General features: G+C 39.4%; 1 pseudogene; it reads right to left on the minus strand.

Annotated features, from left to right (window-relative positions):
• Nucleotides 1-32,996: 32,996 nt before the first annotated feature.
• On the minus strand, nucleotides 32,997-58,937 carry LOC117708687 (heterogeneous nuclear ribonucleoprotein A3 pseudogene; annotated as a pseudogene).
• Between the last annotated feature and the right edge of the window lie 2,011 nt (nucleotides 58,938-60,948).

Here is a 60,948-nt window from a genome sequence, read left to right on the forward strand (position 1 = left end):
AATCAAGGGTGGATGAGGCAACCCAGTAGGAAGAAAAGGAACCTAAGAGCAGACAAGAGTCAGGGTCTTTTAAAAAGAGTTTTATAGCAGCTTTTAAAGAAACTACTTTCTTTATACCCCTATACTTGTCACCATTTTTAATTGACTTCTTATTATGCTTAAAGTAGTATCTCCCAAAAGTTTTAGTTTCCATTTGCTGAAGACAGGTTCCATTTTTTTTTATGTCTATTGACAATTTCATAATCTACTTTGGAAAAAGTATCTGCTTGGATCATAAGCCCATGTTTTATTGAACTCATAGTCTACGTGTTTTTTTTTTTTTAATATATGCACTTTGAAAACATTTCTCCTTTTTTGAAGATTGTCTTTTCACTTTATGATTTCCTTTGAAGCATGAGTTCTTAATTCTTCTATACAGATATGCAGTTGTTCCTCATCACACTCTTATGTGATGGTACACACAGTAGGCAGCTGCTGGAGGGAAGCAAGGCATGCTGTTCCATGCTCGCAGTCCAGTCTTCTTCATCTATTTTCAGACACAGATGCCATTTATTGTGTTCTTATTCATTTCCCGCTCTTAATGCAGCCCCTATTCCAACTACCCACCTCTTGCTGGTTCCCTACCTGCAAAAACAATCTCCTCTTCCATTTTCATATCATTTATATTTTATTACTCTCCTTTTTTATCCACCTCCTTTAAGATCTCTTCCTCTTCTCTTTTCTGCTTTATGACTATGATTTGAATGATAATGGCCCTCTATACTCATAAATTTAAATGTTTGCTCAATAGTTGGGGGAACTGTTTGGGGAAGGATTAGGAAGTGTGGCCTTGTAGGAGGAGATCTATCACTGGGAATTGTTGGGAGCCGACTCCTAGCAGAAAGTGGCTATCATCTTTGCAGCCATCTCAAGCCATATAACCTGACAAAAGACTTGTTTTTCAACAGCTGACAACAACTGAGCACACTCTGATAAACATCTTGTTTTTCTCACATATCTTGTTTTGCTGTTTAGTGCCCCTAGCTGCAAGGTACATAGTATCCACACCTCCAAGGCACATGTGGTATTCACGCCTGCAAGGCATTTTGCAAAGTGCCTTCAGCTGTGTTCCCCTGCTTGTCCATGGCTGCAAGGCACGTGGTAAAGCATATAAATACCCAGGATTTGCTTTCAAGACTTGATCAGACCCCCTGTCTTGTCTCCATTCTTCCTGTCTCTTGCCCCTCCATCCCCACTCTCTCTTGCTAGATCCTGTTGACTGACTCTCTCAGACTGGAGCAGCAGCACAGGCCAGAGCACTTGGCCCCCAAACATGGGGCAGTGTGGGCCAAGTCAAGGAAATGAGCTTTGATGAGCTTTCAAAAACCCATGCTGTTCCAAAGCTCCAGAACCATGCCTGCCTGCTTACTGGCTTGCTTCCCACCATGATGGTACTCACTCTTAAATTGAGTGCCTTGGTCATGGTGTCTCTTTACAGTCAAAAAAAAAAAAAAAAAAAAAAAAAAAAGTATGACATTTAAGTGTAGTCTGTATGCATTTCAAAGAAAACCTGGCTCTCTGCTTTATTTTGCTGAAAATAGTCTTCCAAGATTCCTGATTTTTTTTTTTTTTTTTTTTTTTTTTTTACAGCTGAATAAAATTCCATTGTGTATATCACTACATTTTCTTTATCAACTCATCTTGGGTAGTAATTTTGGATATTCAATATTATAGTCATTTTAAATTATTTGTCAACAGCCAAAGATATGTGATTATCTTATGCTATGTTGACTCTGAGACCTTGTGTATATACTCAGGAATGGTATAGCTGGATCACATGATTATTATATCTTCAGCTTTTTTGAGGAACCTCAGTAGAAATTTACCTTGTGCTGTACCAGTTAAAATCCCCCACTAGTGGAGAATAAATTCTACATCCTCCAATACCCCCACCTCCTCTCCACAGCTGTGGTCATTCCTGTGGTTAGTGATAGCCAATTAGACTAAAGTGAGATGGAATCTTCAGGAAGCTTTACCTTTCGTTTTCCGCTGTCCAAGCATGGTGAATACCTTTTCTAATATTTGGCTGCTCGTTTTCTTTTGAGAATTTTCCATTTAGTTCATTAGTTTACTTATTGATTGGGTGGTTGGAGGCATTAGTGTTTAACTTTTGCAGTTCTTTATATAGTCTGTTATACTAACCCTCTGTCTGATGTGTACTGGGCAGGTTCCCCATCTCATTCTTAAACTGTTTCTGATCTCACATTTTCTTTGCTGTTTAGAAGCTTCTCATGCAATCTCATCTGTCAATTTTCTGAGCTGTTTCCTATGTTAGAATCTTTTGTAGATAGTCCACTCTTATTTTGAAGTATTTTTTTTTCTAGCAGTTTTAAAGCGTAAGTTCTTATATTCAGTTTGTAGATGCATTGTGTGAATGGGTGTGTGTGTGTGTGTGTGTGTGTGTGTAGGCCAGAAGACAACCTCAGGTCCTCAGGTGTCATTCCTCAGGCACTATCCATATTTTTATTTCTGAAAAGATCTCTTACTGGCCTGGAGCTCACCACCAAGATGATGATTAGCCAGCAAGTCCTAGTGTTTGTTGCCTCTACCTCCCCAGTGCTGAGATCGAGATCAAGGTCACACACCACCATGCTTTGTTTATGTGGGTTCTAGGGATTTAACTTAGGTCCTCCAGCAACTTACTCACTAGGCTGGTTTCTAAGCCTGCCTCGACTTATTGGTTTTTTTGGGTTTGTTTGTTTGTTTGTTTTTTAATTGGATATTTTCTTTATTTACATTTCAAATGTTATCCCCTTTCCAGGTCTCCCCTCCGGAACCCCTATTCCATCTCCCATCCCCCTGCCTCTATGAGGGTATACCCCTACTCACCCACCCACTCCCACCTTCCTGCCCGGGGAATTAACCTACATTGGGGCATCGAATCTCCTCAGGACCGCTCCTCCCACTGATGTCCAAAAAGGCCATCCTCTGTCATGTATGTGGCCGGAGCCATGGGTCCCTCCAAGTGTACTCTGGTTGGTGGTCCAGGCCCCCCCGGAGCTTCTCAGATCCTTCAGTTCCTTCTCCAACTCCTCCGTACAGAACTTCGCACTGAATCCCGACCAATGGTTGTCTGCAATCGACCTATTGTTTTAAGCTGATTTTTCTACAAGGTGAGAGTTATGGATCTAAATTTCACTCTTCTGCAGGTAGAGAATCCAGTTTTCCCAGCAGCTCCTGCTAATCTCGGGTCCTTTTAGTTTGGTTTTTTTATTTTATTCCAAAGTTCTTGGATGTTGGATCAGACGTATTTTTTTTGCATATAGGTGCTTAGTTTTTTATTCCTTTGATAATATTCTCCATCTCTGATACTCTCTCTTTCTTTCTCTCTCTCTCTCTCTCTCTCTCTCTCTCTCTCTCTCTCTCTCTCTCCTTCCTTTCTTTCTTCTTTCTTTCTTTCTTTCTTTCTTTCTTTTTTTTTTTTTTTTTTAGACAGGGTTTCTCTGTGTAGCCCTGGCTGTCCTGGAACTCACCCTATAGACCAGGCTGGCCTCGAACTCAGAAATCCGCCTGCCTCTGTCTCCCAAGTGCTGGGATTAAAGGCATGCGCCACCACAGCCCAGCTCTGATACTTTTTCTTATGTTTACTTAAGTTTGTTGGTACTGTTTTCCACTGGTTATTTTTTTTCTGTTTTTTTGTTTGTTTGATTTTTAAATTTGGCTCACTTTTTTTTCCCGCTTCCAACATTCCTATTTTTTTTATAAAATAATTTTTAAATTTTTTTGAAATTATAATATAATTACATTATTTCCCTTTCATTTTCCTCCCTTCAATCTTTTCCATGTCAAATCTATGTCTGTCAAATCTATTCACTCTTTTTTGTAGATATTGCTACATATATACATTTACACATACATGTTCCAAGTTCATAAATAAAATATTTCTTTCATGTTGATATTTTTTTCATTTTTATTGCTTTTTCAACTTTTCTCTTTAGAGCCTCTCTGTTTTAAACTTACTTACTTGTATCCTCCTTGAGGTAACTGATCATTTCACAGGTTAACTTTTGACATCATCTATTATTTTCATTTTTTTTCCATGTCTTTGAATTCAGTAGCTGGAGAGAAACAGTCTTTTAGACGAGTTGCACCAACTCTCTCTTTTTGTATTTTATGTGTTTCTGTGAATTGATTGGCACATTAGAGTGTTTGGCTATTTCTTCAAGTTTTATTTAATTATCTTCTCATTAAGTAGCCGTATCAGAAAGGCTCAATCTCTAGTACCACTGATTAAGGAGAAAGCCAAGTGTTACAGCAGCAACATCTTCAAACCATAGATGATCTCAAAATGCATTTAAGATAGATTCCTGCCCACCACCAATGACTTTAAGCCAAAAAAAAAAAAAAAGGAAAAGAAAAAGTTCATAGAATGAGCTAATTTATTTAATAGTAAACACTAAGAGAAAATGTGAAAATAATAAAGGAGATAAGAGAAAAAGGCTTCAAAGGGAGAAAATGGAGGAGAAGAATTGCCAAATACATGAAGAGAATAGAAGAGCACTGTAGAAAGGAAATGTAGAGTAACAGGAATATGTGTGTGTGTGTGTGTGTGTGTGTGTATAACAAGAACCAACATTATTCCAAAACAAAATTAGATCAATGTAAGAATGGGAATGAAAAATGAGTTTTTAGAGAAACAAAACAACCTATTTTCCAAACACCCCAATTCAATAAAATAAAACCAATATAGTACTAAAAGTATAATAAAGAAGAAAACAGGGGAGTGTGGTGGAAAGGGAGAAAGAGGTGGGAGTGGGGGTAGGTGGGGGCACACCCTTATAGAAGCAGGAGGAGGGGAGATGGGATAAGGGGTTCCTGGGTGGTGGGGGGAATGGGGTAAAGAGATAAAATTTGAAATGTAAATATAATATCCAATAAAAAAATTCTAGTTCCACCTCCACAACAATTAAAATACATCTGAGGAATAAAAAATAAAAAAGAAGAAAACAAGTTTGGGGAAAACAAAGAAGGAAGAAGATAAAAAGGTAAAAATGAAATTGTCCAGCAATTGTTAAAAATGTATAACAATTAAATGAATGTATGAAAGAAAACAGAAATTTAAATAATAAAAGTATTACTAATGAAGTGGGGAGTTATAGCACAAATGCCAGAACAATCAGAAGGGAAATAGCTTCTTTCTGGGTCTGCAAGAACAAGAGACTCCTGGTTATGCCCATGAAGACAGACAAGGGCAGCTGAATTTGTAGGCTCTTGTCTTTTTTATGGCTTATGCTGATTTTTAACCTATGTGCAGGACAAGCGTCCAATGTCTTCTAGAGCAATCTTCACTTTAGTAATGTCCTTCTTGGTATACCAGGAATGTCGGTTGGCCATATTTATCCTGACAATTTATAGGCTTGGAAGATTGTCTTACACTCCCAAGATGATGTAGCTTGTACCTCCTGGGAACGCAGCAATTCTAGCAGACTACCAAATTCCAGGGCCATTCTGACTAAAGATTTGTTTCCAGAGACTAAGAGTTCCCTACTCCTATGTAATTCACCACCTGAGCTGAGCCCCCTGAGGTCTACCCATTGGAGACTGTCAACATCTGAGCCTCCCCAACACAACTGGTTCCAAGGACAGCATTCAGCTTTGTGCTTCTGGCAGGTTAAATTCAGGCTCCAGGTTCTGTGGTTGTTGCCTTTTTCAGGCCCTTCAAAATATTTCAAATTCAAATAACAGGTTCTCCATCAAAATGATGCTCAGACTTGTCATAGGTCAGAGGATGCCTTTCCTCTGCTGACCTACCTGCTGGAGAAAGAGTCCATCCAAACCCACAACTGGAGGAGTCTGTGAGAGCTATGGCTTTCCTGAAGGTGCGATTGCCAGTCTCTATTCACCTGTGACTGACTTGGATTTTTCTGCCTCTACTCACCCTTTCCAGAACTGCACAGACAAAGCTGCACTGAGCTAGTCTTACACTTCTCTGGGTCACCCTAATTCTGCGAACATCTCAGCAGTCCTGTTATTCAGTTCTTTTGTGAATTTCTTAAGATCCACTTCTTCTCTCTTAGGAACAGAGCCTATTTTCTTTCTCATTCCGAATTTTCTCCTCCACTAATTCACACTGAAGCAACTTCTAGGACCCATGTGACCCAGAGGTACAGAAGATAGGTGACTGGTGACAATCTAATTTAGTTTTTTCATTTATCTTTGTGTTATCTCACACCTGATCTAAGAAACTATCCATTACGATACATTACAAAGTTACTCCCCAACTTTGTGAGGGGCGTTTTATTCAAATCATCACACATGGGTACAGCAATAAGACATTACAAATAATTTTATTGCTATGTTCATTTGACCACATAATAGTATTATGTCTTTCCCTAAGGCACATGATATATCTATGTAGAGAAAATCTCTTATAAGCTATATGAATGCAACACCTGTCAACTAAAGCTGATTGGCCTGTAACTGAGGCAGGAAATAGAAGGTAGGACATCCAATAAGCAAATAAGAACTCAGAGATAGAGCCAAGCTTGGGAGGATTGGTCCCCAGACATAGAGGAAGATGGTTGCATGTAACTATAAGACCAGGTTAACAGCCACTTAGAATAGCATAACTTAGGAAAGAATAACAGGATTATTAAATTATAAACCAGCATAGGGAAAACATGCCTAGCTATATGGCCTAGGTATTTGTAAATACATTTGAATCTCAGAGTCATGGATTTTTCAAAGAAGGTGCTACCCACAAATGTGGTGAACTGTCCTGTATCATTCCCTCCTCACTCACTCCTCCTTTATGGTGTGGCAAGTTGACATTAAAACAACCACAATATTCACAGGTTTGAAGTCTTCTCTTTTGTAATGAAGACATTCAGAGTTATCAGTTTCCCTTGAAGTTCTGCCCTAGCTAGACCTCAAAAGAGTTTGGGCGCATTCAACTTCCGTGTCTCGCTTGACTTTCTGGTTGAGTGTTGTGGTTTATTCTGGAGGCAGCCAACTAAAGGTTATGTTAATTTCTTCATATTATAAATATAGTTATGGGCAGCAAACATGCCTGTGTGATGTAAATTCCCTTAGATTACTAAGGAGTGTTTTGTGCCCTAACCATCTATAGTTGGATACTAGTTCAAATGTACTTGTGAAAACCATGTCTCCTGTAGTAGCATGTTCTACAGGCATGTGTTAGGGCCAGTTGGATTTTAATCTATGCTGGCTAGTATTGTGTTAATCCTCTGTCTGACTCCAAAAAGCAACTGAACATTAGCACAAGTACCCAAACTGCCTAATGGTTTTAAAAATTGTGCTTAATGTGGCTCACTATAAAACATGATTGGTGTTATAAAAATGTTTGTTGGAATTATAATGTAATTGAAATGAACACAAATTGTGTTCTTCATAATCTTAAACAGTACGTGGGAGGAATGTCAGTTTATTTGGCCAGGAAATCAATTTAACAAGTTTAACTACTCATCTCATGAGAAAATACACATGGATATTTTTGTGTTCTTCACATTCCATAATGAACAATTTAAAGGAAGGACAAAAATCTATTATCAATGTTTAAAATAAAAAAAAGTATTAAACTAGTCTATTCATCCAAATAAACACGCCTGTGTGTATGTTTCAAATATTAGCTAATACAAGAACTCTTTTTCTTAAAAATATAACATGCTTAAAACAGCTTACCTTGTGTGCTTATTTTGTAAATTTACCAAGCTTATGCTTATATAGCCATTTACTTATCACATTGAGTCAACCAGAACTAAGTTCTCTTAACACAAGGATCAAAGGAATCTAACTTGTTCACACTGTCCAGAGTTAGGTAAGGTTTCGCAGAATTAGTGTAACAGGTAAAGGCTTTTGTAATCAGAGTTACAAGCATACTCCACCACAGATCGATAACACATGGGTCCGTTTGGCATGGCCATGGCCAGCTCCAGGCATGGGTGATCTACTGATAAGACACTTTAGGTGCGAATGCTTTCCTTGATCTGACTGTAGCTGAAAGGCTGTGACGAGTAGTGAGTGCAAACCTATACTTAAATTAAAAACTACAAGTGTGAAATCATCGGTGTCCAATAAGTACAGCAATAATACAGCCAGAAGGGAGCTATCCCATGTGTGAGGGCTGTGGCAGACCTCAGAGGAGACAAGGTTTTTTAGCTCTTTATGATTTCAAAACTTAACAATAAGAGGGCACCATGTGGAGACAAAAGAGGCATGCTTTGTGTACCCTTTTGATATTTCCTGAACCAATATTCTGAACTTTACCCTAGTCCACACTCAACTCTCTGCTGTTCCTTTGGAAAACACCTAAGTTGTCTCTAAAGAATTTATGCTTATTATTTTCATAAGGAGACAGAGTTAAATCTTAAGTATACTGCTTGTGCCCCGTTCTTCAGAGTTTTAGAGATAACGCTGAACACCCTTGAAAGTGGATGATAAGCATCCCATCTTTTACTTATTCTACAGAATAGTGGTCTCTTGGAGGAATGCTGTGCTGCTTAACTTTTGCCATCTCGACACAACTTAGAGCCAACCTCTAAGGAAACTTCAATGAGCACTTCTATCCATGTGATTGGCCTGTGGGCAACTTTGTGGGGCATTTTCTTGATTGAATTTGGATGTGGAATGATGCCATCTCTGGCTTTCCTCAATGACTGATTACAACCTGTAAACTCTTTCTCCCGTTAGAGAGAAAACTGAAGGAGCTGGAAAAGTTAGTGACCCGATGAGGAGATCAACAATACCAACCAGCCAGAGCTCCCCAGGGTCTAAACCACCAGCCTAGGAGCACATAGGAAGGAACACATGACTCCAGCTGTATATGTAGGGGAGGATGACCTTGTTGGGCATAGGTGGGAGAGGAGATCTTTGGTCCCATGAAGGCTGAACACTGAGTGGGGGGAATCTAAGGGTGGGGAAATGGGAGTGGGGGGAATCTAAGGGTGGGGAAATGGGAGTGGGGGGTAGGGAGTACACCCTCATAGAAGCAGGAGGAGGGAGGATGGGATAAGTAGCTCCTGGGTGGTGGTGGGAATGGGGTAAAGGGATAAAATTTGAAATGCAAATATAATATCTAATAAAAAAAAGAAGGAAAAAAAGAAAAGTTGTTAGAACCAACATCTTTAATAAAATGTCAGCCCTCTTTAAAAATTTATCTTGAAACTAAAGTTTGTTTTGAGAATTGTATATTGCAGAATACACAGCCTTGGTGTATCTACTCACCAGGCAAGCTGAGCAGACCTGCTCAAACCTCTGATGTCCTGGAATTCCATCTGGATGCAGTGAAGACACAGCATCAGAGGCTTATCAATTTAGTCTTCCTCCTGCCCCTCTTCTAATATCTTAACGCCCGTAATCAGCTTGAAGAAGTTAATGAAGAGTCAGCGCCCCTATTCCCTGGGCTTGGAGACTAAGGTGGTTAATATTGGGCTGTCTTTACAGGGAAAAGTAGTGGTTCTGTTGGAACAGGGAGGATTAGCTAGGATTTATTGTTGAGGCCCACACTCTGCCTCAACACTTTGCCTCAACGCTTTTGGGGCTAAGTGCTCTGGTCAAGAGAGAGTGTGGCTCTTGGGGCAAGAGACTCGAAGAATGGAGACAAGACAGGGTGTCTGATCAAGTCTCTTTTATTGAAGGGAATTCTGAGGTATTTATAGGCTTTTGCCACGTGCCTTGTAGGCGCGTGGATACCACGTGCCTTGCAGGTGTTGATATGACGTAAGCCTTACAGGCGTCTATAGCATGGACAGCACGTGTACCGCAATGCCTTGCAGGCTTGGATAGCACGTGCGCCTTACAGGCATGTATGGCGTAGATAGCACGTGGACAGCACGTGAACCGCATGTCTTGCAGGCGTGACTACCACATGCACCTTGCAGCTGGGGCCAGTAAACAGCAACACAAAATATGTGGGATATCAGAGTGTGTTTCAGCTGTTGTAGGCTATTGAAAACCAAATCTTTCATCAGGGTATATGGTTCCAGATGGCTGCAAAGTTGATCTAGCCGCTTTCTACTAAAGTTGGCTCCCAACAATTTATTTCATAGCCATAACCTAGTGGTAGAAATCTGTATAATTGTTATCGAGATGAAGTTATAATTTCTTAAATGGTACAAAATTTACTTTGATTTTAAATTTAAGGTTTTTATTGGTATGAGCTTCTTATTGATATAAAAGTGAGATGAATGTTGTTGCTCTCATAGGCATTGTGCCTGTATAATACATTTAGGAATACAAGGCTTAGACCCAGTCCTTCTTTAACATTCTTAACTAATTTGAAATGGCTAGCCTGTGAGTTAAGGGCCTATAGCAATTCATGGCTTGGAGTTTATTGCTAGGGTGTTTTCTATATTTTATTTAGAAATAGCTGAGAGGAGTTAACAGACAACAGTCCAGATTACCTTACATGGATAGTTGGTTTTCAAAATGTCAGAAGTCCACAGAATTGACATGACAAACATTTCTGTATTAATGTTCATTTTGATTAGAGACCTGTCTGCTCCTGACAGCTTCCTGTCGTGGATTCTAAGAAGAAATTGAACATACTTGGAGTTACTCCAGTTGTGCGGTGACAGCCACTAGGCAAGAATTGCCTCTCTCCATCTACAGACAAATTACTGTCCAGAAAAGGACACACATGCAGAATAGTCGACTGATTATATCTGCCTAGACAGAGTAATCAGCCCTTAATAATCCTGCATCACTAAGGTCTGTCAAATGATTCTGGGCCAGAAGACTGAAGATTTGCTGCTCCAATGTTTTGTAGTATAGGGACTGTCCAGGTGTTCGGCTGTATCTATAAATTGGCAAAGTTTTAGAAGCTATGCTTTGTACTTCCCATAATTTCAGTTAACTCAAGTCATTCTGGATTTCTGACAGGGTTGAAAACATATAGTCTCATAGCCAATCCTGGCTATTTACTTTGAGAGAAAAGATTTGAGTAGATGGTTTTCAGCTGACATTCATTCTAAAGCTAAGAAAAAAGCCAGGTTCAGAACTAAATATTTTAGTTAGGAGAGATGACAGAGGTTCTGGTTAGTCAACAAAATGATGGACTGGGTATTAGGACTATCTTGTACCTCTCTGGTATAAATTGGTATAATTATGCTCTAATTGTATTTTTGAGAGAAAAGTTTTATTTTAACAGGAAGGGTGATATGTAGGAATAGCTAAGGTGAGAGGAAGAGAAGGAGTAGGAGAGGAGGAGAAGAAGGAGAGGAGAAGCTAAGTGATGAGAGCGAGAAAGAGAGGGGGACATGGAGGCAGATGTTCACGCGTCTTCACCAGTCAAAGATAGTTGATATATCTAGGTTGGGTATTGGGTTATACTTCTATTGAGCAATACCAAACTTATAAAGCCTTTGATTAACATTTTAAAAAATTGTATAAAAGGAAAAGGAGGCATGGGATAGGGGTTTTCTAGGGAGGAGAATTGGGGAAAGGAGATGGCATCTGAAATATAAATAAAATATCCAATAAAAAAAAAAGAAACTCTTTCTCCCTAAGTTTCTTTTAGTCATGGTGTTTATGACAGCAACAGAAAGCAAACCAGGACAAATGAATTGGAATCATTCTGTCAGGTTAAAACTTTCTAGTATCAAGCCATTGGGATTTGAATGTCCAGACATATGCACATAAACCACTGTAACAGTTTAGAAAGAATATTAACATCCTTGACATGGAAAGAATATTGAAAATGTTATTTGCTTTCTTAGTTTTATTTCCCTAGTTTTTTTTTTTTTTTTTATGTATTTGTAGTAAGCCTGAGTGATTTGTGACTCTTAATATTTGTAGCACTCATTGCTGTCTACAGTTTATGGGAGAAGGAATTGTTTATGAATTTACTCCAAGGTCATCTATAAAGAACAATATTAGAAATAGTCTTCAGAAGTGGGACCCTACCAGACAGTGGCTATAAAACAGGTTAATGACTTACAGGACTTTTTTTTTTTTTACCATGGCTATAGAACAGGTAAATGACTTACAGGATTCATGGAACTTAGGGACTGTATCAATAACAGTTAAAGGCAAGTTTGCAAAGAAATGTAGATTTAAGCATCTATACAAACCTGTTGGGAGCCAAGTCCTAGCAGAAAGCAACTATCATCTTTGCAGCCATCTTGGGCCATATCCCTGACAAGAGACTTATTTTTCAACAGCCCACAACAGCTGAGCACACTCTAATAAACATCTTGTTTTTCTCACATATTTTGTTTTGTTGTTTAGTGCCCCAGCTGCAAGGCACACGTGGCAAAGTGTCTTCAGCTGTGTTCACCTGCTTGTGCTTATATATACCCATGATTTCCTTTTAATAAACAGGACTTGAACAGACTCTCTGTCTTGTCTTTATCCTCACTTTCTCTCTTGCTAGACTCTGTTGACTGACCCCCTCAGACTAGAGCACCTGGCCCCCAAACCTGGGGCAGTGTGGGCTGGGTCACAAACCCTGCATAGGCAATAGGCTAATAAGAAAAGTTTAATGATGAACCATAGATTTAGAAATTGAGGGTTACAGTCTTGCCTATACTTTCAGGAGAAGGCATGGATAAATTTCTTTGGAATTTTTTATTAAGAATTATTTGGTTTCTCAGTGGATAAAGAGTGGGGAATTAGCTTTAAAAATTCTTGTTCACAACCAAGTATGCATGCATAGAGAGAGAGAGAGAGAGAGAGAGAGAGAGAGAGAGAAGTAGAAGACGAAGAAGAAGACGAAGCAGAAGAAGAAGAAGATGAAGACGAAGAGGAGGAGGAGGAGGAGGAGGAGGAGGAGGAGGAGGAGGAGGAGGAGGAGGAAGAAGAAGAAGAAGAAGAAGAAGAAGAAGAAGAAGAAGAAGAAGAAGAAGAAGAAGAAGAAGAAGAAGAAGAGTAGTTCAGTATTGATTACTTGCATGATAGTCTTATAAAAAAGCAAACAGTCCACTGGTGCTATTATTACAGACTAAGACACACATCAAGATTCTACTCTTTTGGTAATTTGCCTCTGCTAAGATACCTTTTAATTTTTCATCAACTGTTTATTGAGTGTTCCTGGTATTTGAAAGCAATTATAACCTCATGAATGCCTGGATGATTTATCTGCATATTTCCCAACCTTTTGTAGAATCTCATAATGGTAATGTATTAATGTCTCCATATCTATTTTCAAAAGTGGTGAGTTTTCACAGCAGGACTGGGAAATAGTTCTCAGTGTGCCTTCCTGACTATCAGTGTGTGGGACAAGAGAGAGAAAAGTAACTGTGTGAAATTAACAAGGCAGAAGACCAAAGAATGCAACTCACCCTGATCATGGTTTCTAAACATAAATAATAAAGGAAATTAAAGGTGAAGTACTACTTTGATCTAACACTTAGTTTGAATTTTTCCAGGTGGTGATATGTTTCCTTCCCTCTACAAGAGTAAATTGTTTCTTATGAGAGGTCTTGTTACTAGCAATCAGAGTTAGTTCCTGTACAAGAAACACAGAGGCTGGAGATATGGCTCAGTGGTTAAGAGCACTGACTGCTTTTCCAGAGGTCCTGAGTTCAATTATCAGCAACCACATGGTGGCTCACAATCATCTGTAATGAGATTGGATACCATCTTCAGGTGTCTCTGAAAACAGCTACAGTGTACTCATATAGATAAAAATAAACCATTCTTTAAAAGAAAGAAACACATACATGTATGTACACATACTCATACGTACACACACACACACACACACACACACACACACACACACACACACACTGATTCCCAGGCTCAAGAGGCAGAGCAGGAAAGGACAGAGATCTCATGAGTAGAAATATAAAGCCATGACTCATACTGGATCTGTTTAGGTCAATCACATAACTCTGTTTTTTAGTTTATTTTTTTCTGCAGAGTATTATGTTTTCTATCTACTTCATTTTTCTTCTGTGATAATTCCAAGCACCATGGTCATTCTCTTTACTGTTTTTAATGAACTGCAAAGAGTACCACCCCCAGAGGTTCACAGACAAAAAAAAAAAAAAAATCTCTCAAAGAGCCCAGCCATAACTTGTCAGTGTTATCTCTGCTGAATGCTTCCAGGATATTTGAAAAGCAACTATTAGCTTCCCTGATTATCATCAATTCTTTCCATGTGTTAGTTAGTGAGTTTGTAACTTGCTATTTGGAAACTATACTAAAGATTTGCGCTGGATCCCTTGTTTAAGATGGTTGGATCAGTTAAGGGTCACATGTATCTCTATCAAAGCCACATGGAGAGACAACACAGCTCAGCTAAAGAGCTGCTTGTCCTTAGTTGGTCAATGAAACATGATGGGTGCAGGGTTGTAGTTCTAGCGTGGGCATGGGTCATGTTGGGCGGAGTTGTGGATCCCGTGTGGGGCAGCTCAGGGAGGCAGAAGCTTGGGATTTTGACTGAGTTCCCTCTATGCGGCTCTGGGTGGATGCTGGGCTGTGAAGCCACGGGGCTCTGCCCAGGCATGGGGAGATTTCAGCAGAGCTTTGGAATGGGAGTCTCCAGGCCAAAATGGCTGACCAGGAGCCTGGTGGTCTCTGTCTTTGGGCTCCCAGATGCTGCTGGGCGCCACAGAAGAACTGAGACATGAGGGCATATGAGCTGGACTGGCCTACAGCCGAGAGGGATGAGAAGGAGAGCTCTGGCAGCACCCGGTGAGGTGAGAGACTCTTGGTTACTGGGACTCGCTTAGCTGGGTTGGCTAGCTTGCTTGAGTTGGCAGCCTTTGTGGTGGGAACATAGAGAAGTCTTCTGGTGGAAGATTAAGCAGTGGCTGGGAAGTCAAAGGTCTTCTCTGTAGTTCTCCATGGTGGGCCCCAAAGACGCGAGGAAGTCCATGGTTTTAAAAGGTTTATTGTCTTGGCAGAAAGTGGATAAGCTGTACCACCCCCCTTTTCTCAGGGCAGAGCTGAGTTAAATAGGGAGGGAGGAGGGTCTAGGAAGGAATGCTTAATTGGCTAGGCCCTCTGACCTTTAGGTATCTCATTAATATGGAAATCTCTTGAGGCTGAGGCCTGTAGTCATACCCTCTATCTGTGAAGGGACTGGTAGGGGCATTGCCCTACATAACTGAAAGGCGCTGATCAATGGAGGTCTTTGGCCGTGTGTCAGGAGCCTGGAGTTTGAGAGTGTGGTGAAATGTATGCCATCCTTTGCAGGGTCGCTGGCCATCTCTAGCAAGTTTTCCACCAGAAACCAAGGTATTCTTTCAGGGTCCCACAAATGGGCATTTCCTACTTAAAATTTGCTTGTGTTCTTTAAATGCACAGAGTGGGCTCACCAAGGTAATTTCTAATACTTGGGCTTTATAGTCTGACTTATACTCAGGCCCCAGTTTTATGAACTATCTGAAAAACTAGGATGCTCTTCTGTTCTACCTTAAAAATGTAACTGGAGTCTGATTTCTCTGAAGAAGTAAAGTAGGTAGAATCAGTAAACATGCTTTTAGGTCAAATCTAGGAGAAAAACACCCCACTTCTACCACTGTTGCTACTGCAATTCCCTTGCCCAAGACACTATAGAAGTTCACTGCTATGTCTTTAAACTATGGAGCAATAAACTAGCCTGTTCATAATAGACATTCATGAAATATTTATACAATAATTAGTGGAAGAAATAATTCCTGGAAGCCCTAATGTAGACTTGATATGAAGAGCGCATTCCACAAATGTTAACACATTTGAGATGTAGAACATGCTCTGCAAATGTCAATGTATAGCCAGGTATAGTAGTGCATATCTCTAGTCCCAGTACTTGGGAGGCAGGGGCAAGTGAATCTCTGAGTTCAAGGCCATCCTTGTCTACAAGGGGAGTTCCAGAATAACCAGGACTACACAGAGAAACACTGTCTTGAAAACAAAAACAAAAACAAAAACAAATAAAAAAAAGTCAATGCATGTTTGACATATAGAACATGCTCCACAAAAACTCACTGAACACTAGTCCAGCTATGGTTTCAGTGATCTTCATGGTATAGTATGATTTTCATTCATGTAAGCTGTGGAACATACATCACCCTCATTATCATTTATATCTCCTCTCTACCATCTGACTTCCTCAGGTGAATGACAGCACTGTGGCCTTATATTTTCCAAGGTTTATTTTAATAAGGATTCTTAAATGCTTTAACTTACCTTCTAGCCCACCACCCACTAGAGATGGTGGAAAGGAAAGGTTAATAGGGCAAAGGAAGATATGGACCTGTTTACAAATAGTTCTTTGAGGTGATTCCAATCTTTGTTGTCAGGATATCAGCAATTCAGATCATCCAAATCAGCAGTGGTAGCTTGATCCACTCACAAACACCATTCACAATCAGCAATGGCAGTTCAATTCAGAGGAAACCTTTAGGTTCTGCCAATACCAGAGGAAGCAGCAAGAAGCCACTGGAATATTGTGAGAAGTGTGTTTGTCTCTACAAAGTCACAGTAGTCCTGGTTATTCTGGAACTCCCCTTGTAGACAAGAATGGCTTGAACTCAGATTCACTTGCCCCTGCCTCCAAGTACTGGGACTAGAGATATGCACTACTATACATGGCTATGATGATAAATGGCTATAACAAATGATGAACAGCTAAGAAGGCAAGGCAAACCAATGCCAGAGCACCATCAGAAAATAGTAGCAAAGATTGTCAAGGGGGAACCAATGTCCACTGTCTGTTGGCTTATACTTATATCCTTTCCAAACATCACTTGTTCGCTCAAATGTCCACTCTAGCAAAACATCACATGCCCCTTTTTCAGGCAGCTGCCTCAACAATACCATGTGTCTATTCTCAGCAAAATGTCCTCCCATGTGTTGGGTTCAGCAAAAATATCCTCTCACAGAACACTTTCCAGAAAAAATATCCCATGACACAACTGAATCTCCAAAGAAATAGAAATTTTCAATTCACAGCGTGGGTCAACAGAGCTCATGATCTTAAAAATGAGGTATGAAACAAAACTACAGTAAATAAAACAACTAGTTATCTGTCCCTTTGCTGGAACAAAGTATCTGACAAAAATAAGAAAAGGGAAAGGGAAGGTTTATTCTAGCTTGCAGTTCTTGGGTGTACAATCCATCATGGCAGAGTGTACAGTGACTGGAGAACAGGGGACAGCAGTTAAGTCCCATAGCAAATGCCAAATATAATTCAGCAGCTGTAGACCAGTCTTCTAGGCAGGCAGATCGTAGGCATAAACCACGAGCTACAGTTTGTCCCGGCCCGAGCTGCCCAGCTTGGGGACCACTGTGGCCCACCTGAGCTGCTGCTCTGGTCCTCGGGTCAGGGTCTAGCAGGAGAAAAAGTAGGGATGAAGGGGAAGAGACTCGAAGAATGGAGACAAGACAGAGATTCTGATCAAGTCTCAAGTCTCGTTTATTGTCTCTCTCATTGAAGGGAAGATGTGTATTTATAGACTTTTGCCAGGTGCCTTGTAGACACGTGGATACCTTGTGCCTTGCAGGTGTGGATATCACGTGTGCCTTACAGGTATGTATAGCATGGATAGCACATGCATTGTATGCCTTGCAGGCATGGATACCATGTGCACCTCACAGCTGGGGCCACTAAACAGCAAAACAAGATATGTGGGATAAACAAGATATTTATCAGAGTGTACTTCAGCGTTGTAGGCTGTTGAAAACAAGTCTCTTGTCAGGGTATATGGCTCGAGATGGCTGCAAAGCTGATAGCCGCTTTCTGCTAAAAGTCGACTCCCAACAACAGTCCAGTCCTTTCAGCAAGCAAACACAAGGAAGCTGTAATTCAATCCTGAAGAAACTGCCAGTCTTGACAACGAGCCTGAGGCAAAGCTGTGGAAGTGGCAACTGGCACAGGAATCTCTTGGGTGAGTTTCTCTCAATGTTGGAGTTATCACAAGTTGAGCTCCACAATGCTATGTAAGGTAAACCAATACCTGCATGACTTTAGTGAAGAATAGCAAGGTAGAGCAAACCAAGGCAGGGCTCATTTCCCACTGTGGGGTCATATTGATACTCCTTCATCAAGAATCCTTTCACGTGTCTGCTATATCCAAACACCCTTTCACTTGTGTCTGCTGCAGGAAGACACTGTTTCATGTGTTTCCTTTAAGAAGATATTCTTTCACCTGTGTGCTCCAGCAAAACATCATTTGGCATAACTAACTTTCCAAAGAACTAGAAGTTTCTACTTCATATGAGTATATAGGGGACATTGCACATTCAAACCAAACACCAGACATCTAACAAGACATCTTACAAGAAACAGATGTTTAAACTTTCTTGCTCTCTTGCTGTCTGTGCTAGAAAATCAGAATCAAGCCAGCAAACACTCTCTCACTAATCTCTTGAACATGAACATGGTTTTAGTTTGTCAACTTTCTTGTTCAGCATCTTTGACCAGAAATCAAATATGATTATTGATCGAGAGGCCATTGTAACCTCACCTTGGACACAGAAAGGAACTTTCCACAAATGAGAACTATACTTTTTTTTATGTCTGAGTCTTTTACATACACATAATAGTGCTGCAGTTTCTTAAAGAAATACAATCATAATTTGTATGCCATGAGATATCAGCCTTATGTACATTTTTCATCTGCAGATTTTTTCTCTGATCATGTGTTTTATCCTCTTTTAATTGAAAGTTTACTTGCATTGAAATGACAATATATATTTACATAAAACATACATTTTAAAAACTAATAAATATTCATTCTGGAACAGCTTGTAGCAACACAGGAATGGGATACTCTGTTGCTATGGTGTTATTCTCTCCACAACACTGTTCTTTTCCATGTTCTGAAGCAGAACCTAGTGGGGTAGCAAAGGACCATACAGTAGCCAATATAACCAACCTCCAAACCAACATCCGGCACATCTAAGGCCAAACAGGATCATTCTGATTAGCTGGAGCTCCTTGGCTCTCCCAAAGTGTCTCTGTAGGAATAGAAGCCAGGAGTTTCTTGTGGCTGGAGTTATGTACTTGAAGAAACTATAGCCTGAAAAAATGTCAATATGCAGAGGGGAAAGAAAGGAGATACCAAGAAAAAGAACAAGAATGAGAACTGAGAGAGGAAAAAAAGAAGAAAAAGAATATAGTAGCCCAGCCCTGTAGGAGATGACCCCTGAGGTCAGGCCAGCCTGGCTTTCTGTTGCCTGCAAAGCCATCATTAATCAGTCTCAGAAATATCTGGGTATCCAGGTTCCAATTGGCTGAGCCACTGGTGGAATGCATTAACATTTTCAAACTTAATTTAGCACACATGGTAAGAACATAACAAATATTTGTTAAACAATATAGGTTTTGAACAGTATACAGGAAACATGGGGCTTGGGTGTTTGCAGCAGTGGAAATACCCAACTGACACTATCCAGAAAGCTAAGCAGGAACTGGTTTGGAAATAGCAAGCACATCACAGCTGCATGTTGTAACTTAATTTTCCAGGATGAGATATGTTTGAACTCAGGTTTATCTAATAAGCGCCCTATCATAATATGTCTTCTGAAAGCCATCTTCCTGTTCCTGTGTTTTGCTCCCTCTTCCTGAACTGATGTGTTAGTAAACTCCATTTGCCCTTCTTCCTGTCCGGTGATTCAGCTACTGTGGAACATCATTCAGAAGTGTGTGTGTGGGGGGGAAGGGCTGTCATCTCCTCCCAGGCTTGTGAATGCATTCTCACTGTTTTATGTGTTTAAATATTATTATTTTTTAAAGCCAAACAGCCTATGCAAGCACAAGAGGGAGACAGTACTAGGTTGCCCCTTCATAATTAAAAGCAGGTGGAAAGGAAAAGTGATCTGAAGGGTTAGTGATCTAAAAGCTGCAAGTGGGCTGAGAAACTCCAGACAGGAAAGGTGCTAACAGCTTCGACAGGATATTAGATCCAGGAAGCTTCTGATGAGATCATAACATAACATAACAACCTCTTTAGCATCTATCACTCATGGCTGCAGGGGAACAGGCATGCAGATGGACTCCTCCAGCCCTAAGTTCCCTGTCTGCCCTACAAGCACCCCCCACAACAGCCCCCCCCCCCAACCTCCCTATCCCACTGTGCACAGTCTTCACTCCTGCTGAGAGATTGCTGCCCTCTTTTGTTCTGATTAAAGGACAGTTCTGTTTCTATGTGGTTAGTCTTCTTTTATTTCCACATCACCCTGATGAATCCAAATCTAACAAGGCCAATGACAATGACTCTAACAGAAGGAAAAAAAAATTCATTATTTTCTATTTTGAAACAAGGAAGAAGTGTCATCTTTGTACTGTTTTCTACTAACATTCTACCCAAAGAATTCTCCATTAGAAAACAAAACAATATGAAATGAAAGAAGAATATTCCCTTCTTAGTTGCATCTTTTAGCATTCCCTTTAAAAAAAATTGAACTACAGAGAAATGTATGAAATTACTTCGAAATTCCATTGTGTTGCCTGCTTCAAGCAGGTACTAGAGACTAATCTATAGACTTATATTTTAATAAGTATACTTAAATGCTTTAAGCTCCTTTCTAGCCAACTGCCCACCAGAGGTAGCAAAAAGGAAAGCTGAATAGGGCAAAGGAAGATGTGGAACTGTTTAGAAATAGTTCTTTGGGGTGATTCCAATCTTTGTCATCAGGATATCAGCAGTTAAGTTTAGTAATGATAGCTTGATCCACTAAAATATATCATTCATGAATCAGCAATGGCAGTTCGATCCAGTAGACACCTTGAGGCTCTGCCAATCACGTGAGTCTGTGGAAGCAGCAAGAAGCCACCAGAAACACCACCAGTTCATTGGTGCACATCTCTCTATGATGTCATGACAATGACCAGCAAAGAGTGGCAAGGTTAACCAATTCTACACAGCATGATCCACTGTCTGTTGGTTTATATCTATACCCTTTCCAAAAATCACATGTTCTCGAAAGCCTCTGCTCTAGCAAAACATCACAAACTTGTTTCCCAAAAAACACTGCATGTCTGTTCTCAGCAAACAACACATGACACAACTGAGTCTCAAAAAAACCCAGAATATTCTGTTTAACTTCCCTGTCATTGTCTGACTTACCCAATCTCCTGTGACAGCTCAAATAAGCCAGTCTAAGGGGGGAAAAGGGAAAAGTCTTTTCCCTAAACATAAAAACCAAACCAAACAAACAAAAACCCTCCATCCTCTAAGCAGTCTGTGACAGCATCCTACCTAAAGGACATGTTTCTTAATGACTCTCTGTCTCTGTCTCTGTCTCTGTCTCTGTCTCTGTCTCTGTCTCTCTTTCCCTCTCTCTCTCCCATTTAAATAAAATCTGGCTGAGTTCTGAGACCTTCATTTTCTTGTCTTTTTTTATTCTTTAAATAGGGAAGAAAAAGAAGTGCAATCCTCCAGAACATCATCCTTGATCCCCTCCCCTCTCCATCTAGTCCTGCTGAGATTGTAAAACCTTAGAAACCAGGGTTGAAGGGAGGTTGTTAGGATCATTGAACTCCACACTCATGAGTAGATTAATGCCCATTTCAGGGGCTTTACTGATTTCAGGTAAGTGAATTCACTTTCACAAGATTGGACTTTTCTAAAGAGTGAATCTAGCTCCTCTTGGGCCTCTTCTTCATGTCTTATCTAGTAGTACTGTCCATACATGCAGAGTTGTAAGCAGAATAAACTTCTCTATAATAGATACACAGCATCCAGTATTTTGTTATAGCAATAGAAAATTAGTACATTCTTTTTTGTTTGTTTGTTTTGTTTGTTTGTTTGTTTGTTTGTTTTTTCCAGACAGGGTTTCTCTGTGTATCCCTGGCTGTCCTGGAACTCACTCTGTAGACCAGGCTGGCCTCAAACTCAGAAATCTGCCTGCCTCTGCCTCCTAAGTGCACCACCACCGCCCGGCAGTACATTCTTCTATAAAATGAGGTTAGCAATAACAACATATTTGATTGGTTATATAAAGTAATAATAACCTATTTAAGAAAGTATCATTTTCTATTTTTAACTAGATAAATGATTTGTGCAAAGTAAGCAGAGGCAAAAACTGAAAAAGAAGTGTTTTTTGTGTGTGTGTGTTTCACCTGGGATACCTTGAAGGGTACTGTAAACAGTACCTATTACATTATATATAAAGATATAAGTAATTTAGTAAAAAATTGTTTTATAATCTGTGGAAAATTTTAGAATAATGACTAATTTTTTAGCATATGATATAACCCTATTCCAAGCAGCAACAATGGCCCACAGTTCTCTACTCACTGAGACTGGTGTGATGGTCAGTATCTCTCTGTTGTGTATAGGAATAGATTAAAAGCTTTTTTAATCTGTCAACTTTTGGCCAAAGCCAGAGGCTAAGCATAATATTCTGAGTTGCCAGGGATCACAGGAACCTTGCCAGATACATTCTCCATGGGTTTTAAGCGCCACCCTCAGACTCATCTTGTTATTGTTGTGTTGTTAATGTTTGAGAGGTTCAGAAATTGACTTTCCTCATGTTTCAATCTTCAGATGGCTACTTTCATGTAAGGATGGGTTTTCTATTTATCCTTGGAGACCTTTTCTGCTTTCTTCTTGGAACATCTACTTCAAAAACACAAACTTTGCTTCGGTCTCACTTTCTTGCATTTAATTTTCCTCCATTTATCTATACTCAAAAGTGCTTCTGTATTTTTCATCAACTTTATATTTATATAAATATATATTTTATATATTTATATTTGGTGTGAGAAATTTCACTCTCTCTTTTATACCAGTGATTTGAATGAGTCAGGTACAGTCGACTTATGGTGATTTCCATTCATTTTTGCATCAAGGATCAATAGAAAACCCATCCTGAAGTGAAAGGTACCATCTGTAGATTGAAACAGGAAGAAAATAAATTTCTAAATCTCACAAAAATTAACAACATAACAATAACAAAGTAATATTGTTTACAACAAATATTTATATATTTGTTATATCATATATAACAAATATATAAATATATAATATATTTATAATTAATTATAAATATTATATTATAATAATATAAATATATTTTAATATATAATATTATAATGTAATATATAATATATTATATATTATATATAATATATATAAATATAATAATATAATATATACAAATATATAATAACAGTTATATATTATCAAATTCTGTCTCATAAGTCACTGCCAATTACCAGGAGAGTTTCTGATGGTAAATTGTTATAAGAGAACAATACCTTAAAAAATGAATACATCTTTTTTCAATCAATTAAGCATTAGAAGGAGATTCCATGCTTCAACCTCAGTCCATCATTTTTGCCCAGGCATTAGAAACAAAAATTAAAATTGCCCTGTACTTATTGTGTTCTTGTTTTCTGTTGATTACACATGTAGCATCTATTTATTGAACACCTATTTGGTCCCATGAGTTTCACTCATACTTTTTTAGACCAAGGGAGAAAAAGATTTCCGTATTGTAAAATGGATGATCTCTTCCTACAAACCCTACAAACCATAGAACTCGGCACTTTTGACTTTATGCTGTGGTAACTCATGAATTCTCAAGCTTCCTAGTCAATTCACATCACAAGCCTTGACTGGTACTTCCTTTTAACCTCTCCAAAGCCTTTGACAGATGAAAAAACAAAAAAAAAAACAAAAAACAAAAAACCTGCCGTACCTGATACAAATGCTGTATGTATGCAAGGAGCTGTAGAGCTAAAGCCCCAAATAACTAAGTGATGCAAGCCCCAAGAACACAGTTCACTTCTGGTGTGATGTAGAAAAGAAAGCCAATGAGATACAATGTTCTTATGTTCTTAACTAAGTAGCATTGCTGCCTTGTTTTATCCTGAGGATGCTCAGCTCTCAGAGGCATCCAATCATCCTCTGCAAACATTTAGGAGTAGTAACCAGAAGTGACATGATCTCATTATCCCCCAAGGCCTTGTCTGCTCTGAGTATTGGTTGGAGAAAGTGATATGGCCATTAGCTTTGTGTCTGGCTTGTGTAAAGAGGATTGTCAATAATGAGCAGGACTGTCAGGCTCTTCAGTTCCCAGGGAGCAGACCTGGAAATGTTGTCAAGCAACATAACTCTTTCCAAATTGAGTTATGCTGAGTATGTAGCAGAATGCATGCTTGGTCTGCAAAACTAGAATATTTGTGCAGTAGGAGACACATAGCATCTGTATTTTAATCACCCCCTCCAAAGAAAGCCAACCAACCAACCAACAAACAAAACAAACAAGCAAGCAAACAAACAAAACTAGATTTTGTGTACCAGTTCCTCACTATTGGTATGTTTGAGGATAAGCATTATCTATTACATTCTTTTTGCATTGCAGTAAGCCCCAAACTCCTCTTTAAGAAACAACTCTCTATGTCATGACTTACTTCTGTGCCCTCACTTGCTATGGTATTTTAAATATTAAGCCACTGATACTAGCGTGTGTCTCCATGAGGTGAAACTGAACCTCTCGTTAGATACTTCACCCTAGGAATGAATACATATTGATGGCTCTTGGAGAATGTGACATGATTTGTCATTTTTTAAGTCAGCCAAAGGTAATGCATTCCTTAGACATATAACCAGAAGAGAGCTGAGGTTCTCAGGATGGAAGGGATTTAAGATTTCCAGGTCCCATATCAACATTTTAGTTCAAGATTCAAAGAATTGATTGCAGAGTTTTATATTTTGTTCTCTGACTTGATCTTGAGGTTACTTTCATGAGAAAGGCTATCAATTTCTGCCCTGCCACAGGGGCAACCAATAGGTTATATGTGTCTGCAGTGGAATATTTCTTTTCTTTTTAGTGTGTGTGTGTGTGTGTGTGTGTGTGTGTGTGTGTGTGTACGTGTAGGGCAAAGAGGTATGTACATATTTATTCAAGTGCCTGTGGAGGACAGAAGACTGTATCACATCCCCTGAAGCTAGATGGGTGCTGCTAGGAACCAAATATGGGTTCTCTGTAAGAGTAATGCATGCATTAATCATTATTTTTCCAGCCCTTAATAGGACATTTCTTAATCCTACCATATTGTCTGAGTGTCTGCTCTATGACTAAGTATCTCTTCCATGAATTATATCTGTACTAATAGAATCCATATATTTCTACTAACCAGTCTTCAGAAGACTCTTAACCAGGAAAAAAACATTATTTTCAAATGTGTCAAAAGGTAAAACTCAACCACTCATATCAAGTGTCTTTGGGTTTTATTGCTGTGAAAAGACACCATGAGAAAGGCAACATTTAAAAAGCCAAATATTTAACTGGAGATGGAATATAGTTTCAAAAGTTCAGTGTATTCTTATCATGGTAGGAAGCACGGCAGCATCCAGGCAGACAGGGTGCTGGAGAAGAAGCTAAGAGTTCTACATCTTGATTCAAAGGCAGCAGTCAGGAGGAGGATATCTTTGGCAGGTAGACAGGAGAAGAGCTCTTCCACACTGGGTGGAACCTGACCACAGGACCTCAAAGCCCACCTCGACAGTGATACACTTCCCCCAACAAGGACACACCTCCAAATAGTGCTACTTCTCATGGGCGAATCATATTCAAATCACCACAGTCCACTCTCTGGCCCCCATAGGCTTGTTCAAACATGAGACCACAGAGGCCATACCTAGCTATAGCATAGATAAAGTACATTTAATCCAACTTCAAAAGTCCTAATAGTCTATCATAGTCTCAACAATATTTAAAAGTCCAAATGGTGGACTTAAGTCAAGTTGTCACAAGTCTAGCAGGTCCTACTACCACTTAGAAGTGGTTGTTGCATTGTCTGTGGAGTCCATGTGGTATGTGGGGATGAATGCAAGGAGTCAAGGAGATTGTATCTAGGTGTCCTATGAGGAAGTGGTCACCAAGAGTAAGTTGTGTAAGACATCAAAATACAGGAAAGAGGAGAGAACTGGACATTCTCCATAGGGAGTGACTAAGTCTACTTCTATCATGAAGAAGTTAAGCTCTTGTTGAAAGTGCTGGCAAGGCAGCATAAAACCAAGAATTCACTAAGCCAGGCTCTCAAGTATAAATATTAGAAGTGGATGATCATTAAATTCCCACAATGCCTAACTGAAAAATATATAGCCATCTGTCATTCTATACACACAGCATCTATACTTTCTCCTCCTGAAAATGAATCTTTATTTTACCAAAGGGAAACCAATCTCTCCCTTACTTTATGCCTAGACTTACTGAGAGGAGCATATGGTTCAGTCTTAATTTAAATGTGTTTAAATACAACCAGACTAACACAACAGCTGGCCATAATCAGTGCTTAGCTCTTGAAAAGATGTTCTCAACTGGATTTATACTAGCTACCTGATGCTTCTGTGAGGTATGGACCTAGGATCAACACAGTCAGGCCTATAAAAGGGTTATTTCTTTTATAGGAATGAAAACTGAAATTAGAGAAATAGTTTGAATAGAGAGTTGAGAATAGGACCAAAATCAGTAAATATATACTTAATTATTGTGGGGCCATGGAAGGGTATCTTGGTTCTTGGGTTGACATGGGGCTGGAACCTCGAGATTCCAAGGAAAAATTGGCAGATGTTCGGCCACACCCCCAGAACACAGGGCCCTGACACAAGGTCTAATCTCCATTTAACCTTCTCCATTCAGTCATGTAGGACACATGTAGAGGGCGTGACTAACAGGTTTCAGCCTTGAGAGATTTACATATTAATGAGTTATCTAAAGTCCAGGGGGTGTAGCTAATTAAGTTATTCCCTCCCCTCTTCTCCCTCCATATTTAAGCCAGCTTTCCCCTGGTTTAAGGGGAGAGCATGCACCATCCGGACCCAAGTACCACACTATGACAATAAAACTTCTGAAATCCCCTTTGGAAGCGGACTTCCTCTTATCTATTGGAACTTGCCAACATGTGACCACTGTGGAGGACTTCCCCGGTGCTCCTGCCTGCGGCACAGACCCTCCTTGAGTATGTGGGACTTGCTTCCATGGAACACCCAGCTCCGCACTCCCCTGCTGTGCGTGCCTTGTCCTACAAATTAGACTTAAAACCTGGGGCCTCAAGCAACAGCAGTTGGAACACACATGAGATATATGTGTGTGTATGTATGTATGTGTATGTGTGTGTGTATATGACATAAGCATAAAATTAAAAATCAAATACATGAGCTAGTTTCACAAACAGGTGTGTGTTATCTAAGCTAGGTATCATTCTATTTAGATACATCAGCTTCATTTAAATGAAAGCACCAGGTGTCCACATGCTACACAGTGATGCCTAGGCCATAAAATGCCTGTAGAAAATGAACGATGCATTCACAGATCAATGTTTATTTATTCATGATGCTGTCAAATACTATATAGAACATAACAGGAATTCTAGGAGATAGGCTGGAGGCATTCTTGGAAAGCATCAGTATCATCATATTCCTAGAAAGCACTCCAGAAGCCATAGCAGTGATTCATGGTGCCGTGAATTAGCCATTCTAGACAGAATTTAGACAGAATGGCACCACCAGTGTGCATTGTAACACAGACTCCCTGCTCCTTATGCACTTCACATCAGAGTCAGATGGAAGCAGAGCAGAGGAGGGATCAACTTCTTAAGGCAGTAAGCAGGGGCTGGAGAGATGGCTCAGTGGTTAAGAGCACTGACTGCTCTTCCAGAGTTCCTGAGTTCAATTCCCAGCAACCACATGGTGGCTCACAACTATCAGTCATGGGATCTAATGCCATCTTCTGGTGTGTCTGAAAACAGCTAGAGTGTACTCATATACATAAAAAATAAATGTTTCTTTTAAGAAAAATAGGCAGTAAGCACAAGTCCCCAGCCTTGGGCTCATGGATTGTCTTAATGCCTTCATCATTTAACAATATCTCAATAGCCAAATGCACAAAATATGTCAGCTCTTTGGAGTCCATTCTTCCTCAGGCCAGCTACAGGAACTGTGTATCTCTGTCAGTTCCGGATCAGGATTGAGTTTCCCAGAAACTACTCTTAGGCCAGCGGGCCTTCTCATCCCTTCCTTTTCCTTTTTTCCTTTCCTTTTTTTCCTTTCCTTTTTTTCTATTTCTTTTTGGTCACTTAATTCCTTCTTTCTTCACACCTTCCTCCAACTGGTCCCTTTCTTGCCCTAAATCTTTGATGACATGTACCCCACCCCAGAGAACATTATACAGTAACTTTTTACACTTCTAGTGCAAGCACTTTTCCATACCTATTGACTGTGCTCTATTTCCATCCTGTACTTTCTTGGACAGTTCATTTTCCTCTTGTACTTTGCTTACTTTCCTTCGCATCCTGACACTCAGATGCTATCTCATTCTTCAGGGCATGGACCCACTCTCAACACAAGAAAGCCCACCATTTTGATACAATCATCAAAGAGTAGTCATCTTCTTGTATTCCAAACTCAAGAAAATTATTTTAGCATGAAATAATTTAACACACATGGATTTTTATCAACATGTACTAGGTGTACAGAATAATGAGTTTCACTGTGATAATGTGAGAACAAAATTTGAAAGCAGCATTGAAACAATAACAAGAATTCATGGTCAGCAAAGACCACCACCAACATATTAAATATAGTCATAATAAAAATATTAAGCCCCTGCAGGGGCAGGGTGACCAAAAGTGACAAGGCATACAAGGATGTATCCAAACAAGCCCAAGTGAGTAATGGGCTATCTGGTGTTTACTTTTCTCTTCCCCTTTCTGAGAAGTCCTAGGTTTCATGGTCAAAATAACTAGTCACCCTGCCAGCCCACACGTAGCCACTTCTGCAAGTTGCTGATGTTTGAAATATCCAATCATATGTAACCACGCCCAATTTACCCACTCTCCCCAACCCCTACCCATAAATATCCCAAGTTTCCTGGGTTCTGGGTCGAATCCTCTGTCTCCTGCGTGAGATATGTTCCGACCCAAGGGCCCTCGTCATTAAACCTCCTCTGCAATTGCATCAAGAAGGTCTCCTGTGTGTCCTTGGGTGCGTGCAGGTCCAGGCTTGAGTGAGGGTCCCCTTGCGGGGGTCTTTCAATAACCTATTTTTGTTTTTGATTTTGGCTTTGAGACAGGATTTTCTAATAGAATGCAGACTGGCCCAGAACTTTCTATCCTGCCTTTACTGCTTGAGTGATGAGACAGAGGTGGGCTTCGTTGTGTTCAATTACTTATGCTATCTTGATTCACGAATATGAAATATTTTGTACATATCCTGCCCACAAGTCTCTCTCCCTCCCCTCCCCCATTGTACTTTCACACTCACTCTTTTATATTTTGCATATACTCTTTTTTTCTCTCTCCTTTCAAGTTCTACACATCAGAGCCAGACTCTATCCTTGTCTTTCTGGTTTATATCCCTTAATCTGAAGCACTCTAGTTCCTTTCATTTCCCTGCAGATGACTAAATTTTGTTTATTTTATTGCTACATCAAACCCTATTGTATATATGTGCCACGTTTTCTTTATCCACTTCCTGGTTGACAGGTACCTAGGCTGATTCCATAACATGGCTATTTCAAACAGTGTTATGGTGAACTTTTGTGTTTGATAGCTTTGTTGTGTAATGATTTCAATACTTTAGGGTATATTTCCAGAAGTGATATTGCTATATTGAATGAGTTCTCTTTTAAATTACTTGAAGAACCTCCATACATATTTCCATTGTGGTTAGTTGAGTTTATACTCCCACCAGCAAGTAATAAGGGTTCCCTTGTCTTTACAGCCTCCTGAACACTGTTTCTGGTTTTCTTGACAACAGCTGCTCTAACCAGAGTAAGATGAAATTTCAATGTACTTTTGAATTGCATTTCCCTGATGGCAAAGATGTTGAGTTTTGATACTTTCTTTAATGAGCTCTCCTTTGCCAACATCTCCTTCTTTATTCTTCAGACTCTCTCATTGGAAAATTTTCACCTGGGTCTTGAACAAACTTATTTCTTTTATTCAGATGTTAATTTTGTATCTTCTTTGAAGAAGCTTATCTTTTATTCAATTAGACATTTATCTGACATCACAATCAGTTTGATGTATTTTGATTCAGTTAATGAAAAGGACTCATGTTATCTTGATTATTTATAATTTTTATGTGTTTATGTTGCAGTGTGAACAGCTCTGGACACTGGTATTTCTTCCAGTTTTAGATGGGTGATTCTTTAATGCATAGTAGTCTTCTGAAGTCTCAGTTCTCACCACAACACAGAGAAGAGAAAGCAATCAATAAAAATAACACCAACATAAAACCAAATGTATGTGTATCTGTATTCACACACAGCACACACATACGCACACATACAAATAGATAGATGATAGATAGATAGATGATAGATAGATAGATAGATAGATAGAAAAGATAGGGAAAACAATTGGGAATAACAGCTGCACAACTAATAAGTAAAATGAAGGAGCTCAGATGACATGAAAAGAGGTACTAGTGATATAGTAGTAAAAAGGATTAATAAGAAAACAAAAACATGAGTGAAGAAACAAGCAAGATAAGGTGGTGGAAAGTAGATGGGAGGAAGTATAAAACAGCAGTGAGAGAAACCAAACTAAAATTCAGAAAACACAAAAAGACCAGTCACTTTGTTGATGTCAACAGAGACTCTCTCTTTTCTTCTCAGGCTTCTCATTTTGGACTTCATTTCAGCAGAGGGGCAGGGGTCATGTGTGTGTAGTCATTTCCTTACTTAGGTTCAGACAGGTAAAACAGAAGGGGCTGAGCCCCACCTCCCGCCCACTCTGCCTCAATGGTCAGTATGTGTGAACTGAGACATCAATGCTGCTGGACTAAACACAGGCCAGTGATCTCTATACCCCTGATCCAGCAATGTTGAATATGAAGAAGACAGCCCCCCATGGCTTCTTCCAGTGAGCACTTGTGTTGCCTAGGTGGATGTTTCCTCTCACCAGAGGTGCTTTGTCAGTGTAGACATGAGTATGCAGAATTTCCAAGCAGAAGTTGCTTCCCCACCAAATGTTTCTGAGCTCTGAGAGTTGTAGAGGTGATCTTACCAAAGTACTCTGCACTGAGGGGTCTGGGCAAGACGTGGACACTTTGTAATCCCTGTCCACTGGTTAAGCTCATCATTCCAGAGCTAAATCCACAGTGTCTCCCAAATGAAAGAAACCTTCACTTCCCTTTTCTTCATAGTTCATACTTCCCAATGTGTAGTCCTGTGTTTATGAACCAGAATCAAAGCCACAGCCAGCTTTCTGGGCCCATGCTTAAATTAAATCCCTTGCTTAACCATGGGAAGGACACTGTGGCTTTGGGACATTAAAAAATGTAGTAGTCTCTGATCCTCACCCCTAGCTATAATGTTTAATGGTAAAACCCTTCTTGTAGAAGTAATTTGGGCTACACTGCTTTGTGCTCCTGGTGGGTCCCAGGAACTCTTTGGATTCCCAAATGAAAGATACACATACATTAGCTTATTTTTGAAATGCCTTGACTAGCTCGAAGGCTGGGCAGTTCTAATCTTCCACCTAGCTATCATAGATTTCTCTCTGGTACTCCTGACTCAACACCCTCTAAAATCTATGGTCTATCTTTGCTACCCTGTTTCTTCTGAGTGGACCTGTTTGCTGCCCAAGATGCTTCTGGGAAGCCCTTCTGAGGGCCACATTCTGTCTCACCTATATTTCAGATGATTTTTCTTCTGTAGGTCTAAATCTGAACCATCTCCCTCTGAAACGTGATTCTCTTCCCTCCTCCTCTCTCCTGTGTGTGCAAATTTAAGGGTCCCTCCCTGTCTCCCTTTGCCCAACCATTGGCCACTGGCATCTTTAATGATCAATCAAAACACAATTGGGGATAAGAACTTTCAGCATTTGAACATGAAGATTCCTTATTAAGTCAAAGCATTAAAACCAATCCCCAAAACCTTAAGTTGATGGTAGCTGCCACACACAGCATCAGCCAGGAAGCTATGCTGGGGGAACTTTTCCCTGAGGTTTACTTTCTGTGTGAATCTCAGTTCTCTCACCTTAAACTAAATTATTTCAGATTATTGGAATCAGTTCTCATGATGCTCTGTCTCTCCTTTTGAGATTTTACACTTTCTGTACTGTCTCAATTACTTTTCTGTTGGTGTGACTAAACATCATGAACAAAAGGCAATTTATAGAGAGAGGGCTTTATTGGGGCTCCTGATTCTAGATGCCTATCACTATCACAGTGGAAGCATAGCAGTAGGTGGGCATTGAACTGAAGCAGCAGCTGAGAGTTCATGTATTGATCCACAGACAGGAAGCAGAGATAGAGAGCTAACTCAAAATGACAGGAATCTTTTGAAATCTCAAAGCCCACTCCCAACAGTGGCATATTTCCAGCTAAGCCATACCTCCCAATCCTCCTCAAAAAGCCACCAAGTGAGGACTGAGTTTTCAAATGCCCAAGACTTATAGCAGGCATCTCATTCCAACCACCATACCTACCACATGGCCAAGTGTTCAGTGTTAAAACTCTTGTCTTCTTTTACCTAGTCTGTGCCCACTATTCTTCCTCTGCATTCCACCTCTCCCTGCAGTAATGCACCTACCTGCTGTGTTCAGTTTGGTTGAGCTGTAGGCAACCAGTGGAGATGTTTAAACCATATTATTTCTTCCTCTTTAAAATATGCCTTAGTTAGGAGGTGGATGTTTGGGTGTTTGGTTTTGGTTTGTCAAGACAGGGTTTCTTGTATAATAGTACTGGCTGTCCTGGAACTCACTTTGTAAATCAGGCTGGCCTTGATGTCACAGAGATCTACCTACCTTTGTCTCCCAAGGGCTGGGATTAAAGGCATGTGTCACCATTGCCTAGCTAGAGTATGTTTTTTTTTTTTTTTTTTTTTTTTTTAAGAATTTATTTATTTATTTTGTGTAAGTACACTGTAGCTGTCTTCAGACACCCATATGAGGGTATCAGATCTCATTATGGATGGTTGTGAGCCACCATGTGGTTGCTGGGATTTGAACTCATGACCTCTGGAAGAGCAGTCAGTGCTCTTAACCACTGAGCCATCTCACCAGCCCTGATGTTTTTGTTTTTTTTTTTTATGAATTAATATTTTCCATTTGGATACCAACATCTTTGGGAGTTACTATAGGCTTCTTATATATTATTCTTTCTTTAGGTGTTCTTTAGATGTCCCTTCTCATCTCTGTAACAAAAAAAGAAAAAGAAAAAATAGACAAAAACAATGGTTTCTAATTTTGGTCATTGTCATTTAGAGCTATTGATTCTGGGCCTATGAATGGAAAAGCAGAAAGTATAAGAGAAGAGAAGAGAAGAGAAGAGAAGAGAAGAGAAGAGAAGAGAAGAGAAGAGAAGAGAAGAGAGAGACAGAGACAGACAGAGAAAAAGAGAGAGAGACAGAGAGAGAGAGAGAGTCAGAGAGAGACAGAGAGACACACAGAGACAGAGAGAGACCTACCCCCTTCAAATAGGCTCCACCTCATACTCACACCATATTCCAGTACTATCATCAAATTACGAAATAGTAATAGATCAACCTGTTGGTCATCCACCATCTTCATAGTTCAACTTTATATATAAAAAAGGGGGCATTTCATATCAAAATCACAACAGGTTTCATGAGAACCCATACTTTCTGACTCTCATTATGTGAATTCTAGTATCTATGAACAGAAAGCAAGTTTAATTCCTCTGTCAGTACTCTTGGTGGCATATAATCAGATTCCATGTCCTGACATCTGCTCTCCCCTGGAGGCAATAGCAAACCAAAGAAATGATTCTACCCAAGGCTGGCATGATGAACCTATGAACTTTACTGGGGAAACAGACGTGAGTGAGGGGTGACTTACAGGAACATGAGCAACTTTAGGGAACTATACCACTGAAGAAGAATGTCCTCCCTCTCAGCAATTAATTAGCATTTCTTTCACCTTGGAGGGGCCCTGTGAGCCTTATATGTTTTATGAGCTTCCTGGGTCTTGTGAACCTCTCTTCTTCCTTCAGGGAAGAATGTTTCAATTCAAAGCAAACATCTCCACAACAAAGAGATATGCCATGGATGTTCAAACTAATAATTTTATTAGTCATTAAACACCAGAAAGCATTTCTTAGGATTCTGTGTTAATGCTATTAGAAGGTGGCACTTATGCAAAACTACATTCACCAAATAATGTAAAATAATGTTGTTTTGAACTTTAGCAAACAGACTTTTAATCTCAAAATGTTTTGTTATCTCCTTGCAAAACAGTAGCTAAATCCCTAATTAGCAGTAGATAAGTGGTCTCATTATTTCTAATGAGAAGAAATACACACAACAAGAGCACCATAGAAAAAAAGTTAGAAAGGCACCAGCAGTTAGGTTTTTAATTAATTGCAAGTATTCAGGTGCAGTTCCATGACTCCTATTGTAGCCTTCATGCCTCAGAACCCAATCTAAATGAAAGAGAAAGTCATGGCCATTGAAACTGTTGTAATACCATTTTTTATTTTAGGTTTTCTTTTGAACTCTGTCCTGGCCTGAAGATATTGATTTTTAAAACTAGAATATTTACTTAGATTCAGAATAAAGCAGGATAGTAAGAAAACACTAGTCCAGGGCTTAGAGAAATGACTCAGTGATTAGAAACACTTGTTGTTCTTCCAGAGGACCAGGGTTTTTAGTTACAACAGTTTATAACTCCAGTTCCAGAGGGATCTGATGCCCTTTTCGAGCCTCCATGGGCACTGCACACATGTGTCACACAAACATACAGGCAGGCAAACACTCACACACATGAAATAAAATAGTTTGTATACCCCACTACACCTAAGAATCCTATTTTTATATATTTTTAAATGAATCATTTTTATTTTCTTTTACCTTAGGCACACTATTTAAGATTTGGCCCCTAAACTATTTTTAAATAAATGACAACTTCCTAGCTTCTCCGCTATAGTGTTATAAAGACCAATTGTTTTGTTATTATTTATGATTATATATTTCTTAAAGTTAACAAGACATTACTTGTTCCTATTACTATATGGATTAGTCTTTTTTGTATACCTATAATACTAATTAACTTACTTTCCTGCTCCTCCATCATAACTTTACTATTGACCGAAGTAATCCCATTGCCCTAGCTGATCTTCAACCAGGGACATGTATATCCCCTAAAGTAAATAACACTTAAAACTATGTGATCATTGGTAGTCACTGAGGAACCAATTTTCAGGTCCCAAAGGTCTACATTTACTTCTTCCTATCACCCTATAATAGTGGTTCTCAACCCTATAGGCCATGATCCCTTTCAGGAGATGTCTAACCCTTTCATAGGGATCATCCAAGATCATCAGAAAACACAGTTTTTTTTTTGTTTGTTTGTTTTTGTTTTTTTTTACATTACAATTACAGTAGCAAAATTACAGTTGGGAAGTAGCAACAAAAATAGTTCTTAAGGTGGGGACTGTATTAAAGGGTTGCAGCATTAGGAAGGTTGAGGGCCACTGCTCTGTAGGTTCTCTTCTCATTTCCCTTTTCATGGTAACCTTACTTCCCCTCCCCCCTGAAAAGGGTATTTAAGCACAAAGTCCTTATTGATCCAGAATCTTACCACGATAATATTACATAGTAAAACTCAAGGGAAAAAAAAAATAAAGGAATCGATGAGAGTATTGTTTTCAGGGCAACTTCATTAATACAAAATCAGGGCACCACAAGTTGATAAGAGGAGGCAACATAAAAATTACCTAGCACTCTCTATAATTGGTTATAAAATGGAGCTTACGCTCTGAGATCTGCTTTATGTTTATTTATTTGTTTGTTTGTTTGTTTCTTTTTCAAGACAGGGTTTCTCTGTATAGCTCTGGCTGTCCTGGAACTCACTCTGCAGACTAGGCTGGCCTCAAACTCAGAAAACTGACTGCCTCTGCCTCCCAAGTGCTGGAATTAAAAGCATGTGCTACCACTGCCTGGCGAGATCTGCTTTCTTAATTACTGTTTCATAGTCTGTTTTAGGTGATAGAAAGGTGCTGCAGAGTACATGTGTTAGAAGAAATTCACCCATTTGAAACACATCTTTCTGTGACACTCATTACAAGGTTTCTTCTGACTCTGGGGCACATTTCCTTTCATGCTCCCTAATCTATAAATGACCTTTCTCCTCTATGGTTCTGAAAAGCATACAATCTAATCCACTGAGATATAGAAGATATCAATTCATACAAATAACAAATTCAAGATACTGACCCAGCACTCACCCATGATTCTCACTTATAGTACATTCATCCATTTTAATTAGAAGCTTTTCTTGCTTGCATTTAAAAGTGCTGTTCAAAATGAACATAATTATTAGCTAAGCAGGATTCTACAGAAGAGTTTCTAAGAATTTAATCATATATTACAGTTAATTTACTGTTTCTGTGCAATTGGACTTAACAATGTTTCTCTAATTGTCTTACTAGCATGTGATACATAAAACATGGAAAAGAAAAAGTGGATGATATATTTGGCAATCAAAAAGTAACTGATATTAATGCAGTAGTATGTGTCCTGCCAGTATTGTATTTGTTTAAATTTTTATAAATATGTTATAAAATTGATATATTCCATATATTTTTGTACTTCAAATTTAAGTACTTGTAAAGAACTATCTCCCATGCCCAAAATACTCCTCCACAGCACGATTTCAACAACTGTGGATGGGCTCAGCATGCTTTTTTTTTTTTTTCTGTAGCAAGTAAGATAAGCAGACATATCTAGGCGCTCTTCTCGTTGCTATTCTAGCATGGATTCATAGAAAATGATGGGAGAAAAAGCAGCGTCACCACAGGACATCATGACTGCCCTGATGACAGGGAGCCTATGGATTTCTCTTCTAGTGGTTTTGGGGGAAAGTGTCATAGAATTCAAGTTACTGAAGACATAAAGATCTTTTTTTATTACTAGCTTTAAACATATAAATTAGATTTATAGTCAACTGGCTTGCTAAAAAAAAAAAACAAAAAACCCTGACTTTTTCTTTTTTTTTTTTTTTTTTTTTTTTTTTTTTTTTTTTTTGTGTAGTTTTTCGAGACAGGGTTTCTCTGTGTAGTCCTGGCTGTCCTGGAACTCACTCTGTAGACCAGGCTGGCCTCGAACTCAGAAATCCACCTGCCTCTGCCTGCCAAGTGCTGGGATTAAAGGCGTGCGCCACCACCGCCCGGCAACCCCTGACTTCTAAACCAATCAAGCCCATAGACATCTCTGACGCCACTGAGCTTTCATAGGCTTCTCAACCTTTTCTCCTAGTGAAGGGGTTTCATGGAAGGAAGAGCAGAGCTTGCTTTCATCAGACAGGCTCAGGATTGGAACTGACAGACCTTACGTGAATATGGCTAATGTCTTTTCCAAGCTTGCCAAGCCATTCTTTCTTCTATGAAAAGTTACATGTGGTTAAAAAAAAAAAAGTCTAGAGAGGGTATTAGTTCAACTAAAATCTGTCTCAGTGTAAAGAATAAATGCAAATGCAGGTTCTGCCAAAGCACTTGACAGTTTAGTACCAAGGTTACAGAATCACTGGCTATATTGACAAGGAGAAATGAATCACATGTTAATACATTACTTGCATTTCTAGTAGGCTCAATTTTTAAAAATTCACTTTAGGTTAATTTTTTTATGCACATGGCTGTTTTACATGCATGTATGTCTATGCACTATGTGTGTCTGGTGCCCACAGAGATCAAAGAAGAGTATCAGGTCTCCTGGAACTGGAGTTAAAGGTGGTTGTGAGCCACTATGCAGGTGTTGGGAGCTAAACTTGGGTCCTCTGCAAAAACAGAAATGCCTCAAGCACTGAGAAATCTCCAGCCCAAGCATGCTCAACAACTTTTATTTTTTAGTGACTCTCTTCTTTGTGACTCTGGACTGTGTTAAACTGAAGGTTCACTTTTTGAGATTGATTTATATAATGCAGGGAATAGAAGGTTAATGATTTTTTTTTATCTATTGGTTTTTTTACAGTGCCAATTTTCCCTTTGTTTCTTCTTTCTAATGAAAATAATGTTTACTTTATATTTTGAATCTTTGGGACAATTTTACTAAAGTTTAAAAAGAAAAATCCTAGGGCAAGCAAACTCTAAATCTCAGCAGCTGCTGAGAGAAGGAAGACACAGAAATAGAAGAGAGACAGCCGTGCTGGTTGAGTGAGGCATCGAGGTCAATCACATGATAGATAAGCAGCATGGCCAAAAATGAGCAGGTGGATTCAGAGAAGGAATAAGGAAGCCCAAAGCACCAGAAAAAAAAATCCTTAGGTTTTGGCTAGCATCCAAAGAAAAAGACAGTCAAGAAGTAAAGGGGGAAAATTGTGTCTTTCTAAATCAGGACTCCAAAAGTTTAATAGACCTGCTAGGACCTCATGGTAGCCCCATGTCAAGTGCACAAGAAGGCAGGAATTCTGGTAGGAAGGAAAAATTATATTATTTCATTAAAGTGATAATTATTTCTCCTAGCTCTTTAGCACAGCTTACAGTAAATCCATCTTCCTGAAGGATAGCCTTACCTTAATTTTCCATTTGCCTCTTATTTCTAATAAAAAATGTTGCAGTTATTGCTTTTATTATGATTAATTATTTTATTTATATTTCAAATGTCGTCCCCCTTCCCAATATCTGCTCTGCCTTCCCCTTTGCCTCTAAGAGGGTACATGTGTGATTGTGGTACCAGGATCCCTTGGAGCTGGCTGTTGTGAGCTGTCCAGTGTGGATGCTGGGAATTGAAAGTACAGTCTGTAAGAGCAGTTTATGCTCATAAGCAGAGCCTCTCTCAAAATAACTCTTTTTTTTTTCAAAATAACTCTTTAAAAAATATATGTATTATTTTTAAGCATCAAATAACTAAAATAACAAGAAAAATAAACTCTGGTAATTTCCCATTGGGAGAAAACTCTGATAATATTTTCTTTGCTCTGTCTTTGATAGATGACTAGATAGATGTGTGCACACAGAATCAATCATGTTCCTGCCATTTGCAAAGATGGCCATTTGCAAAGATGGCCATTTGTTGTTTATTGTTTGCCTTACTTTCTTAAAAATCCATCTTTATGCATGAGTGCAGCTTTTCCCTTATATCATATTCAGAGATAGCTTCTGGTTTTGATGTAAAGACATGGGCTCATATTTATCCCAGCTGAGCAGTGTGTATGATTATCTATGAATATGACTTGAATATAGTGACAAAATGGAAGGTAATTTAAATAGAAAGCTATATCTGCACAAGTAAGTAAATGCAGTTACAACTGGACACGGTCATTTAGTCTGGTGAACAACAAATTACTGTTTCTATCTATTGTAACATTGTTCTAAAAAATTAAAGTGGGGGAGCTAGAAAGATGTTCCAGCAGTTAAGAGTACTTGTTCCTCTCACAGAAGATCCAGGTTCAGTTCCCAGGACCCACAAGGTGATTCACAACCATCTATAACTCCAGCTTCAAGGGATCTGATTCCTACTTCTGGTATCTATTGGCATGTACAGAGTACTTATACATGCTTGCAGATAAAATAGTCATACACATAAAATAATTAAATAAGATTTCAAAATATGAGAAATGTGTTTTTAGGAACAATGAATTTTGAATCTTGGGTTTTCTCAAGAATATATACATCTTCTCATTTTCTACTTTGGCATATTTTTCTGGCCTCTGTTTTTTTCTTCTTCCCTTTAGAGCTGTGACTGACAATCTTCTATAAATAGTAATATTTCAGGGTTTGTAGATCTCATGGTTTCTGTCACAACTACTGAATTCCCCATATAAAGTGTCTCTCACAGACAACTTGGGAACAAATGAACATTGCTGTTTGCAGATATAACTTTATTTATAAAAACAGGCCATAAGCAGATGTAACCCATGAGACTCAACTTACAGACCCCTGTTCTAGATGAACATCGAAATCACTTTGTTCAGTAGGTTTTGTTGTGTGTGTGTGTGTGTGTGTGTATTGTTGTTTTTCTTGTGTTGTTGTTGACATCCCATAAAGCCACCATATTTGTCTAGATTTAGCCTTTTTTTTTTTTTTTTTTTTTTTTTACAATAATTAACTTCCCATATTGGAGCAAAATGTGCTACTGATCAATTTAAATTTATCTCAAGTTTTTAGCAAACCTGCATGGACTTGCACCAGTGGGTTGCTGTCCTAGTGTTTGTTTTAAGAATGCACAATCCAGATCAGGGTTCTTCAGCTTGCAACCAGAACTTACTACTTTGGGTGGAATCCATCAGAAAGCCTGTTCCTTCCCCTCCCTGTTTTAATGGCATATGGTGGTAGCCACTGTATGACTCATTTACTTTACCTACAGAGTTAGACATCTATCTGTTCCCTTTCTGAGGCCAAGTCCTCAGGTCATCTACAAAGAGAACACTGAGAGAGTAAGAGGGTGGAAATGGGGGCATAGATTTAATAATTATAGCCTGAGAAGGCAATTTCACCTCAATCCATTAGCTTCCTCCCTTCCACGTTTGACACAGACCTGCTAATATTTTCCATTTACCACCATGAAATTTTCTCTCTTTATGCCTTTCAGTGAAGAAATGATGAGAACCAGTGATTGGGACTGATTTTAAAGGGGATAAAGGAAGGAAACCAGTAGATCTCAAGAATTTCTGACTAACTCTTTCTTCTAGAAACACTACAAAGGTTTAAACTGAGCTGGGATTTCTGACCTCTTCTTACTGGGATCAGACCCAGCTATTGTTTAATAATTCCTGATTACTTCTGTATAGGCGAGTCTTCTTTGGCATTCTTCCAAGTATTTAAAACAGAGAGAGTGACAGAAAATTTTTTTCTGTAGAAGAGTAAAAATAGAGAGAAAGAAACAAAAGCAGGATTGAAATCTGTGGGATTATTGCTCCCAGTCATGGTTTCAAATGAACCAACCATGATATTTAAATATAATCTTTTCCACCTCTGTTTTGACTACTGTGGCATACATAGTAGATGTGAAACTACAGCCAAAATGTGTAAAAAATTGAGATGGTTTGGAGACACAGGGATTTGTGAAGAGATTTCTGTGGTGAGAGAATGGCTCTGATATGCAGCTCCATCCAGTCAGATTCACAACAAGGGGATGATTTGCCTTGGTCTCCTGAGTCTTACACACAAGTCACCTTGTTGTAAGCCTTAAATTATTTTCCAAAGCTGAAAGACTCTAGACAATAAGCCTGGCAGCCCCTCCTGTGAGAAAGATAAAGTGAAAAATTAAAGTTTCCTCTCTCCAGTGGAGTAGCACTCCCAGAGTTGGTCAGGGCAAAGGACAAGTGTCTCCTGTGGTCTTGGCATGAGCCACTGGATAAAGAAAGGTATGTAAGCCCATAACAAGCTGTTGAGAAGATTATCTGTTAAGATGGAAAACAACAATGAATGTGAATCTACTGGACAGAAAGCTGGAAACTCAGGGGCAGGGACCAATTAAGTAGTGAGTTTGCTTCCCAAATGTTGCCTTCTTCCAGGGAGATAACTGAAGGACAACAGAAGGGCCCATGAGGCCAGATTCATGGGAAACACCAAGGGTACAAGGCTGTCTGACAAGAGTTAGAAGCAGTAATAAGCTTACTGGGGAAAACAGAAACATACTTCTACCCTTGGACAACCTATCCTTCAATCTACACACAAAGAAAACTGGAGTCTTTGATTGAACATTTGTGTCAAGGCTCATTTGAACCTTTAAAGAAATTTCGTGAAGTGTGAGGTAACAGTTTTATCTAGAACATTTGAAGTATTTCCTCACTAAAATACCAAATGTATTTTTATTGCATGTGTATGAGCATTTTACCAGTGTGTGTGTGTGTGTGTGTGTGTGTGTGTGTGTGTAGTACCTATGGGGGCCAGAAGATGGTGTTACAGCTTCTAAACTGCAGCTGCAGATCAGGTCATTATAAGCCAGAACATGGGTGCTGAGAACTGAACACCAGTCCTCTTCACTATCATGAACAGCTCCTAACCACTAAGCTGTCTCTCGAGCCCCTCTTCACTGAACTTTCAAAAGGGGTAAGAATGGTTGACTTCATGACAGCTAGCACATTGCCTCTAGAGCTCTAAAATTCTATTTTTTTTTCAAAAGAATAATGTGCTTGTATGAATCAGAGTCAACCAAACTACTGTAATCTTTAACCACATTGTAGGAGGCATTTTTTATCCTATTTTACACCCAAGGATGCTGAGGCACAAGGAGCTGAGGTACTTCAACAAAGGTTATAACCAAGAAATGGAGTTAGGTAATAAGCAATCTAATTCCAGATTCCCTTCAAAGTTAGATGCAATCACTTAACAATATATAGTGAAAAACATCTGAATCTCCTTGTGGATGTTTTGGATGAAGTATCTCTGGAGAATATAAAGAATATAAAGAGCAAACTAATATCCTCCTCTGTTGGCACATAGAACAGTAACATTGGAAAATACCTGGGGGCCTTACTTGGCAGTAGTACTTCATTTAGGAGATAAATTCATATCTCCCTGTAGCTCAGTGGTTAAGAACACTTGCTGCTCTTACAGAGCTCCCATGTTAGGTTCCCAGCTCCTGCTTGATAACTCACAGTTATCAGTAAACTGAGTTTCAGGGGACTTGATGCCCTCTTATGACCTCTATGAGCATTGGGCATGCACATGGCATATTTACGGGTGTCTTAGTTAGGGTTTTAATACTGTGAACAGACACCATGATCAAGGCTCACAACATTTAACTGGGGATGGCTTACAGGTTGAGAGGTTCAGCCCATTATCATCAAGGAAGGTGAGAGCAAGGCAGTGTCCAGGCATGAATGGTTCAGGAAGAGCTGAGAGTTCTAGCTGAAGGCTCCATCTTCATCCAAAGGCTACTAGGAGAAGACTGGCTTCCAGGCAGCTAGGATAAGGGTCTTAAAGCCTGCACCCACAATGCCACACTTCTTCCAACATGGTCACACCTACTCCTCCAAATATTCAAACCACCACAGAGGGGAATCACACATATAGAGATCAGAGGACAACCTACCAGCAGTAACTGGTTTTCTCCTACCATGTGAGGTCTGGGAACAGAATACAGCCATCAGCCTTATTGAGCTAGCTCACTGGCCCCAAAACTGCAAGTTTTGTTTTGTTTTTGTTTTTGTTTTTGTTTTTGTTTTTGTTTTTGTTTTTAGCAGAAATAAGACCTTAGTTTGTTGTTGTTGTTTTGTTTTGCATAAATGGATAGCCTGTTTTATACTAGATTATTTCATTGTAGGGTACTTCCCTGTATATTTCTTCCAGGAGACAAGAGATAATTGTCATTAGCTTCATCTAGCTGATTTTAATAATAACTGACACTGAAAGTTGTCTTATTCCTAGGACTATTTTAATTTTTGAATGAATTCACTCATCTCAGCAATAGGTAATCACATGAATTATTTCTTATCTCATTTTACAGATTAAAAGTCCAAGTGCAAAGAGGCTAAAAACTTCCCAAATAGTATGCATCTAAACCTTGAATGAGTAGATATTTGAACCTAGGAAATCTGTGATAAAGTCTCCAAATTCATCCACTGTTCAGCCTCACAGAAGGAAGTAAGCTGGAATTTGGGGTGTTTAAATAACATATCTACAGGTCCTAGTAAATGATAAAAAAATAGATTTGAAATCTAGTCACCTCCTTGGATGCTTTTCCTTCTTGAGATAAAAGAATCATTCCAGTTCACTCTACTCTACCTCCCTTAAAACAAACAGGCAGCTCTACCCCAGGGTCTCCATTTGGGACTTCTATTTCAGGCTCGCATTCATTGCAAGAGTACCTTGGACCATCTGTTTCTATATGTGTTCACATGTTAGTCAGAAAAGCTAGTAGGGTTTAGGAAGAGCCCTTGCTGCTCCCTACAGGTCCTAATAAAGAAAGAAGAAAAAAGTCAATCCAAGAGGAAGCTTGGTAGCTCTGTAAAACGTGTATGCAGGACCAGAGGTTCACTTCTGTAGCAACTGCCTAGACAATTTAGAATCTGAATTTTGTAGCCTTATTTAAATTAGTAGTTGTTTCTGTTGATTGTCATTTTATATTGACTGTGCTATTGCTCATATGATATTCCCATCCTTCTTTATCATATTAAATAAGGGTCCAACATTCTTCCTTCAAGGTTCATCTAAATTCCTAACTACTTATGAGAAATTTAACTCTACCCCCTGCCCACTGAACTTCTGTATATCTATGTACCTGCCATCAGCTGGTGTACTATACAAGTTACTTAAATCATATTATCTGTTGTTTTATCATTCAAGCCTATTGAAACAAGGATTGGGACAATGTGTTTGCTTTCCTCTCTATCTGCTGTCACTGTGTATGGTTAGTTGTGGGACTAGTTGAGACCCAAACCTAGAACCAGGTAATTTCAGCTACAGAGAAGGTCTAAGAGAAAAAGAGACTCAAAAATCTTCCTCACAATACTGTAGTTAGAACTTTGTTTTCTTTAAAAATATAGAAATAGGCCAGGCGGTGGTGGCACATGCCTTTAATCCCAGCACTTGGGAGGCAGAGGCAGGCAGATTTCTGAGTTCAAGGCCAGCCTGGTCTACAGAGTGAGTTCCAGGACAGCCAGGGATACACAGAGAAACCCTGTCTCGAAAAACCAATATATATATATTGTGTGAATATGTTTTCAGTTTAATCCCAGGTGTAGGGATATGAGGCTGCTTCACAGAAGGTGACTATTATCTTCCTCATGCTATGGCTGGAATGCAGTTTTGTCAGCAGATAGTTTCTGCTAGTGTGTGACATTTGGAATTCTGGGAACTTTTCAGAGGGTATTTAAATGCTAGAGCCCCGATAGAAGAGGCTGTTTTGCCGGTTGATACTTGGTTGCAGTGTGTGGCAGTTTGTCAAGTAGTCATTCGCAAAAAATGATGAAAAGAAAAAGTTAGATATCCTGACTGCGAAGAGCAAACTTGCCCCAAAGAACTCAACACCCCTAACCAGCAGGAAGTAGTCTAAACATAATGTTGCCTGCTTTTTCCTTTTTCATTTTCTCTTCTCTCCTACCTAGTGTTAGAGGGTGTTGGGAGCTGACTTTAAGCAGAAAGCAGCTAGAAAGCAGCTATCATCTTTGGAGCCATCTGGAGCCATATACCCTGATAGAGACTTGTTTATCAACAGCCTACAACAGATGAAGCACACTTAGACAGACATCTTGTTTGTCCCACATAGCTTGTTTTACTGTTTAGTGACCCCAGCTGCATGGTGCATGTGGTAAAATGTCTTCACCTGTGTTCTCCTGCTTGTGCTTATAAATACCCAGGATTTCCTTGTAAGAGAGGTCAATAGGAGGTGAATAGTAGGAGGTGTGAATATAGTCTATGGGTGGCAGTAAACGAGACTTGACTACAGATCCTCTGGCTTGTCTCTATTCTTCACGTCTCTTCCCCTTCTTCCCCCCACTCTCTCTCTCTTGCTAGACCCCGACCTGTGGAACAGAGTAGGCAGTTACAAGAGGGTTGATAGGGTAGAAAGAAATGGGTGGAGAAGGATGGAAGGAAAAGAAATCCACAAAGTAGCCAAAAGTCTGGCTACAATGTCCCACAGAGAAGAATTGAGATTTGAAGTATTTAATAGATAGAGGGGACTCTGGACCACTCTGATGGCCAGCATTACCTCCTAAAACCCATCATTCTGGTTCTTATTTTCCCTGCCTCCCATGTTAGTAATTGTAGCATACTAATTAGGATATGAACTTGAATTATGGGTTAGACTGAATCATGCTATTATTTACCCATGTAGTGATTGTCTTTGCTTCTCTGTGTTCAGTCTCCTTCATGACAATGGAAGCTCTTTTTTCATGCAGTTACTATGAAGATTAAGTAGTGAGAGTGGTTAAGACATTTAAAGCAATGCTAGGTGCACAGATGCCCAAGAACATGAATACTGGTGTAACCAGTGATGTCTAATCTGCATACACAGCAAGGGTGAGGTACCAGTCTGGGTTGACAATTGCAATAGTGTTGTCCAGTTATTTGTGTGTGTATGTTTCAATGTATGGTGTATGTATGTATGAGCATGTGTGCATATGCAAGCTTGCTTATATGGGTGCAGGTGGTGGAGTGATGTTGGAACATTTTTCCTCAATTACTTCTCTGCTTTATTTTATTTTATTTTATTTTATTTTATTTTTTGAGATTATTACTTACTGAATCTAAAGCTCCTCATTCCAGCTAGACTGGATGGCCAGTGTGCCCCTTGTCTCTTCCCCAATAAGCACTGGAGTTACAGGTATGTGTTGCCACTATGCCAGCTTTTACATGGGTTCTAGGGATACAAACACAGATCCTCACATTTGCACAGCAAGTGCTTCATCTATTGTATAATCTTCCCAACCCCAAGACCAATTTTTATAACATTCTCAGGGAATGGGTAGCACACTGATCTGAAGGCTGAGGTTCATTAGTGTCTACGCATGGGCACAACTGGATAAATGGGACTTTCTGAGTTTCCTACAGAGTAAATGTTCCAGAGGACAACATTGATACTAATGTTGAAAAACATTAATTAGTTACTTATCTTGTAACATTTTCTCAAAGGCATCGCATGGTGTAGACACTATGCTATTCAGAAAGGCACAAGGCAAGGCATCCCATGGTGTAGACACTATGCTATTCAGAAAGGTACAATGCAAGGCATCCCATAGCCTAACCACTTTGCCATTGCTTAAAGAATTAGACATGCCAAGGCCTAATGGGTAAAATACCAGTTTATATTACGTTACAAATTTATCGTCTTTGAAAACCTTATCACCAATCTAGAGTTTGATGGGGAACATCTATCCTAAGCTGATTGGCTGGTATCCTGAATGTGTTTCAGAAATACCTAGATGCTAATTTTTTAATCTAAACTTCAACATTAGGCAACACCTACCATTCTATTACTTAGAATTTCAATCTTTTAAATAATTAATCTTTTAAAATAAGCATTATTATTAATTCTGTGAGAATTTCATGCACTATACCTTTTTAGACTAATTTTTATTGGATATTTTATTAACATTTCAGATGTTATCACCTTTCCTCATTTCCACCCCACCCCTATCCCACTCCCCCTCCTCCTGCTTCTATGAGGATGTGCCCACACCTATCCACTCCCTCCTCCCCACCCTCAAATTCCCACACATTGGGGCATCCAGCCTTCATGGGACCAAGGACTTCTTCTCTCACCTATGCCCCACAAGGCCATCCTCCCCTACATATATACAGTTAGAGCCATGGGTCCCTTTCTATGTGCTCCTAGGCTGATGGTTTAGGCCCTGTGAGCTCTGGTGAGTTGGTATTGTTGCTCTCCCCATAATATTCACCCCCACAACTTTTCCAAGATTCAAGCCCCTGCCACACTCACTCAATTTTGTGCTCTCATTAAAAACAGTTGTCTCTATTTTGTACTGCCCATATTTCCTTGGATATGTGGCCATCCACTGGAGGTAGACATTCTTTTTTTGTTTGTTTGTTTGTTTGTTTGTTTGTTTGTTTTTGTTTTTCTAGACAGGGTTTCTCTGTATAGCCCTGGCTGTCCTGAAACTCACTCTGTAGACCAGGCTGGCCTCGAACTCAGAAATCCGCCTGCCTCTGCCTCCCAAGTGCTGGGATTAGGAGGTAGACATTCTAGATACACTAGAAGAAAATGGATTCTCTCTCTCCCAGCAGCTATCAGTTGCCAACATCTCCTCAGCCAGCAATGGTATTACCTCTTTCCACCCTGCATGCTGGGATTGTCTGGTTTCATCTTCTGCAAATACAAGTTTTTCTCCATGACCATGCTAGTGATCCAGGACAAATACACTAATCATAAAGTGAACAGAAACACTCAACATAGAACACTGCATTTCCCCTTAGGAATATAGTTACATTATCAATATTTTCCTTTCTGTAAAGTAGAAAAGGCCTCAGAAAAGTAAAGAAATATTCTGTTCTCTTTCTTCCTTTTAATGAGAAATTGTGCTTTTTTAATAATGCAGTCTAGAAGAGAATGTATAGTCTGCCCTTCTGTGCATGTGAGGGTCAATGACAAGCAGACAGAGTTCTCCAGAGCATCAGACCAGATGTACAGTACCTACCATATCAAATGAGTTTGTCTACAGTGATGAATGCTTCAGAAATGGACCCTCGACTAGCATTGATCAACACACACACACACACACACACACACCCCTTTATGTTCCTCACACTTCAGCTTGTCAGAGGGTAAAAGATGTGCACTAACTAAAAAATAAAATTCCTCAAGTGGGAGAGATGACTCAGCTGTTAAGAGCACAGGCTGCTCTTCCAGAGGACTTAGGTTCAATTCCCAGCACCCATGTGGCAGCTCACAACTGTCTACAACTCCAGCTCCAGGGAAAATGACATCCTCACCCAGTCTTATATGCATGCAAAATACAAATGAACATAAAATAAAGGTTTGTGGATTCTTATTCATAGGTGGGCACCTATAATCATGTCCATAGACAGACAGACAGACAGACATATGTACATATAATTAAACTAAAACAAATCTTTAAAAATTATCACAAAATACATATGAAGTATGAGTTATAAAGTTCTCATTCACTTTCCAAATGTGTTTCTTTTATTTTATCTTATTTTAGTGATTGATTTTTAAGTTAATGTGGTTTGAAGTAAAAAAAATGGATGAAAGATTTTCACACTATGTATAACATTTCTACTCACAAAGTCACACTTGTAACCATTGCAAAATATACCAATGGCTTCCATATTGTTCTCAGAATCTTAATAGTTTCTCAGTGGTAGCTCTCTCATGGGTGCCATGGGTATGGGAGATTCCCTGAGTTTGTTGTGCAAGCTACACCTACCCACAGCTTACTCTACTATATCTGTTAGCCTTTGGTACAAAGCTTCACTTGAAAAGAAAATATCTGTTGATTCTTCCAAGTGCCTGAAAATGACAGAATTGTGATTTCTGCAAAATGGTGGGAGTGTTCTTCCAGTTGTGTGTCCCCAGAGCATCAGATACTTTTCTCCATAACCATGCTATGTTTTTCTTTAGTCTTCCTTATCCTCTTTTTCTGGCTCATATCCTCATTTATCCTTATTCCCCTTGTCTTCCATTTCTCGGCCATAGTAAAACATTTCACAGTTCTGAGCCCTGGTGAGCTTTGACAAATACCATCTCTGTGGAAGTTGGTTACAGAGGACAGGTGGAGTCCCCGCCATTTTCATGATTGTGGTGCAGAAAGAATCAACCAGCAGAAAAACAAACCAGCAGTAGGCTACATTGAATGAAAGGCATTAGTAGAGAGAAAAGGTCCAAAGATGACAGCATCAGTTCTAGAGACCAATTACTTTCATTTCTAACATTCTCTCCTGACTATTTACCAGCTTCATAATCTGACACAAGTGGCTTGATCCAGGAGCCTCAGTCACACTGTGTTTTAAGGTGGAAGCATGTTTTTCTCTCCTTCATTCGGCTGTTGGGGCAAGTAAATAAGCTAATGATATGCATAGACAGCTTAGATTACTGCTTCGCTTAGTCTGTGATAATTGATCAATGAGTGTACATTTGTGGATCTTAAATGGAATCTCTTCTAAAGCTAGAGAAGTGGTTCAGGGAGAAAAGATGCTTGCTGTACAAATCTGATGACTTGAAATCAATCCCCAGAATCCAGATAAAGGTGGAAAAAAATCAACTCCCTAGAATTGTTCTTTGACATCCAAACATGCACACCATAGTTCTTATAGCATATATATACACACAACTGTAACAAGACAAAAAATTTTTTTCAAGGCCCTTCTAATGGACACAGAAAAGATTTCTGAGAATTTAGTAGTATCTAAATTAGTGTGTAACAATCAGATAAACATCTCTAACAGACAAGAGGGAAACGTGATATTTCAAAAAGAAGACCCAGCATTCTAAGCACCTAAACATCAAGGAAGCCTTAGTCACTAGATGGAAACAATGTCAGAGGTGAAAGCTCAGGGTCCCCACTATACCGCTCCAACAGTACATGTCTGGGAGCATGCAGCTTGAGATGTTAAGAGTAAGCTGTTCACTAAAATCCTTCAAATAAATCTAAATGAACATGCACCCCAACAATTGCATATGTTGTAACATAGAAGTACAATAAATATGAAAAAACAGACAATATGACTCCTCCAGAAGTTCATAGCCTCCGATAAACACATCAAAAGATAAAAATATTTAAAACAACAATTTCAAAAGTCTAATTTTAAAACTTATAAATGATGCTGAATGAACATATAAACATATAAACACATTAAAGATGACACTTAAAGAACTGGACAAGAAATTCACCAATGTGCTCTCTCTCTCTCTCTCTCTCTCTCTCTCTCTCTCTCTACTTCCCCACTCTTTTTCTGTAAGTGTGAGCTTTCTCTCTCTCTCTCTCTTCCCCCTCTCTTATCTCTCCCTTCCCATGGTAACTTTCCTGGCCTTCCTTGGGGCCAGTAAACTCTCCCACAAGTCCCTAATAAACATATATTATATATATATATATATATATATATATATATATATATATATTATATATATTATATATATATGTATATACATATATATGTGTATATATATACACACACACTATATATATATATATATATATATATATATATATATATATAGTGTGTGTGTGTGTGTGTGTGTGTGTGTGTGTGTTTGTATATTTTCACCAAAGAGACAGATAATCAAGGGAAAACAGAAATTTGGAAAATGAGAAATTTAAAAACTTATTAGAAAAATCATCAGTAAACTATATCAAACAAGACAAAGAATATTTGAGTGAGGTACTGTGGCTTACACCTATAATTCCAACGCTCAGGTAGAGGAGGAGTAATTATGAGTTCTAGGATTAGCCTTAGCTACAAAGCAAAACCCTGGAAGAAGGAGGGAGGAAACATTGAGCTTCAAGACAACCTCAAGAAATTACTTTATCAGGATACCAATAAAGAAAACAGCAGTCAGAAAGACAACTGTCAAATTTTCTTGAACACAATTGAGACCAAACCTGTGAATCTTTGATGTTGAGGAAAGAGCTCAGATTCAAACTGAGGACACAGAAAACCTATTGAATGGAATTACAGCAGAAATTTCCCCAACTTCAAGGAAATATATAGACATCTCTATATGAATCTTTGAAATCCACAAAATTTCACGTCCAGAGGACATCTCCATTCTGTGCTCATCCTAAAATGTCATTAGTCCATTCCTAGCTGAGGAGCTATTGGTAACTGATGCTCTCAAATGAAGCAGAGACATTCTTTTCTCAGGAATACAGCCCCTGTGAGAATACCCATGAGCCAGTAAATAGCTTTACACCCATGAGCACACAGACAGCACTAAGTGGACCCAGTGGGTTTAGAGAGAGAGAGAGAGAGAGAGAGAGAGAGAGCCTGTGAAGTTGGGGGAAAAGTGAGAGTGGAATGTGGAACGAATTAGAGGAGAGGAAGAAGTAAAGGATTTGATTAAAACACACACACACACACACATGTATGAAATTCTCAAACAATTAAAAATATCATTAGTCTGGCAAGATTTCCTTCCTGTTCAGTGAGACTTAAATCTACTTATAGAGCTGTTGGTTACCACCAAGGTATGTGCCACTACTGCATCTTGGGAGATACCTTTCCACCCTGGTCATTGTTGTGGCTCACAAGCTCCACAGTTGGGGAGGACAATTGGTTACCTCCCTCCCTTAGAAGCTTTCCCAGAACATTTCTGGACTATGAAAGTGCCCAAGGAGGAAGTGTTCAGTTCAGATCTAGCTTGGAATCTGCAGGTACTTTAGAATCCAACTGAAGTGCATGGTGTCTTCAGCAACAGAAACTTATTTTCAACACCTAGAAGGCAGCCAAGGCAACAGCAATAGCTAGATGGTTTTGGGGAGTCTCTTAGACTTCCATGTGCAACAATCAAAAACTGGGCTTTTTATGGCTGATACTGGAATTTTTAATTAGTCTATGTCACTTGAGGGAACATTATTATCCAAGGTGCTATAGCTTAATTTGAACTAAATATGTATACATATACACATACACTTATGTACAATATGTGTAATCTTAGGTAAATAAAAAATTAATATGGCCTGGAGAGATAGCTCAACAGTTAATAAGAGTATTGACTATTCTTCCAGTGCTCTTGAGTTCAACTCCCAGAAAAGACATGGCGGCTCACAACCATCTGTAATTAGCTCATGTCTTCTTCTGCTGTGTTTGAAGAAAGCAACAATGTACTCATATTCATACAATTAATAAATATAAAAAAATAAATAAAGTGGGTTTAAAAATAAAATATGGCTGAACAGTGGTGGTGCACACCTTTAATCCTAGCACTTGTGAGGCAGAGGCAGGTGGATTTTTATGAGTTAGAGGCCAGCCGATCTGTATAGTGAGTTCTAAGACATCCAGAGCTACACAGAGAAACTCTCTCTCAAGAAAACAAATGATGATGATGATGCTTTTTTTTTCAAAAATCCTGAATGTCATTTTCTCTCTTCCCATCCTGTCCTGTACTGACCTTCCTCTGTACTGACCTCCCTCTGCTCTCTCAAATTAATTCAGTTTTTCCATTTCCCACTCATATCACTGGTATCATGCTATTTCTCTCTTGAGAACCCCTCACACCATGATCCCTTTATACTTTCTTGGTTTCTGTGGTGACTCTATGTTGTACACTCACATCTAAAGGTGTAGAACTATGAGTCATAGACAAAAGAGAACATGCAGTGTTTGTCTTTCCGTCTAGGTAACATCGCTCAACCTAATCTTTTCTAGTTTCATCCAGTTACTGAAATTTTTCACTACTTAATTTTCTTCACAGCAGTATAGTATTCATTATCCTTCCATCAATTGAAGGGCATTAGGTTTTTTCCATCCCCTATCCATTGTGAATAGAGCAACAATGTGTAAGGTTTGTCTTAGAGGTTCCATTATACAGAGATAACTAAAATGTCCTGCTTCCTTCTAGAGCTTTTATAAAGCCTTGACTTTAAATGAATACATTCATTTCTTAAAAGAAAAAATGAAGGGTGACAAAATTGCTCAGTGGGTAGATGTTTGTTATTAATTTTATAAATTTTATTATAAAGACCTTGCAAATAAACAAAAATATCACTCATTGAAATGAACCAGACTTAAAGTATATACAAATCAGTGATCTTATTGTTTGTTTTTTTTTTTTGAAAAGTTAGAAATTCCTCAATTTTTTATTCCTGGTACCACTACCACAATTTACAGGGCAATATACCTGATGTAATGAAAAGAAAAAGAAGAAGAAAAAGCTACAACAGATAAAAGACCTCAAGAATGTACATCTAATTGACACTACATTGCATTAATCAATAGCTGCACTTTTTGCAAACTGTGGCTATGACAGTCCTGAACAAGAAGGATTTCCTGTTTAAGCTGCAGTAACTTTTCTGACTATGGATCATCGTTCCTCCTGTGGCATCTCCTGTGGCAGATTTTTACAGTTCCTCTAATGCATTTGGGACGACTGTCTCAAATTAACCTGCAGCTTTCCTGGCAACTCCTTGCTCTCTCTCCTGTTAAGAACTGTAGCCATTTTTGTTTTGCTTTAAAACCTTCTGCTAGATCTTGGGTGGCAGCTCTGCCCCCAACCTCCAAGAACCCAAAGGAAGCAGGGATCCCAGGTGCTCTAACTCAGGCAGTATCTTAGGTAAGCAGACAGCAGGGCCTACCCTAAACAGGGAGTAACTGGGACCCACAAGGACCCAGGAAGTCACTCCCGGCCCAGAACACTGGCCCCTTCTGGTCTGGGCCAGAGCACTGAGCAGATCTTGGGTGGCAGCTCTGCCCCCAACCTCCAAGAACCAAGAGGAAGCAGGGATCACAGGCGCTCTAACTTGGACAGTGTCTTAGAAACTAGTTCTCAGATATGAGGCCTGGACCAGACCTCTGCCAGGTCTGCTGTTGTGTGGACCCCAGATTCCACCTGAGACATACTGGAAGGTCCACTCAACCCAGAGCCACAGAGGAACAACTCAACTCAGAGCGTCAGACAACATATCCTGAGATATTCTAGAGGAGACACTGCACCCAGAACAGCAGACACCTAGCTGGACTGCTACCTTGGAGGCACCATATCCTGAGGCATCCTAGAGGTACCACTGTAATCAGTGCAGCTGGACAAGATCACAGAGACATCTGGACCCCTAGGAGATCAGACACAAGCGAGATAACTGGAAAGGCAGGCTTCAGTCAGAGACAGCAAGTACAGGCAGCACTAGAGTTAACCAGATGGCAAAAAGCAAGTGCAAGAACGTAAGCAACAGAAACCAAAGTTACATGGCATCATCAGAACCCAGCTCCCTCATCAGAGCAAGCCCTGAACACCCCATCACACCAGAAAAGCAGGAATCAGAATTAAAATCACTTCTCATGATGATGATAGAGGGCTTTAAGAAAGACATAAATAACACTCTGAAAGAACTTAAGGAGAGCACTGGTAGACAGATAGAAACCCTTAAAGAGGAAACACAAAAGTCCCTTAAGGAATTGCAAGAAAATGCAACCAAATGGGAGAAGGAATTAAATAAAACCATGCAGGATCTAAAAATGGAAGTAGAAACAATAAAGAAATCACAAAGGGACAATACCCTGGAGATAGAAAACCTAAAAAAAGAAAGACCAGGAGTCATAGACACAAGTATCACCAACAGAATACAAGAGATGGAAGAGAGAATCTCATGTGCAGAAGATACCATGGAAAACATTGACACAACTGTCAAAGAAAATGCAAAATACAAAAAGCTACTAACCCAAAATATACAAGAAATCCAAGACACAACGAGAAGGCCAAACCTAAGGATAATGGGAATAGATGAGGGGGAAGACTCCCAACTTAAAGGACCAGTAAATATCCTCAACAAAATTATAGAGGAAAACTTCCCTAACCTAAAGAAAGAGATGTCCATAAATATACAAGAAGCCTACAGAACTCCAAATAGTTTAGACCAGAAAAGAAATACTTCCCGCCATATAATAGTCAAAACATCAAATGTACAAAACAAAGAAAAAATACTAAAAGCAGTAAGGGAAAAAGGCAAAGTAACATATAAAGGCAGACCTATAAGAATAACACCAGACTTCTCACCAGAGACCATAAAAGCCAGAAGATCCTGGACCGATATCATACAGACCCTAAGAGAACACAAATGCCAGCCCAGACTACTATACCCAGCAAAACTCTCAATCATTATTGATGGAGAAACCAAAATATTCCATGACAAATCCAAATTTACACAGTATCTCAACACAAATCCATCACTTCAAAGAATAATTGGTGGAAAACTCCACCACAAGGAGGGAAACTACAACCTAGAAAAAGCAAGAAAGTAATCTTCCAAAAACCATAAAAGAAGGTAGCTACACAAACATATCTCTACAAATGTTAGCCCAAAAGCTTGGCTTAGCGAAGACTCAACCCACAGACCACATGAAGCTCATGAAGAAGGAAGACCAAGAGGGGATGCCTCAGTTCTACTTAGAATGAGAAACAAAAATGCTCAAGGGAGCAAGTAGGGAAACAAAACATGGAACAGAAACTGAAGGAGGGGCCATCAGGAGACCATTCCACCTGGGTATTCATCCCATGTACAGCCACCTAAGCTAAACACTGTTGTGGATGGATGGAAGTGCATAATGTGAGGAACACGATATAGCTGTCTCCTTAGAGGTCTGCCAAAGACTAACACACTCAGAGGACGATGCTCACAGTTAACCACTGATATGATCAGCGGTTTCCCAATGGAGAACTTAGTGAGAGGACTGAAGGAGCAGAAAGGGTTAGTGACCCCAGGTGGAAAGCAACAATACCAAACAACCAGAGCCCCCCAGGGTCTAAACCACCAGCCTGGGAACACATAGGGAGGTACCCAAGACTCCAGAGGTATATGTAGGGAAGGATGGCCTTGTCGGACATAGGTGGGAGAGGAGTTTCTTGGTCCCATAAAAAAAATGAACACAGAGTGTGTGTGGGGGGAATGTGAGGGCGGGGAAGGGATAGTGAGGTGGGGTAGGTGCGGTCACTGCCTCATAGAAGCATGAGGAGGGGGATGGGATAGGAGGTTTCTGGGTGGTGGGAGGAAGTAGGGTAAGGGGATAAAATATGAAAAGTAAATACTACAACCAATTTTAACAAGCGGAAAAAAAAAGTTGTCAGAACCAACATCTTTTAAAAAAATATCAGCCCACTGGGGGGTGGATTTTTTTTTTCTTGATACTAAAACTTGTTCTGAGAATTGTATATTGCAGAATACACAGCCTTGGTGTATCTACTCATCAAGCATACTGAGCAGACCTGCCCAAACCTCTGATGTCCTGGAATTCCATCTGGATTCAGTGAAGACACAGCATCAGAGGATTATCAACTTACTCTTCCCCCCCACCCCTCTTCTAAAATCTCAACGCCCTAAATCAGCTTGAAGAAGTTAAAGAAGAGTCAGCGCCCCTATTCCCTGAGCTTGGGGACTAATGTGGTTAATAATGGTCTGTCTTTCTAGGGAAAGGTAGTGGTTTTGTTGGAACAGGGGGGATTAGCTAGGACTTATTGCATAACCATAATCTATTGGTAGAAATCTGTATAATTATTATCAAGATGGAGTTATAATTTCTTAAATGGTACAAAATTTACTTTGATTTCAAATTTAAGGTTTTCATTGGTACGGGCCTCTTATTAATATAAAAATGAGATGAATATTGATACTCTCATGGGCATTGTGCCTGTATAGCACATTTAGGAATACAAGGCCTAGACCCAGCCCTTTTTTAACTTTTTTAAACTGATTTGGGACGGTTAACCTATGAGTTAAGGGACTATAGCAAATTCATGGTTTTGAGTTTATTGTTAGGGTGTTTTCCATATTTTATTTAGAAATAGCTGAGAAGAGTGAACAGACAACAGTCCAGGTTACCTTACATGGATAGTTGGTTTTCAAAACATCAGAAGTCCATAGAACTGACACTACAAATATTTATATATTAATGTTCATTTTGATTAGAGACCTGTCTGCTCCTGACAGCTTCCTGTCATGGATTCTAAGAAGAAATTGAGCATCCTCGGAGTTACTCCAGTTGTGTGGTGATAGCCACTAGGCAAGAATTGCCTCTCTCCATCTACAGACAAATTACTGTCTAGAAAAGGACACACATGCAGAATAGTCAACTGATTATATCTGCCTAGACAGAGTAATCAGCCCTTAATAATCCTGCATCACTAAGGTCTGTCAGATGATTCTGGGCCAGAAGGCTGAAGATCTGATGCTCCAACGTTCATTCGGTAGTATAGGGGCTTTTCAGGTGTTCAGAGGTCTCTATAAATTGGCTAAGTTTTACAAGTTATGTTTAGTGCTTCCCATACCTTCAGTTAACTCAGTCATTCTGGATTTCTGATGAGGTTGAAGACCTATAGTCTCATAGCCAATCCTGGCTATTTACTTTGAGAGAAAAGATCTGAGTAGATGGTTTTCAGCTGACATTCATTCTAAAGCCAAAAAAAGCCAGGATCAAAAGTGTTTTAGTTAGAAGAGATGACAGAGGTTTTGGTTAGTCAACAAAATGATGGACTGGGTATTAGGACTATCTTGTACCTCAGTGGTACAATTAGGAATAAGTATGCTTTAATTGTATTTTGAGAGAAAAGTTTTACTTTAATAGGAAGAGTGATATGTAGGAGGAGCTAAGTGGGAAGGAGTACTGAGAGGAAGAGATGGAGCAAGGAGAGAAGATGAAGAAGAGGAGAAGCTAGGTGACGAGAGAGAGAAAGAGAGATGGGGCATGGAGGCAGATGTTCACATGTCTCCACCAGTCAAAGATAGTTTTTATATCTAGGTTGGGTATTGGGTTATGCTTCTGATTGAGCATTACCAAACTTATAAATCCTTTGATTAACATTTTTTAAAAAATTGTATAAAAACAAAAAGGAAAGGGGGGCATGGGACAGGGGTTTTCTAGGGAGGGGAAATGTGGAAAGGGGATGGCATCTTAAATGTAAATAAAATATAAAATAAAATTTAAAAAAGAAGAAAAAAGAAAACCTTCTGCTACCATATCTACCCCTTCCACCTCCAGATCCATAGCCACCACCATAGGGACTGCCTGAGCTTCTTCCACCAAAACTGCCCTCTTTCATGGGTCCATAATTTGATTGCTGCTGTCCACTATAATTTCCAAAGTCATTATAGTTCCCACCACCATAGTTACCTCCACCAAAATTTCCTCCTTCATTGTAACTATCATATCCTCCTCCACTACCACCATATCTACCACCTTGGTTTCCATATCCTGGTCCACCACCTCCATAACCTCCTCTACTACTGTAACCAGGACCACCACCATAGTTGCCACCATCACCTCCAAATCCATTATATCCACCATCACCACCTCCATAACTACCTCTGCTGCCACCATCTCCACCATCATAGCCTCGTCTTCCACTAAAGATTCCTCCACGACCAAAGTTTCCTGCACCACCTCCAAAGTTTCCTCCACGGCCCATGAAGTTGCCAGATCCACCTCCACGACCTCTCTGTGATCCAGCAGATTGCATCTCTTGTTTAGAAAGGGCCTCTTTCACTTCACAATTATGCCCATTAATAGTGTGGTATTTCTGAACAACAATTTTATCAACTGTGTCATGATCATCAAAAGTTACAAAAGCAAATCCTCTCTTTTTCCCACTCTGCCTGTCTTTCAAAACTTCTATGGTTTCAATGTTGCCATACTTTTCAAAGTAGTCTCTCAGATTATATTCTTTTGTATTCTCTTTAATACCACCAACAAAAATTTTCATCATTAAATGAGCACCAGGCTTTACAGAATCCTCTCTAGAAACAGCTCTCTTTGGTTCCACCACACACCCATCAACCTTGTGAGGCTGAGCACACATTGCAGCATCCACCTCTTCAACACAAGAGTAGGTCACAAAACCAAAGCCCCTGGAACGTTTTGTTTGGGGTCTCTCATTACCACACAGTCTGTAAGTGTGCCCCATTTCTCAAAATGTTCTCTTAAGCTACCTATCATCTGTGGTTTCAAAGCTCAGACCACCAATAAACAGCTGCCTCAGCTGCTCTGGTTCCTTTGGATCATGGCCCTCCATTTTGAGACCTGACTCGCTTCTTCCAACTCGAATTCAATCAATCAGTGGCCTTCTATATAGTTAAAATAGGCATTCAGAATGGAAGCCATGGAGCTTCACACTCATGTTTTCACTCTCACTACTGAATGTATTTTATACACTTATCCAGCACCAAAAACAAAAATCCCATGGGAGAATTAGAAACAGAAAAACAATGAGGTTTATGTTCTCTTTCATAACTTATATATGATAGTCACTAATTATGAACATTTGTCTAGCCATTATTCTTCTGCAACATAATTTGCAATAACTACATTGCATTCCCAAATCTCCTTAGACCTTAAGGGTATTTCAGCTTGTAAACATCTTGGGATTTCACACATTTTGATCAAGTTGTAATGATTGAAGCATTTCCTGGAGCCAGAATTGCTTGCTAAGTCAAGACGTGTTTATTTCAGGGCTTTTGCTATATATTACTGTGAAGATAGCCTTCAGGAAGATCATTGTGAAGGGGAAATGTTCCAATTGTCCTTATTAATAAGCACAATAATGTAGGTACCCACTAGAAGGACAACCAGTATGTGCCTAAATACGAAGGAGAAGATGGGTAAGGACAAAGTGTGTACAACAGTGATAATCACATATCGCATTTCCCACATCAGTGTCAACAATAGACAAATTATGGGCTCAACTCTGGTCCCCATCAGCAGATGAATGAAGAAAGAAAATGTGATATACACATGTGCACACACATATGCTCACAAGTGCACACACACACACACACTTGAATTTTATTCAACCATCTATGAGGTTTTATTCAGTCCCTGTGCAAAATTACTACATGGCAATTAATTGTGGAGATACAGCAGTTAATACAATATTTAAACAACAGAAACACTGAGACAGATACACTTATTATGTTTTTGTTTGGCATTCTGCCAGGAGGCAACCAGGACAAAACAGACACCTGCTCCAGACAGCTGCTTAACATTGTTGCATTGCTGGTAATACATTTCTCATATAAGAGGGCATGCCTTCCATGTTGGAATTAATTCACATGACTTCTCAGTCCACTCCCATTAGTGATTACAGTACCTGTAGTATATTTTGCCCACTTGCCACTGGGAATTTGTATGGAAATGACTTTCATCTTTGCTATCATATTGTATATTGTAAGAGTGAAATCAGTTTGGCTTTTTAAATGAAGACCACTTCCCAGTACATAGTGATTGTGTCCTCACATGGAGAGAAGAAAATATTGGATGCTGGAGGCATCACTGAGGGGACTCCGGTATGTTTATGGATCTACTAAGGGACACTGACCCCGTGTATCCATCTTCTAAATCACTATAACTTTCTGGACAATTATAACCATTTATAAAAGACACAACTTTTACTCAAAAAGAGTTAAGGACTAAACACCCTGGAAAATAAGCAGCAGAATATGGATTTTGTCTCTGTGGGATTCCAAAGCCTCAAAGAAATGGAGAATGTGAACCCCATAGAAGCTCTTTTTGAGGGCCACCTGAATCGGGTATTAGAACAAACATGACTTACAAATAAAGGATCAAGAGAGAAGTCTACACTATAAAGGCCAAGGTATTACCAACCAAGGACCTGTATAGAGTGCAGATTAGGTTACTACTAGTAAAACAGACATTATAAGACTCAGAACATCATTAAGTTGCTGCTTTCCTCTTCTTTCTCCACAACACTGATAGCTCACACTTCAGGTTACAGGTCCTGGGCTCAGGACTTATGGGTAGAGTTCTGGATAGAAAGAACTTGCCATCTTAGCAAAGACAAGTGCTTCGATTTAAAATCCAAATCTCCTTGAATTGCCTGTCAGTGTAAGGTGAGGAGCTTAGGCTATGAGGAGATTTTCTTTCTGTCTTGACTCTGAAGAGTGAGGAGACTTTTGCTCGAAATTGCCTTCATGTTCAAGGTAGTGCCCTGACCTTAAAACAGCACAGCTTCAATGTTCTGGAACCCCATGCTTTTTCTAAATGCAACCCACATCCTTGAGTACAAAAAAAAAAAAGA

This window comes from Arvicanthis niloticus, chromosome 5, assembly GCF_011762505.2.
Source record: "Arvicanthis niloticus isolate mArvNil1 chromosome 5, mArvNil1.pat.X, whole genome shotgun sequence".
NCBI classification, from domain to species: Eukaryota; Metazoa; Chordata; class Mammalia; order Rodentia; family Muridae; genus Arvicanthis; species Arvicanthis niloticus.